Here is a 71,433-nt window from a genome sequence, read left to right on the forward strand (position 1 = left end):
GTTATTGTCGTAATAATCACCGCATTCATGACTGAAATTTAACGCCATACTAACTACGGAGTTAATCGCTTTAATTGCGGGCCCAGCAGAATTTGACCACTCCCTCTGTTAATGTCTAAAAGTTCGGCGGTAGCTGAACCCTTGTTAACGCTGATCCGGTGGGCGGATCGATACTTAGTGTTCTCAGAGCCTCCGTTGTCTGTCAAGTAAAATACAAAGGGGCGTCAGAGGGAGACCGCGCTGGGCGGTCTTCAACTCTCCGATGCCTAAGTTAGTCAATGTATTTATGTTGACAGAGTAACAGTAGGTAAAGTATTGAATGCGTAATTAATGAGGAGAGAGGAGAGGACCTTTTATAGGTGAGGAAGAGGTTGATCTTCTCTTTGTTTTCGATGTGGGACTGATATGCTTCAGTTCCCAGTTTCAGAAGCTTCTGATGCCATCTTGGCGCGGCGCGTGGCGGCGCGTCGTCGCCGATCTGGAGGTGGTCCGACGTTGGGGCTGTAGCCCGCCTGGCGGTGTGTCTGCATGTCATTCCTTTGGTTGGAATTAGTGCCTTTGGCGGTACAATGAGCGTAGCCCATTAGAGCTAATTATGCTTGCAAATGTACATGTATGTACAAGTCCCCCAAGTCCCCAGTCAAGGAGGGCAATCTTGGTTGGGGAGTTGTTCGGCGGTTTGAAGCGTTTTCTTCCGCTAGACTTGCAAGAGCATAATTAGCGTCAGTGCGTTGTCAACCGTTGGTTTTATCGAGCAAACGCTTTATACCCTTTCGGGTGGGCCCCTGCTAGGCCCTCCAGGGAGTCCCCCACTCCCCGGCTAAGATAGACCTTCGGATGGTCGGAAAATTGTTTGTTGAGGGGGAGCTGCACGGAGCAGAGGGTGTTGGGTAGCGAGCCCAAGCTTTAGGACCCAAATGACGGGGGTCAACGTGCCTGATCAGGGCCGTCGTAGACTGTTGACCAGTCCCCGTGTCCGGTAGGGACGGTCTGACGGTAACGCCGCGTGGCGGTCGTTGTCAGAGTGAGGCGTGGCCTCGGGATTCGCCGTTTGGCGGATATCCCCCCGCTAAATGCAGTAAGAAGCGGTGTCCGGTAGGCGTGCCTAGCGGTATTTTGTAGAGTGATTGCTGAACATACGCGGCTAGCAAGCTGAAAAGGAGGTTCCGCTAGATGTTCATAGCGGAAGATGCCCAGCTTGCAGGATGGTAAGGGAGAAGTTCCGCTGGCGGGGTTTCGCTCAGCGGAGACTTCGTCATTTGGCCGATGACAAGTGAGAAATTCCGCTGGCGGGGTTTCGCTCAGCGGAGACTGTCACTTGGCAGTTGACAAGTGGGAAGTTCCGCTGGCGGGGGCGTGCTCAGCGGAGACTTCGGCACTTGGCCGATGACAAGTGAGAAGTTCCGCTGGCGGGGTTTCGCTCAGCGGAGACTTCGTCACTTGGCCGATGACAAGTGAGGAGTTTCGCTGGCGGGGGCTTGCTCAGCGGAGACTTCGGCACTTGGCCGATGACAAGTGAGAAGCTCCGCTGGCGGGGTTCCGCTGAGCGGAGACTTCGTCACTTGGCCGTTGACAAGTGGGGAGTTCCGCTGGCGGGGGCTTGCTCAGCGGAGACTTCGGTACTTGGCTGATGACAAGTGAGAAGCTCCGCTGGCGGGGTTCCGCTGAGCGGAGACTTCGTCACTTGGCCGTTGACAAGTGGGGAGTTCCGCTGGCGGGGGCTTGCTCAGCGGAGACTTCGGCACTTGGCCGATGACAAGTGAGAAGCTCCGCTGGCGGGGTTCTGCTGAGCGGAGACTTCGTCACTTGGCCGTTGACAAGTGGGGAGTTCCGCTGGCGTGGTCTCGCTCAGCGGAGCCATCGGACGATTGGGGAATTCTGCCCAAACGGTTGTTCCCACCGGACGCTTCGTCTGGTGGTAGTTGACACGTGTTGAACCCGTAGAGGGTTAGCGTGCGCAGGCCTGTCCCCTAAGCGTAGCCGTCTCCTCGCCATTAATGATAGTAATGATGGATTTCGTAACCGAGGCGACGCCTCGGTTAATCCGGAGAGTAAGTGAAAAGTGATGACACGTGTACGGCTGGTGTGTGATGTCGTATTTCAGCGGACGGCTTAGAACGCGTTGATGTTGACATAAAAGGGGGGGAACCTTAGCGAGATTTGACACTTTGTGAAAACTTCAAACTCGAGTCGTCGTCTTCAAGCTCCCTGCGATTTGCGAATAGAGTTCCTCAGGGCGAAAACTGTGGAGTTACCGGGTCTTGGGAACGAAGTTTCTGTTGGTGAGGACAAGCGCTTGCAATCACAACAAGGGTTTCATCAGTAAGGTTGGTTCTCTGACTCTTATCCCTGTTCCATTGAATTTCTGTTTATATGTTGTTGTCAGTGTTCTGGGTTTTGTGAAGTGGGTTTTTCTGGGGGATGGGTTTTGGTGGTTTTTGTTTTTGTTTGACAGTCGGGGTTTCTGGGTTTGCTAGATGGTCGAATCTGGGTTCAGTGTTGGTTATTTGTTCTTGTTTTTGTGATTTCTGGGTAAACTGACGCATGTTCTTGTCGATACTGATGTACGAATAGGCTAGATCTGTTTGTGCTAACTGGTGTGGGTTTTAGGGTTTGGGATGGCTAACGTCATAGAGATATCGAGCAGTGAGGATTCCGGGTCTGACGTGTCGTTCAGCGCGGCGGATAGGGTATCTATTGACTCGTTGCGTCCGTCTGCCCATGCAGGAACCTCACTGCCGGAACCGTTAGAGGTTGAGCCGCTACAGACCATACCTTGGGAAATAGCTATGGGTCGTACGTCACGTCCGGAGAGCTCTAAGGCGGGTGAGGTGGCGGCGGCCAAAGGTAGGCGCGACGAGCGCCTGGCGAGCAACAGTGCCGCCAGCGGATCCGCCGGGGATGAGGAGACAGCGGGGGAAGACGCTGAGTCCGCGTGGTTCTTCCGGGATGGCACTCCCGTCGACGAGGCGGGAGGGCGGATGACTCTCGCCGCCGTTGGCAAGATGAAGCGGACGTTCCGGCTGCCGGGCTCCGTGAAGCTACGCCAGCCGACTGCGGATGAGAGAGCGTCAATTCTCCCGGCGGGATTTGCGGCCGTTCATGAAGCGATACTCCGCCAAGGGGTGACATTACCGCTGGTGCCAAATCTGCAAATCCTGGTGTGCGAGTTCGGCCTTGCGTTCGGTCAGGTTTGTCCCAACATGTGGCGCCTGCTGCTGGCGATGAACTCCTTGTGGCGGTTGTCAGGATGCGAGGGGCCTACCGTGGCGGAAGTGCTTCATTTCTACGAACTGGTGTACGTGAAGCGCCAGGGTTGCAGAGGGCAAGTGAACCTGAGCCGCCGGCAGGGAGCGCCAAAGTTGATAGAAAACCTAAGGGATTCAATGTCCTATTGGCGGGGGACCTTCTGTGTCGCCATGGAGGGATGGGAGTACCAGGCTGGAGCGAACGAAGAAGGGCCGACGTTCAGGATTAAGTCGGAATTCCAACCTATCCGAGGTTGGTGACCAATTTCCGCTGGCGGTAGCCGGCGGGGTTTGTATGTTGAAGGCTTTGTATTCTTACTAATCTAATTGTGTTTGTGCAGCGGGACTGCGGTACAACCTAACGCGGGAGGAGGAGTGTCGCATTGCTCGTATCAGAGGCTGTTGGCGGAACCGTAACCTGCTAGACTTCAGACTGCTGACTGGTTGGGATTTGCTGGTGGACCAGAAACTTACTCGCTCCATTGGTAAGAAATTTCCGTCAGATCGATGTTTCGTTTGTAACTAGTCGAGACTGACTGGCTTGTGTATTTTCCCAGAAACTCCGCCAGGAAATAAGTCGAGCCGCGACGCTTTCGAAAAAGCAATGGACCGCGCCGAGGTGGACAACTATCTGGAGACCATGTATGCCGAAGGGCTGGCAGCCCAACAGACGCTGGTGAACCCCGAGACACTGGCGCTGAGCCAGTCAGAAGTTCCGGTAGTGCTGCCAATGCCACATCACTCCCATCTTGGTGAGGATGGCCTGCCGGTAGTGCAGGCGGGAGTTTCAATGTGTGGCGGGAAGAAGGGAGGCGCTGCGGCTGGGCAGCAGAAGGATCGGATGCCCGCCAATAGGCGTGGTCCTCAAAAGGAAAAGGCGGTGCCGCCGGCGGATGCTGTCATTGCAGCAAGGGAGGAACCGCCGGTGAGGGTGACAAAGACTGCCGCCGGGAACCAGAGGGCGCCGGAGAGAAAGCGTCGGCAGGCCGACTCCCCTGACGAGGAAGAGGGGGAGGACGTGGAGGTGATCGGCTCGCGCCAACAGAAGAAGGCCCGAGGAGTTCCGTCGAACACTGCTGTGGTGGAGGGAGAAGAACCCGCCGCCAACGAGCTAGACTCGTTTGCCGAGTACGCACCGTTCATGACAGGCGGGGAGCGGGAGTTTCTCTTCCACCTATGCGAACGGCTAGGGTTCGGCGGCCTAGCGGGTATCTCACGCCCGACAGCAATTGACCAATCGCCCTTCAACTTGGCGTTTGGGCAAATATCGGCGGGACTGTACGACATGTTTGCGGCGGCGTCGAAGCAGCCCATGGTCGAGGGGGAGCTGCGGGAGGAAATTCAAAGTCTCCAGAGGGAGTTGGCGGAGGCTAAGGAGAAGCTGGCGGAAGCAGAGCGGCGCCTGACTAAGGCAGAGAGTGACCTTGCCGATGCCCGCGGTAAGCTCCGCGTGGCCATCGAGCGCGACCTGGAGAGAAATGACAGCGTCGCCAAGTTGGAGCGGGACATTGCGTTGCTGGAGGAGCGGATTGCCGCCAAGGATAAAAAACTTATTATCGTCCAGCGGGAGTCTGCCGCCCGGGTGACGGAGTTGAAGCTGTTAGAAGGTGAGGTTGCTCGTCTGAGAGCTGAAGGGAATACCGCTGCGGCAGCCGCTGTCGAGGCATTCAAGCAGTCTGCCGAGTTTAAGAAGGCGATGACTGAGTCGGCGAAGGCCGGGGCCCTGGCAAACATAGATATGCTGAAGCGGAAGGGTGCCATCGACTTTGCCAAAGCGTCGCAGCCTGATGTGCCGGCAACCAGGAGTACGCCGCCGGTGAAAACTGTCGCGACAGCCCCAGTGGGAGGTGCTCGGTCAGGGAGCGGGGAAAGTGGTGCCCATCCGGCGGAAGACTCCCAGCAGACTCCCAACCCCACCCCGTCAGAGGTATCGCGCGCTGGTTTCTTGGCGGCACACACCCGTGCAGACGGTACCATAGAGACCCCGAGCCCGACAGCGCGAGGGTCCGATCAGACTAGTCGAGCGGTCCTGCCGCCGCCCGCCGGAGCAGAAGATGCCGAAGAGCACCCCTGAGGCCAGTTGGACCGCTCTAGATTTTGCAACTTCCGTATTTCCGTTGTAGCCGTCGAGGCATATCATTTTGTAATGTTTTTTGCTGAATAGTATGAAATTCTGAGTTTGTTTGCCCCATGCGTTTGTGCCGTTGGTATTCTGAATTACATTTTGCTTTTGTCAATCAATGACACATTAAAGGAATTAAAATTGGTCCAAGTGCACTTCGTAGCGGACGATATCCGCTGACGATTGCTGGCGTTGCCAGTTGCCCTCAGTGCTAGACTTGGCTACAATGGTCTGAATAATTCCTCGTTTCATTGATAGCTGATGGATCAGCGTACAAAAGTGGGGTAGTACCCGTCGGGTAGCTTCCCTTAGCTAAATATTAAACAAAAATTTAGCTAAGTCAAGATGCTCCTGGGTAGCGGTCTGACTATTTGTAATAATACCGAAGGTGCTCGGTATTCCAAGGGTGGGCCGATTTGACGCCATCCTTGTCCATTAAGTAGAAGGTGCCTGGGCTCACGACTTCCACAATGTTGTATGGGCCCTCCCAAGTTGGGCGGAGCTTGGTCGGAGGTGGAATGACTTCCTTCATTACCCAGTCCCCCAGTTGGAGGTTCCGGGCCTTGACTCTGGCGTTATAGAAACGCGATACGAGCCTTTTGTTTTGCAAGTTGCGCAAATGGGCCTTGAGTCTTTTCTCTTCTAGGAGGTCCCTGTCCAGATTGATGCCGTCGCCGTTGGTGTCTGGGCAGTAGCCCTCGACCCTAGCGGTAGGCTGAGTTACTTCAATAGGTAGGACTGCCTCTGCGCCGAACATCATGCAGAAAGGAGTTTCGCCGGTGGCGGTAGTTGGAGTTGTCCGGATGGCCCACAGGACTTCTGGAAGCTTCTCCGCCCATAAACCCTTGGCGCTGTCGAGCTTCTTTTTTAGCAGCTTCTTGATTATCTTGTTTGCTGCTTCGACCTGGCCGTTGGTTTGGGGGTGGGCGACAGATGCAAAACTTAGCTTGGTGCCCAAGTTGGCGGTGAACGATATGAGTTCCTTGTTATTGAACTGTGTACCGTTGTCTGTAATGATTGTGTGCGGGACACCATAGCGGCAGTAGATGTTCTTCCAGAGGAAGCGAATGACCTTGGCGGTTTGGAATTTTCCCATCAAATCAAGGCCCCACGTGGAGTGAACCCAAGGGCCGATGATTACTGACAGAGGTTCCGCCGGCGCGTGTGGGAGATCTGCGAACTGTTGGCATTTGTGGCAAGACCTCGAAATCCTCCGGGCGTCATCACCCAGTGTGGGCCAGAAGTAGCCCTGTCGCAATGTGCGGTTGGCTAATGATCTAGCGCCTGAGTGGTTTCCACATTCTCCGCCGTGGATTTCCACCAGGACGATCTTTCCCTCCTCTGGGGTTAGACAGCGGAGGTTGGGGTGGGTGAACCCCTGGCGGTACAGCTTGCCATTCTGAATGTTGTAGCGGGTTGCTCGCCGCTTGAGCTGTCTTGCCTGGATCTTGTCCTCTGGCAATGTGCCGTTGCGCTTATATGCAATGATCTCGTCCATCCAGCTGGAGTTGACGTCAATGTTGAAGATCTCCGCCAGGGTCCTTGTGATGCTTGGCTTGTCAAGGTATTCTACCCTTGTGTCAGCTGGACTCTGATGTGGCTGGGCGGTTGCCAGTCTCGCCAGTGAATCAGCCTTGGCGTTCTTTTCCCTGGGGATTTGTGTGATGTTGTGGAATTTGAACTTTTTTAGCAACGTTTTGACGTACCCCAAATATGCCGCTAACTGCTGGTCCTTGGCCTGGAAGCTGTCGTTGACCTGGTTAACAACTAGCTGGGAGTCGCTGAATATGTTGACGCTGTCAGCCCCTGAGTCAATGGCGAGGAGTAGACCGGCGATGAGGGCCTCGTACTCCGCCATGTTGTTTGAAGCTTTGAAGTTGAATTTCAACGCGTATTCCGCGTTCAGTCCCCCGGGTCCTGTTAGGATGACTCCGGCGCCGCTGGCCTTGGTGCTGGCGGATCCGTCCACATGTAGGTTCCAATCTGACTGTGGGGGAGCTGACTCCTCAACGGTTACTATATCTGTTCCGGGACTTGTCTCAACACCGGGCTCCGGCCGTCGCTCGGTTAACTCGGCGATGAAGTCCGCCACTGCCTGGCCTTTCATGGCGGTTCTTGGTTTGTATTCTATGTCGAACTCGCTGAGCTCGATGGCCCACTTGCTGAGGCGCCCCGAGTGTTCAGGGTTCTGCATTACCTGTCTCAGCGGTTGATTTGTTAACACATGGATTGTGTGGGCCTGGAAGTACTGGCGGAGGCGCCTGGCGGCAACGATAAGTGCAAGGGCCAGTTGCTCCAAGGGGGGATACCTTGTTTCTGCTCCGTTCATGCCTCTGCCGGCGTAGAACACCGGGAGTTCATCCTGGCCTTCCCTTCTAACAATTGCGCAACTTACCGCTGATGCAGATACCGCTAGGTATATGAATAGGGTTTCTCCTTGGACAGGGACGGAGAGGAGAGGGACTGCCGCCAGGTATTCCTTCAGGCCCTGGAACGCCGCCTGACATTCCGGATTCCAGTCGATGACCTTCTTGTGCGTTGTTTTGAGGAGTTTGAAGAATGGGGCGCACTTATCAGTGAGTCGAGAGATGAACCGGGAAAGGGCGGTTAACTTGCCCTGGAGGCACTGGACGTGCTTCTTATACTCCGGGTCCGCCAGGTCAAGGATGGCCTGGACCTTGTCTGGGTTAGCCTCGATACCTCGCTCGCTGACGATGTATCCCAAGAATTTGCTAGCGGTGACCGCAAAGAAACACTTCTCTGGGTTGAGGCGCATGCCGTAGGCCAAGAGAATGGTTACTATGACCTTGAGGTTTGCCACATGTCCGCTGGCCTTTACGCTTTTGACTAACATGTCGTCCACGTAGACCTCGATGATTTTTCCCAGATGCTCAGCGAACATGGCATTCATCAACCGCTGGTAAGTTGCACCGGCGTTCTTCAGACCGAAAGGCATGACATTGTAGCAGTAGAGGCCTTTGTCGGTGGTGAAGGTGGTGCATTCCTGGTCGCTGGGGTGCATCTTGATCTGATTGTATCCGGAGAAAGCGTCCATCATGCTGAGGAGCTCATGTCCGGCCGTTGCATCGACTAATTGATCGATACGAGGTAGCGGGAAGCTATCCTTTGGGCATGCCTTGTTGAGATTTTTGAAGTCGACGCACATCCGCCACTTGCCGCTGGCCTTCTTGACCATTACCAGGTTTGAGATCCACTGGGGATAGATAACTTGGCGGATGAACCCAATGTCCTGGAGTTTCGCCACCTCCTCTCTGATTGCCCGGTATTTTTCCTCATCAAAGGCCCTTCGCTTCTGCTTGATGGGATAAAAGGAGGGTTTGATGGTCAGTTTATGAGTGATAATGTCAGGAGAGATACCTGGCATGTCCGCGTATGACCATGCAAAGACGGCGGCGTTATCACGTAAGAACTGAGTGAGCTCTGCCTCCACCTCTGGGTTTAGATGGGCGCCTATGCGGACTGTCCGCTCAGGGTGTTCATCCGAGAGGCAGACAACCTTTAGTGACGTGTCAGGGTCGACCGGCTCCTTCCTTACATACTTCTCCTCTTCATCCCTAGGATCCTCAAAGATATTTGGTGGCGGTGCCTCATTGCCCACTGTCAGAATTTCATGGCGGCGCGTCGACCGCGCTAAAGTTGTCGAGTAACACTCTCGCGCCAGCTGTTGACTTCCCCTGACACAGCCCGTGCCGTTGGGCGTGGGGAACTTCATAAGGAGCATGTACCCGGCAATGATGCACTTGAGCTTGTTAAGTGCAGGTCGACCGATGATGGCGTTGTACGAACTGAAACAGTCGACAATAATGAATTCTGTATGTACCTCCGCCATACAAGGGCTAGTACCAATAACCAGCCGCATGTAATCTGACCCCAGCGGCTGTGTGACGTCACCGGAGAAGCTGAGCAGTGGCTCGTGATCCTGGAGCAGTTTTTTATTCCGCTTGAGATGGTCGTAGCAACCATTGAAGATGACGTTGACGGCGGATCCGCTATCCACCAAAATTCTCCCCACCGAGAATTTGCCCAGAATGGCATCGACCAAGAATGGGTCGTCATGAGGTAAATGCACTCCGCGCTCTTCCTCCTCTGAAAAGGTAATAGGTTCCCAACCTGATTTCGGGAGTTTGGCGGATCTTTCGTAGCGGATATTGCAGACTTCTTTTGGGTGATTAGCGCGTGCATAGCGCTTCCTTGCCCTGTGAGACATGCTGGTGATTGGGGCGCCGCCATCGATGGTATTGATGCGGCCCAAGGTCTCAACGTTGGCAATTACTGGTGGTGGCTGACGCACCTTGAACTGGTCCATCTTGCCGTCACGGTACAGGGTCTCAATGGCCGTTTTGAGAGCATTGCAACTGTTGGTATTGTGGCCGCTGTCTTCGTGGTATTTGCACCACTTGCCGGTGTTCCTGGGCTTGCCTGTTTTTGGGTACTTTGGAGGGGGTGGCGGTGGGATCTGATCCTTGCACTGATTGTAGATGTCTTCATATGAGGCAGTCAGGACGGTGAAAACTGCATACCGCTGCGAGGACTCCGCCTGCTTGTTGCGGTTATCCCCATGTGTTGGGCGGTTTCCCTTATGGTATTGCTGGTCCTTCTGCCGCTTGCTCTGGTGGTGGCCCTGTGGCCACTCCCTTTTCTTGTCAGTTGATGGTGCTGAGGGGGTCTTGCTAGCGGTTTCCTTATGACTGGAAGATGGCTGTGCTGATTTTGGTGTTGGTGGTGGTGGGATTTCTCCGTATGTGATGAATTCCGCCTGGGCGTGAATGACCGCCTCACTCATGACGTGGTCATACGTCGCATTGGGATGATTGTAGTTGAGGTGATAGAGGAACGGTCCCTTGAGCAGTCCCTTCCTGAAGGCCGCCGACGCCATCGTTTTGTCTAGGTCACGGCACTGAGATGCTGCCGCCCGCCACCTTGTGACGAAGGCCTTCAGTGACTCGTCCTCCCCCTGCTTGACGCTGAACAGCTGACTTGTGTTGTGATGACCAGCGGATAATAGGATGAACCGGGAGAGGAAAGCATGGGATAGTGCAGTGAATGAACTGACAGAGCCCGGCGGACACTCAAAGAACCAGTTCATTGCCTCGCCATCCAACGTTTCGCTAAACAAGTGGCACAAAGTGGCGTCGTCGAATCCCTTGTTGTTGGTGACCTTCTTGAAGGTGTCCATGTGGACGAAGGGATCGGACATTCCACCGTAATGCGCCATCTTTGGGGTTTTTGCATATGCCGGTCTGACAGCCTGCAGAATGGCAGCGGTGAAGGGTCCGGGTCTGGAAGCGAAAAGCGGATTCTGAGTTGGCGCCGGGACACCTGACTCCGCCCGGATCAACCTCTGCTCCAACTGGTGCATCCTTTCCAATATCTGGGCGGTTGCATCGTTGGTGGAATCAGCCTGAACAACCCGCTGGGACAGCCCGCGCCTTGGCACAGGCGGGACATTCGCGGTCCTCGTCTCCGAGCGGTTGGTGTGCGGGAGTGATTCCGCCTCTTGCTCCAACATGGGTTGGGGTATGGGCGGTGGTCCCATTCCTACTAACTCGGGCGGGTTTAGCGGCACTTGCATCTGTATGACCGACCCCGGCCCCAACGACCCGGTGCCGGGTCGGCTGTGCCTGGTGCTATGTGATTGCTCGCCCTGTGCTGGGTGGGCGGTGGCCTCCAATGTCTTCTTTAATTCCTCGAAACGTGTCATGAGCGTAGCCACCTGCCGCTGGGCCTCAGCCTTTTCCTTGTGTTCCGCCTCACGCTCCTTGTTTGCCTTGTGAAGATCCGCCAGTGCCAGCTCGTACATAGTGACGAGATCTTGGACCGGCGGACGGCTGCTGCTCGGATTTGCCTCACCGCCGGGGTTGGCCGGGGTTGTGAATAGTGCGCGGTTAACGCCTACTGCTGGGTCGGGAAGTTGGGGGACGGCGGGATGGTCTGCCTGCTCTTCAGCGTTTCCCCCGCTACCGTTAGTCATGGTGATTGTGGTGGGATGGCCTTTTGTTCAAGGGTTCCCACAGACGGCGCCAATGTTAATGTCTAAAAGTTCGGCGGTAGCTGAACCCTTGTTAACGCTGATCCGGTGGGCGGATCGATACTTAGTGTTCTCAGAGCCTCCGTTGTCTGTCAAGTAAAATACAAAGGGGCGTCAGAGGGAGACCGCGCTGGGCGGTCTTCAACTCTCCGATGCCTAAGTTAGTCAATGTATTTATGTTGACAGAGTAACAGTAGGTAAAGTATTGAATGCGTAATTAATGAGGAGAGAGGAGAGGACCTTTTATAGGTGAGGAAGAGGTTGATCTTCTCTTTGTTTTCGATGTGGGACTGATATGCTTCAGTTCCCAGTTTCAGAAGCTTCTGATGCCATCTTGGCGCGGCGCGTGGCGGCGCGTCGTCGCCGATCTGGAGGTGGTCCGACGTTGGGGCTGTAGCCCGCCTGGCGGTGTGTCTGCATGTCATTCCTTTGGTTGGAATTAGTGCCTTTGGCGGTACAATGAGCGTAGCCCATTAGAGCTAATTATGCTTGCAAATGTACATGTATGTACAATACTCTTCTTCTCACAAAGATCAACTGTGAAACTCCCTTCAAGTATTGTGATTAATTAGACCAACAGAAGACGGAGTTTATTCAACTAGCTTGGTCGGTCACACCAGCAGATCTCAACGTACTCGTGACATATAATCGTCACGTATATTACGAAAACAGTCATGTACATGATAGTTTGAATTCCAGATTGATCCACTCCTAAAGTATTAATAAATTATATCAATTTTGAATCATGGCAATTCACTCGAAATTTAATATACTCATATTAGTGAAGAAGCCCCTCAGTGATCAATGATCGTATGATCTATACAGCTCCCTTAAACATTATGGTTATAGCTACCACTAAGCATGAACATCTTTTCACCAAAAATGTGATAAACATACTGTAGACACCAAAAATTTAATGAAAATAAAATTCATTAAATAATTCGGTCAACACTTGAAATTATGACCGAACGAACACAGTTGGCATGTGGGTCCTACAAAATGTGCACGTGGCTTGTGAGTAAGCAAAATCACGCAGACTCAGAGAACGACAATTGGCGACACATGAAAGGCCCGACAGCAATAAATGAATTTGTTCCGGCTAAATCAATTGATATTAAGGCAGATCAATCAAATTAAATCAATTGATTCCGAGTCAAATCAAGTATTAAATTTCGTCTGCTGATTAGATGTCAATTTATTTAAATTGATAATCAAGATGAAAATCAGCCATCAAATTAATTGGCTAAATTTCTTAATAGTCGTGATTAAATCAATTAATTAAAGCTGATTGATTTGATTATGCTATTAATGAAATACAATTAAAATTAGCCATCAAATTAATTGGCTAATTCCTTAATGGTCGTGATTAAATCAGTTAATTAAGGCTGGTTGATTTGATTATATTATTAATGAAAAAATAATTAAAATCAACCATCAAATTGATTGGCTAATTCCTTAATGATCGTGATTAAATCAGTTAATTAAAGCTGATTGATTTGATTATGTTATTAAGAAAAATGCAATTAATTGTGTGTCATCAAGGCATTCCAAATTGAGAGAGACGCCGACACTATAAATACCCCCTCTCAAATCAAGAGAATGACTTCAGCCACAAAAAGAGAAGAAAACACTCTCAAAATTTCTGAAGCCTCCCAAGCTCGTGAAGAACCATCAAGCTGTCAAATAGCCAGTTCCTCGCCAACTTCAAGCAAAAGCGTTCGTCACGTGTCAACTCTCGTGATCATTGTACCACTCAAGATCAAGCGTCAAGCCCTTGAGTGAAATTCATCATCGGAGATAGAATAAGAGGATTACCAAAGATTGTAACCCGCACTTAAGTTAATAAAATTATTATTTTTGTACACGTGTCTGCATTATATTTGTTTTCAGATTTCCGTGTTTACAAATTGGCACGCCCAGTGGGACCTCTTTGCCTCTCATCTCCTTCTTCGTAAGACGATTCCAAACAAATCCGTTCGAGCAATGGCTTCCAAGAACATTCAAGTCATCCCGAAGAACAAGTCCAAGACAACGACCTCGAAATCGAGCAGCAGCTCATCTGGTCACGTCACTCAAAGCATGGCAAAGGTTCAACCAACAACATTTGTGGTTTTGCCTTCTAAGCCTCGCCAACCAATCATCACCCTGGAAAGTTTAGGGGCAGGGAAGCATGTCCCTCGAAGTGAAGAGAGACAAGCTCCAACTACAAAATCAAGGGAGCGATCGTTCTCACCTGCCTCTGATGACAATTCAAGCACCGGATCATACCATGGAAGTCCTGATCCTAAAGAAAATAACACTTATGGGATGCAGTCAGACAGTGCGTCTCACCTCTCAGCAATGCAAGTCATGATGACTGGGGCAGCCATGCTCGAGGAGCAGGTAGCTAATCTGATGGAGGCGGTTCAAAAGCTCACTAATACCGTCGGAAAAAAAGATATGCAGATTGCTCAAATTTGGAGCAGGCTCAAGAAACAAAACGATGAGGATTCTGCTAGGATTCCATACAAGAATGACAAAGGCAAACAAGAAGAAACTTCAAAGACAAATGACAAAGACAGTGAAAGTCTACTTGGTTCTTTGTCCGTCCAGCAGCTGCAAGACATGATCAATAACTCCATCAGAGCTCAATATGGAGGCCCCTCTCGTGATTCTCTCACATATTCCAAGCCATACACAAAAATAGTGGATAGCCTGAGGATGCCATATGGGTACCAGCCACCCAAGTTTCAGCAATTCGAGGGGAAGGGCAATCCAAAACAACATATTGCTCATTTTGTTGAGACTTGCAACAATGCTGGAACGGAGGGAGATCATCTTGTTAAGCAGTTTGTGCGTTCATTAAAAGGCAACGCCTTCGAATGGTACACTGATCTGGAACCTGAGTCAATCGACAGTTGGGATCAGATGGAGCGTGAGTTCCTGAATCGTTTCTATAGCACGAGACGCACAGTGAGCATGATGGAACTTACTAGCGCCAAGCAATGGAAGGACGAACACGCAGTTGATTACATCAATAGGTGGCGCTCGTTGAGTCTCGATTGCAAAGATCGACTGTCAGAAATATCTACAGTGGAAATGTGCATCCAAGGTATGCACTTTGATTTGCTATACATTTTACAGGGAATCAAGCCCCGTACGTTTGAAGAGCTGGCTACGCGAGCACACGACATGGAGTTGAGTATAGCTAGCCACAAAGGGAAGAAGGAGTTAATTTTTGACCAAAGAAAAGACAAGGTCTTCGGAAGCAAGATTGACAAGGCACCGAAGAAATCTGCAAAAGAATCGATGGCCGTCAACATTGCCCCAGTCAAAATCTCTACACGAGATAAGGAGGTTAAGAAAGTAGAGCCAATTCGCACCTATGACAAGACAAAGCGTTCGTTGAAGGAATGGCAACAAAAGACGTATCCCTTCCCAGATTCTGACGTGGAAGGCATCAGGGCCGGCCCTGAGGGCTGCTGCCTGAGGCAGCCGCCTCAGGCCACCACTCTCCGACGGACCTCCGCAAAGTTTTTTTTTTTTTTTTTTAATTTTACATATATTTTTTTTTGATTATATAATTTGTTTTTGCATCCCTATTACAATGCGGCCATGCTAGCGCAGTGGTAACATAGATGTGCTGTTGTTTGCAGCATCAAGGTTCGAAACACAGTGGCCTATTTTTTGTCTTTTTTTTTCTTTTTCTTAATTAGTTTAATTGCACTTTTTGGTCTTTTTTTTTTTTGGTCTTAGTTTCTTTGCAATTAAACTTTTTTGTTCCTTCTTTTTCCAGCTTCTATGGAAAGAATATTTTGAAATTGAATATTAATTTACTTGCCCTTTTTTCATTGGTTTCTTTTGTAGTTAAATATATTATGTTTTTTTTTATTTTTTCAATTTCTAAGTGAAAAATTATTTTGGAATTGAACACTTTTTTTTTTCCTTGCATTACCATTAATGTAGGGGTTTAATTTATATATATAAAAAAATTTGTTCGATTATATGATTTTTTTATGTGAGGCCACATTTAAATTATTTGCCTCAGGCCATCAAAATGTCAGGACCGGCCCTGGAAGGCATGTTGGAAGATTTACTTGAGAAGAAGGTGATAGAACTCCCAGAATGCAAGCGGCCCGAGGAAATGCATCATGTCAAGGACCCGAAATACTGCAAGTACCACCGGATCGTCAATCACCCAGTGGAGAAATGCTTCGTCCTGAAAGATTTAATAATGAATCTTGCCAAGTAAGGAAGGATTGAGCTGGATGTCGACGATGTTGCTGAGGTAAACTGCACTACTGTTGTGTTTGGGTCATTCGAGCCAACCCCCTTGCCTTCTCTTCCAATGAAAGCACCATATCAGCTTTCGAGAAAGCCATGCATAAAGTCAAAGTTAGAGAAAGTCAAACCAATCCAGCAAGTAAGCCTCACACCTGTTGCAACTCCTGAAGTTGACTCAGTTGTCGATGACGAAGGATGGATACTTGTCACTCGAAGGAAGGCACGCAAGAGCCCATCGCCAAGTTTACCTATAGCTCCAGCAAAATGCAAGCAATCACAAGAAAGTCGTCAGTGTCTCGAGAAAGGTGGGACAAGATTTGTCAAAGAGAGGGGCAATCATTTCTTTCGAAGACCCCATAGCGTGGTTTCATCAACAAAAGTCTTTCCCAAGAGAGGCAACAAACAAGAAAAGGTGAGAGCTGCCCACATGACAACAAGCTACGAAATTGGTTCGAAGGATCCTGCCAAGGCTGAATCAAGCACGGTCAACACGAACCAAACGTCAGAGGAGAATGAGGTGTTGAAGCAGCTAGAAGACCTACCATTGCACTTCAGCATTTCTGATCTGCTACAATTGCAAAAATTGGCAGGATGTGCTTTAGTACAGGTGCTGATCGACATAGGCAAGTACTCTATAGAGATTAACAAGGTGAGACCGATGGAATGTTTCACGTGTGTTGCGGATTGCGACGCCATTCACCACGGATGAAGACCTTCAGTTAGGCTCTAAACCGCATAATAGACCTCTCTTCGTGACAGGGTATATGTGAGATCAAAAGCTAAACCGCATGCTTGTAGACGGAGGGTTCGCTGTAAACATTATGCCTAGGTCGACTATGAAGCAGCTTAGCATCAATGTGGAAGAGTTGTCCCGAAGCCGTCTCATGATTCAAGGCTTCAACCAGGGGGGCCGAGGGGGGGGGGGGGGGGGGGGGGAGGGGGGAGATGATCAGAGTAGATATGACAATTGGAGAAATGAAGTCGAACACTTTGTTCCACGTGATCGATGCGAAGACCTCCTACAATTTGTTGTTGGGACGACCGTGGGTTCACGAAAATGGTGTCGTCCCCTCCACTCTTCATCAATGCTTCAAGTTCTATGATGGCGGAGTAAAAACGGTAGCAGGTGATACTAAACCATTCACTGAAGCTGAATCTTACTTTGCGGATTCCAAGTTCTACGTGGATGATGAAACAGTAAAGGAAGTTCTCCCAGTTGGAGTACCATTTACAGGGAAAACTGCAGAAGTGCATAATAAGGAGGTGGAATCCAGCATGGCAAGAAGTCGCAATGAGGAACCACATAAAGTTTCGTTGGAAACGAATGTGGCAGCTTCAAAGAACAAAGTCAACTCCTCTGCTCCAGTCCTTCGTTATGTGCCAAAGTCTAGGCGAAAAGAAGGGGAATCTCCTTTTGAAGAGGCAAATGAGCAAGAACGTCCGCGAAAGCTAGATGAGAAGGACGTAGAATTGCTAAAAGAAACATCAACCATACCGTTGATGAAGTTGAGCAATGCAACTCCTACCAAGTAGTCGCTAAAGGGGTTTGTCAAACAGATTCAAGGCAAGACAGAGCACGGGACACTTCCTGACAAAAGGACAAAGGAAGGATTCGACCCTAACGCTTATAAGCTGCTAGTAAAGGCTGGATATGACTTCGGTTCGTCGAGCAAGGAAGGTGACCAAGTCATCCCTGGTAAAAAGGTGCATGAGCTTAATGAATCTCAAAGGAGGTTGAGAGAGAAAGGGTGCACATTTGACCCAGCTAAAGCAAGTCTTGGTTTTGTGCCAGGCAGTCCCTCGAAAGTCGGCACTTGAGAGGATACAAGCACCCAAAGAGCAACAAAAGCAAAAGAGAAAGAGGATCGACGACCAAAGAAACGACAAAGAGATCTGAAGTCTCATCCCGTCATGCATGAAGCGACGCCCTGTGTTAGAGGTGAGCTCAAGTGAACAACTCAAAGTGAAGGAGCACACCATCGTACTCACTGGCCAAGTTGGAATGAGTAATGTTGATGGCAATGGCGAAGATGAGATTGTTCAGTCTGCCTATCATATCACGGTAGCAGAAGCAGAGGCTTTTGAAGAAGATGACCATGATCATTCTGAGGATGAGGTAGATGAAGCTCCTCCAGAACTTGAAGACTGGGGGCAAGTGATTACACGTATTTTTTATACGTGTAATTATATCTAAAATACTAGAATTAAGTTAATCCTTAAGTCAATTAATATGTAATTAATATATTTTTATTTATTTTGTAGGAAATAAGCGGAATTACGAAAATCGAGAGAAAATGACCTCAAAATGGAGCAATTCGGAATTTCTGACAAAAAGACGAAATTATTGATTTCTTAATTAATCAATTAAGCGTTGGTTAATTAACCAGCTTAATTGATTATGCAATGCACGTTTGGTATACTTAATTGGTTTGACCAATTATGAGGTGACATGTGGCATTGATTTGTTTGTTTTGATCCAAATTATGCTGCAGCCATTACATGTCTCCTTACCTAAATAACCAAAACGCACCGCATCACATGAATGGGTCCAAACCCTTGTCTTTTCTCCTTCACACGAATTGGCAGCCACCCATATATATATTCTCCTCTCTCTCGACAGAGAAGAACCCCAAAAACAGCCGCAACACCAAAACAGAGGCAGCCCTTTGGGCTGCTCTCTTCTCCTCCTTCCTCCTCCATTTTCCCTCTTTTCTTTATAATTTCTTTTGAGATTTAAAGAACTACTCACACAAAACTTCAATGATCTATCAAGGAGCTCAATCTCTACAAGATTCAAGATTTGGGCATTTTGTGGGGTTGTAATTCAAGGCTAGTCATGCTAGCTTCCTAGCTATTTGTGACTATCCTTGTTTTCTCCTACACTTCTCTACTCTTTGCTATTTGAATTTTGTAATTTTGATGTTCATGAATATGGGTTGTGAGTAGTTACTTTTGGGAGCTAGGGTTTCTAACTCTAGCTCAATTTTGATGTAATAAACATATTTTTTAAGTGATAAATAATGTATTTTCATATGGGTGCACTCTAATTACTATGTTAATTGATTCTTGATGCATGAATTTAGGGAATTGACCACTCTCTTTGTTATGTGTTGAGATTTGTGATGTGTGATACAATTGGTGGTTCTTTTGTTCACTAGCTTCATGTAATTAGTGTGGTGTGTCAAGTAGTTGCTTAATCGAGAATGAATGATTGCCTAAGTTTCTATTTTCTTGTGCCCTTCGCCTTTAATCCTAGACGTTGTGGCCCCAACAAGGCATAATGATTAGGGTTAGAGAGTTCATTCTTGCCTTAACCGGAAGAATGGATACCAAATAAAAGAAATTGACTTAGTGGCCTTAACCGGCATTAGGTAGAGAACTAAGCAATCGTTAAATTTTAGGTTGTAACTATTGCATGCTTAAATCCCTAATTTCTAGAGCTCTAGGCCTTTAGTTCATGTTTTGGTAGCCCTACTACGGTACTAACTCATGAATTAGAGAGTTCATATTTGTCCTAACCGAAAATGTGAATACCCTTAAGGAAATTCGGCTTAGTGGCCTTGACCGGCATTAAGTACGGGATTTGGTTCTCATGAAAATATGTTTGTTTGCTTGAAATGTGTTCGTTGCATTGAAATTGCTAGAGAGTGATCCTTAGTACCCAAACCTATCTCTCTTTTATTTTTATTTTCTTTGTTTTTAATTGTTGTTGTTAATTTAGTTTTTGACTTAGTCTTTTTAGAAAATTAAATCACAATGTTTAATGACAATTTCTACCTCATTGTAAATAGTCATCACTAGGCTTTTAGTTTTGATTAGGCTTTGGTGAAAATGGTGCCTTAGATTAGCCTTTTTATTCACTTTACTTTTATTTTGTTTGCTTAGTGACTTTAGTTCCGACCACCCAAGGATTGTGGGTTAGACACTAATCCCCGTGGTACGATAAACTTTGGGCTCAATACTTCCCTATCTTGACAACGATACGTACGCTTGCGTAAATGTGTATCAAGTCAGCAAGCTACTGTCGACGAGCTTAAAGAGCTCAATTTGGGAACTGAGGAAGAACCAAGACCTGTCTTCGTGAGCGCTTCGCTGAGTCTCGAAGAAGAAAAGGAATACTATGATCTGCTGCTTGAATATAAAGACGTCTTTGCATGGACGTACAAATAAATGCCTGGCCTTGACCCAAAGGTAGCGGTTCATCGTCTCGCAGTTAAACCTGAGGCTCGACCGATCAAGCAAACACAACGACGCTTTCGGACAGAACTCCTTCCTCAAATTGAAGCTGAAGTTGATAAGTTGATTGCTGCAGGTTTCATCAGAGAGGTTCAATATCCTAAGTGGATTGCAAACATTGTTCCTGTCAAGAAGAAGAACGGACAACTCCGTGTATATGTGGACTTCCGCGATTTAAATGACGTGTGTCCGAAAGATGACTTCCCTTTGCCCATCATTGAACTCATGGTGGATGCAACAATAGGGCATGAAACTTTATCCTTCATGGATGGGACATCCGGATACAATCAAATAAGAATGACCTTAGAAGATGAAGAGTTTACTGCATTCCACACTCCCAAAGGCATTTATTGATACAAAGTCATGCCATTCGGGTTAAAAAATGCTGGTGCAACATATCAACGTGCTATGCAGAAAATCTTCGGAGTCATGCTTCACAAGTACGTGGAATGTTATGTCGACGATTTAGTGGTGAAGTCAAAAAAGAGGACGGATCACTTGCAAGATCTAAGAAGGGTGTTTGATAGACTACGCAAGTACCAGCTCAAGATGAACCCTCTCAAATGTGCTTTTGGCGTCAGTTCAGGCAAGTTTCTTGGATTCATTGTGAAACATCGTGGCATTGAAGTAGACCATTCAAAGATTAAGGCCATTCAAGACATGCCTGAGCCAAGAAATCTACGCGAGTTAAAAAGTCTCCAAGGACGACTTGCCTTTATTAGACGGTTCATATCGAACCTCGCAGGCCGTTGTCAGCCTTTTAATCGACTTCTGAAGAAGGATTTGCCTTTCGTATGGGATGAAGCTTGCCATAACGCATTCGAAAGCATAAAGAAGTACTTGGCAAACCCTCCAGTGTTAGGTGCACCCATCCCTGGGAAGCCGCTTATCCTCTACATCACTGCTCAAGAGCGATCACTCGGAGCACTCCTACCCCAAGAAAATGAAGAAAAGAAGGAGAAGGCGTTGTATTACTTGAGTCGAACTCTCACAGGACCGGAATTGAACTATCCACCGATAGAGAAAATATGTCTCGCACTCGTCTTCGCCATCCAAAAGTTAAGATGCAAGCTTACACAATGCATCTAGTGGCACGAGCTGACCCAGTCAAGTTTGTTATGTCGCAACCAGTCTTAACAGGGAGAATGGCAAAATGGGCACTACTCCTCAATCAGTATGAAATCATCTACATACCGGCCAAAGCGGTTAAAGGACAAGTATTGACTGATTTCCTAGCGGATCATCCTATCCCTGTGGATTGGGAGATTTCAGATGACTTGCCAGATCAAGAAGTCTTTAATACAGAGGTCCTCCCTGCTCGGAAAATGTTCTTCGATGGGTCTTCACTGGTAGATGGGGCAGGAGCTGGTGTGGTCTTCATTTCTCCGGAAAGACAGATATTGCCTTATGCCTTTACTCTTGGTGAACTATGTTCCAATAATGTTGCTAAGTACCAAGCACTAATTATGGGACTACAAACCGCAGCTGAAATGAAAATCTCAAATCTAGAGGTGTATGGAGACTCGAAGTTAGTAGTTGATCAATTACTAACTATCTATGAAGTGAAGAAAGAGGATTTAGTTCCTTATTTTCAGCTCGCCACACAACTCTTAAAGGGTTTTGATGCTGTCACACTAACGCATGTGCCAAGAAAAGAAAATCAAACGGCAGATGCTTTGGCCAACTTAGCAGCAGCTTTGGCATTATCAGATGATGAAATCATACACCTTCCAATCTACCAACGGTGGGTCATACCGACAATCTCTGAGCTTTGGCATGAAGACTCCAATGTTGTCTCTGTTTACGTGATTGATGTTGATGACTGGAGGTACCCGTTGATTGATAGCCTCGAGAGAAATAAGCTTTCCGATAACCCAAAGCAACGCTTGGACATAAGACGAAGAGTACCACGCTTCTTCTACTACAAGGAGACTCTTTATCGACGATCATTCGATGGATTGCTCCTTAGATGTCTAGGGAAAAAGGAAGCTGCTAAGGCTATGGAGGAACCTCATTCAGGAGTATGCGGAGCTCACCATTCAGGTCCTAAGCTCCATTTCAAGTGAAGATGATGGGTTACTATTGGCCCACCATGGTTAAAGATTGCATGGAGTATGCACAAAGGTGTCAAGCTTGTCAGTTTCATGCAAACTTCATCCATCAACCACCAGAGCCATTGCATCCAACGATTGCTTCCTACCCCTTCGATGTGTGGGGACTTGATGCTGTAGGGCCCATAACTCCAAAATCCTCCGCCGGTCACTCATACATTCTAGCGGTTACGGATTCCTTTTCAAAGTGGGCAGAGGCGATGCCGCTTAAGGAAATAAAGAAAGAAAATGTTGTAGACTTCATCAAAGGGAATATCATTCAACGATATTGTGTTCCGCGCTGCATCATCACAGACAACGCCAAGTACTTTTCCAATAGTGCCATGGAGAAACTCTGTGAGAAATATCACTTCAAGCTACACTTTTCTTCTATGTACAATGCCCCCGCTAACAGATTGGCTGAGGCATTCAACAAGACATTGTGTAATATTTTGAAGAAGGTTGTCAGCAAAACAAAAAGGGATTGGCATGAAAGAATGGGCGAGTTGCTCTAGGCCTATAGAATGACATATAGAACTCCCACAAAAGCTACACCTTACTCCCTTGTATATGGTGTTGAAGCTGTCTTACCCTTGGAGAAGCAAATTTCATCTCTGAGGATTGCTTTACAAGAAGGACTAACTGATGAAGAGAATGTTGAGTTACGTCTTCAGGAGTTGGAAGCCTTAGATGAAAAGAGACTTGACGCGCAACAGCACTTGGAATGCTATCAAGCTCGAATGTCACAAGCTTTCAACAAAGGGGTTCGGCCCCAATCCTTTCAAGTTGGTGACCTAGTGCTTGCCGTGCGCAGACCTATCATCATGACACACAAGACTGGTCCTAAGTTCAAGTCAAAGTGGGATGGACCTTATGTCGTCAGCGAAGTCTACACCAATGGAGCCTACAAAATTGTGGCTGAAGATGGCCTGAGAATTGGCCCCATAAATGGAAAGTTCCTGAAGAGGTACTATGCTTGAAGAAAGTAAGAAGACGCTCCTAGCCAGCACATGGCACAAAAAAGGGGTTCGACCCCGATCCTTTCAAGTTGGTGACCTAGTGCTTGTCGTGCGCAGACCTATCATCATGACACACAAGACTAGTCCTAAGTTCAAGTCAAAGTGGGATGGACCTTATGTCGTCAGCGAAGTCTACACCAATGGAGCCTACAAAATTGTGGCTGAAGATGGCCTGAGAATTGGCCCCATAAATGGAAAGTTTATGAAGAGGTACTATGCTTGAAGAAAGTAAGAAGACGCTCCTAGCCAGCACGAGCCTAAACTGCACATGGCACAAAAAAAAAAAAAAAAAAAAAGAGTGTTGAGTTGAAAACCAGAAAGGGATGCTCAAGCAAAAAAAAGGACCAAAAAAAAAATATATTACTTCATCCATAAACCTTTGAACTACGTGATGACTTGATTCCTTCATTAGAAGGATACGTAGGCAGCTTGGGAATAACAATCTCAAGTTCAGTCAAATCAAATAAAAATAAAAGGTTTGTTTACCATTCATAAAGTAATAAATAGAAAAATACTTTATTTTCATAATAAGTTATGACTGTCAAAGTTTGACTTATTACAAGTAATAAAGGAGAATGAAAACAAATCATCATAAACTACGAATGGAGAACAACTCTTCACACCCAAGTCAAACCCTTAAAGCTATTGCGGTGGCTCTCAAAAATGTCTCGCAATGATTTTGTGGTCTCAAGCTCTGCAGTGGTCACCTCAGGGGTCTCTTTGATTTGAGTCTTCTCTTTTTCTAAGTCAGCAAGCTTCTTCTCCTGTAGTAGAAGTCTCTCGTCTAGTAAAGTCACTGTTTGCTCCAATCTTCGCTGCTCCTCCTTTAATTTCTCCAAAGACTTGAGTGCAGATTGGCGATGATCAGAGTCAGCTTGACGAATTGAAGTGACCTTTGCAATTTCTGACTCTGTGTCAGCCAGACGTTGATTACGTGTGCCTGGAGTAGCCTTGCGTGAGCAAGCAAGCTGTGCCAGGTTGTATTGGTCAGCACTCGTCAACAATCCCTCAACATTGCCCTTTACGGATGAAGGATCAATCCCATAATGGTTAAGCTCAGCTATCAGCTTGTCAAGTTCCCCCTTGCTGGAAAGAATGGTCTTTGAGGAGTGCTTCATTATCATATCCTCAATTTGTTCACAAACTGTGGTAGCAGCTTGTTGACGAATATCAAGAAGTCTTTGACTAGCATTTATAATAGCAGCTCCACCAAGAGAGGCCTCAGAAAAGGCTATGGTGTTCAGAGGCTTGGGAGGATGCACCTTGGTAAGTAGACCCTACCACACACAAAGTGGAGGAATCCAAGCGCTTAGGATGTTCGCGTTCTTCTCTTCGCGAGTGCCTGACGATGTACACAAAGCCTAACCGCTTTCAGTGGACCCTATCACGCGCAAAAGTGGAGGAATCCAAGCGCTTAGGACGTTCGCGTTCTTCTCCTTGTGAACCATCAAATACGTAAAGCCTAACCGCTTGTAGCGGACCCTACCACGAGCTAAGGTAGAGGAATCCAAGCGCTTAGGACGTTCACGTTCTTCTCCTTGATGTCGACAGACACGCAAAGCCTAACTGCTTTGAGTAAATTTTCCCACGATCAAAAAGTGGAAAAATCCAAGCACTTAGGTCGTCTGCTTTCTTCAATTGTCGCCAAAACCTTGAATATATATATATATATATATATATATATATATATATATATATTGAAGTACATGCGGAACTGTGCGACATTAAAAAAAAGGTGACATCATGAAAAAGGGGAGAGAAAAAATATATATAATTTCAGAATCGTGCAATATAAAAAAGAAAAAAAAGCATTAATGTCATGGCATGTGAAAGAAAGATGATTAGAAGGAAAGGATAAATCATGGAATTATGCTTTCATTAAATCAAGGCAGGTTATGACAATAATAAAAAAAACAGAAAGTCATACCTCACCTTGATGATTTGCGGAGCCCAAGGCAAGAAATTAGCAGCAACAACCAGGAAATAAAGAAAGCATAACTAGGATTCTTCAATTATCACCACAATTCTGAACAAAGAAAAAAAAAAAAATATATATATATATATATATATATATGTTAAGCAATTGTCAGCGTACACATATACGGTGCGATATCAAAAAAAAAAAAAACAGAGAGGCGATGACGTTAGCAAGACAAAGAGGATGTGGGGCATGTGAACCTGAATGATAATTAATCATACCTTTTTGCATGTACGATGTGGAAAAAAAAACTGCACTGCACGTGCATATGTCTATATATATATCTATACTATTATTAAGAGAAGAGGTTTTGTTAGCCAAAACTGAAAATTTTGACAGGTTTAACCCTAAAAAATTAAAAAACTTTGACAATAAATTAAATCATAAGGGTAAATAGGACAATTATAAAATAGATTTTATTAAGAAAATTGAAAAAAATTATCCCACAACCTCCACTTTTCTCTCTCACTATTTTCTCTCTGCAATAACAGATCTATTTCCTTTTGTAGATAACTTTTTTTTTTTTTTTTACAATTAAAATTTTTCTGCATGTGATTGCAGACTAGTATATATAAAAAGGATGAATCATGAAATTATGTCAGAGTTTGGAACGGATAGCACATGCAATCTATCAAGGCACATGCATATATATGAATATGTTCGTATTGTCAGGGCATGGTGCATATATGTCCCTATCATATCAGAGGGTGGAACATGGATGATTGGATGATTGAATAAACATATAAAAGAAATAATAGTAAAATAAAGGCTACACGGGAATCTGTAAACATGGATGATCGGACAATAAATCAATGGGTATCACAAACCTATTTTGCCGCTACCACCAGATCGCTTGCTCGCGTCGTCTCAAGGTTCCAGAAGAAGAAGCAAAACTGTAGCAGCAGGTCCCTGTCAGAGAATAGAGAAAGAAAAAAAAGTAAGCACTAAGCACAGGCTGTATCGATTATTTCTGAAATGAATGAATGAAGACATATCACCTTAATTGCAAGATATTATTCTGCATTTCTGCAACACAAGGTCAAAAGTCAACGAAGCAGGGAAATTGGGAGCCACCAGCCGAGTTGAAGAAGACAGGTTGGAAAAGCAAGTGTGAGGAGGTCTTTATTTATAGGGGCCGTGACCATTTACTCAATTTTAGCTTAAAAATTGTTCACTTTCTCCACTGAGAGATTTTTAACCTCACTTACCAAATCTAACATCTTTTGACAAATTTTTTTTTTTTGGTGTAAATGGGGTACAAAGCCCAAAGAAAACAAAACATAACTAGTTAGCCAAAGCTGTTACAATACTCCTAGGTCTGGCAACACCAGCTATGTCATCTAAGACAGCTTGAATAATGGAGTCTGGAGGTGTATAGAAAAAGCAAATTCCCAAGTCTTGATTGGTGCTTGTCTTGGCAAGAATGTCAGCCACCTTGTTCTTTTCTCTATGTATGTGATTAATCGTATAATGGTCAAAAGATTGCAGCAAAATTTTGCAGTTGGATATGATTGTTCCCAAAGGGTGAAGGTCTGCTTTAGTACTATGCAAGAGATTAATAAGCACAGCAGAGTCAGATTCTACCATTATTTTCTTGATTTGACAAGCAATAGCCATCTGCAGACCAGAAAAAAGGCCCCATGCCTCAGCTTGGAGAACCTCCCCTTTCCCAATATTTCTCTTGAAGCCAGCAATCCAAGATCCAGAATCATCTCTAATAACTCCACTTGCACCAATCAGACCCCCATTTGTTCTAGATCCATCAACATTGAGTTTAAAGTAGACAGGTGGAGGATTTTGCCAACCAATTAACTCAGTTCTCACATTAGGATGCACCTCACTCCTGTTTCTGGTGGCTTTCTCCGGGTACCTCACACAGAATGCTATACCGTCTGGGGTACCGATGCACCTCCTAAATCCTGTGCCAAGAACACACGCTTAGAGGGATAAACCGTACCGGACGGTTTACACCTCTCCGATGCCTGAGTGAGAAGCTAATATAGATGTATAGTAAGTAAATAGTGGACAAAGGAGTTATTACCCGTAAAAGGTGGTTGTGCTAATGCCTTTATACTCGAGCATGTGAAGGAAGTCTCCCCCATCTTCGATGTGGGACACTAGTTGTTCTTCTGATGCCATATCAGTCCTCCTGTTATGTGGATAGTTGGGCTGTGCTGGCCTTGCCCAGGGCCCTGGGTGCCCGGGGTGGCATCCCAAATGAGCCCCGCCATGGTGGGTCGTGAACCCGGCCCATGGCATAGTACATGGGAGTACCGATGGGGCCCAGCCGATAGTGTCAAACTTAGTTGAGACTTCCCTAGTATGTACAAGTCCCCCAAGTTCCCGTTCAAGATGTTTCTTGGGTGGGGACTTATTATTGTCTCGGAAGTTTGGCACTAGTGTGCCTATAGGGAGTCCCCCAAGTTCCCGTTCAAGGGATATCTTGAGCGGGTTACGCTGTAGGTAGCTAATCTACACGCTGCGATAGGGTGAGGGTTGAGCCTCCGGTACCCCATGGGGTAGAGAGGACTTGGTACCCGATGGGGTAGAGGATGTGAGCCTCCGGTACCCAATGGGGTAGAGAGGACTTGGCTCTGATACCCGATGGGGTAGAGGATGTGAGCCTCCGGTACCCAATGGGGTAGAGAGGACTTGGTTCTGATACCCGATGGGGTAGAGGATGTGAGCCTCCGGTACCCAATGGGGTAGAGAGGACTTGGTACCCGATGGGGTAGAGGATGTGAGCCTCCGGTACCCAATGGGGTAGAGAGGACTTGGCTCTGATACCCGATGGGGTAGAGGATGTGAGCCTCCGGTACCCAATGGGGTAGAGAGGACTTGGTTCTGATACCCGATGGGGTAGAGGATGTGAGCCTCCGGTACCCAATGGGGTAGAGAGGACTTGGTACCCGATGGGGTAGAGGATGTGAGCCTCCGGTACCCAATGGGGTAGAGAGGACTTGGCTCTGATACCCGATGGGGTAGAGGATGTGAGCCTCCGGTACCCAATGGGGTAGAGAGGACTTGGCTCTGATACCCGATGGGGTAGAGGATGTGAGCCTCCGGTACCCAATGGGGTAGAGAGGACTTGGCTCTGATACCCGATGGGGTAGAGGATGTGAGCCTCCGGTACCCAATGGGGTAGAGAGGACTTGGTTCTGATACCCGATCGGGTAGAGGATGTGAGCCTCGTGGTATTCAGTGGGGTAGGCGGTGCATGTCAGCCACGTGGGGCAGACAGTGCAATAAATGCCCGTCCCCTCAACTGACGGTTTTCGAGACGTGGGACACGTGTAGTGATCTTGCGGTTGAGGTCTTTTCGTCTTCAACGGCCCTGATGCTTTGGAGATTGAATTTAAGAGGGAAACAGACTGTTCCCTTCTCACTTTTTCCAAAATTCTGAGAATTTGCGAGTTTGCTTTTTTTACCTTCTCTCTGTGTGCCTCTGTTGCTGTGGGGAGTGAAGACGAAAGCCTTGAGGTGCGATCACAGAGAAGGCCTTGGCCGGATTAGCGACTGCAGGAAAAGAGGTAAGAGAATGTGGTTTGGTTTTTGGTTTTTCTTGTGTGTTTCCGTTTGGCATGTTTTTTTCTGTTTTTCTTGGGTTTTTTGTGTTGCGTTTCTGGGTTTTTCCTGGGTTTTTTCTGGGTTTTTTGTTTGTTTGCGTTTCTGGGTTTCTCAGAATAAGCAATATGTGAAAGTGGGTAGGGATTGCTACGGCCGATTGAGTGTTTATGGACTTTGCTTGAATTTCTGGGTTTTTTCTGGGTTTTTTTCTGGGTTTTTTGTTTGAAGTGGGGAGTGATCCGCGCTTCACCATGGTCTTAGATCTGGCTAGGCTAACCCTTATGCTTCTGATTCCAGATACATCGAGTTTTGAAGTCCCCGGTATCGTAGTTAGGATGGAATCAGAAACCAAGGGTGGGGATGCGGGATCGTCGTACCAGTCCTCTGCCAGGCAAGCTGAAGTGGACATCGATCGGTACTTAGCGCGAGTAAGTCAATTAGCAGAGAATACCGGATCCTCGACTGGGGTGTTCTCGGAGAGCAGTGAGGAGTCCGACGAGGGTGAGAGCGAGGGAGGGTCGGCGGAGGCCCCGGTAGTCACAGTGGCAATTCCCGAGGGCATACCGAAACCTAGGTATACACTTGCGGACGGGACCGTATGCGACGAACCCCGGAGAAGTATGACGATGAAGGAGATCATCGCCATGCGACTGAAGTGGGGAATACCGGATACAGTGGAGCTTAGGCCTCTCAAGGATGGAGAGATGGCCGCAAATCCTGCCCCGGGGTGGGTGGCGCTGCACGAGAACCAGTTCCACCAAGGATTATCGCTACCTCTGCCCCCGTGCCTACAGTATCTGCTGCGGATGCTGAACCTGTCACCGGGGCAGTTGACCCCGAATGCTATTCGTCAAATATACAGTATGTTGGCCATGTGGGACTTGTGCCAACAAGGGTGGCCTTCCGTAAATGAATTCCGCGCGGTGCACAGGGTCCTGTACTCGAGGAAGCTGTCCTGTGCGGGTACGGTGACATTTTCTGCTAGGGACTACGAACCACTAGTTACCGATATGCCTTCCTCGATGAGCAAAAGGTGGAGGAACAAAGTATTTCTAGCCGGGGGCCGGTGGCAAATCAAAAATAAGAAGTGGCAGCTGACCGGTACCTTCCAAGCCATCGGGGACCAGGCCTACAGTTTGTCCGAGGTAGAAAGGAAGAGGATAGCCCGGGTATATGCCGTTTGGAATGAGAAGGAGAGGAGCTCTTATAGATTCATCCGGCACTCTATACTCTATAGGCTAGGACTAGGATGGCTTCCCGGTGAGGCTGAAAGGCTTTTTTTTTTTTTTGCATGTCACCCTGTCCTTTTTCCTTGACTAACTTCGAACTGATTGCAGTGAAAGCACCGAAGAGGAAACCCCGGAAAGGAAAAGAGGAGGACAAAATGGATGATAATCAGCTGATGGATATGCTGATGGGGCAGGGAGAAGACGCCCTTCATATTGAAGTCGACCTAGGGTCGAAAACTACGGGTCGGTCCGTTGAAGAGACCCTACTGGAGCTTACAGATGCGGGGTATGGGGAACCTGATCCTGAAGCTCCCGCGACCCAAGTCGTGCAGCCGTCGGTTGCTGACGTCATTACCATCGCTGATACCGGGAAGGAAAAAGCACCGGCCTCCGTATCTATTTCCTCCCGCTCCACTGGGAGTGATGAGGCCTTGCTTCCAGGTGAGAAGAAGAGATCTCACAAGCATCGGCACCGAAGCGAGAAGCATGAGGTGACGTACACCGGCTGGGACGTTAAGGGTTCCGGTGCTAAGAGACAGAAGAAGGATCACCCGGTACCTGAGTCGTCGCCTTCGCTTGCCCTGTTCTCTCCTGCCCTTCCGGTAATCCCCAAAAAGCCCATCAAGCAGCTGCTGAGTGAGTACGGGGTTGCTGATGAGAAGTTCGTGCGGGCCATGCTTAGTGACCTGAAGGACATTGATCTCGACCGGGTGCGGGCCAAAGACAATACTCCCAAAGAGAATCGCTGTATTGCCCGGGAATCCATGATGTGGGTACGAGTTTGCTTTACCCTTGTAGCCTTTTATTACTATATATACATTTTAATCGGTGCGCTTGCAGGCACTCTTCAATGTGTACGCGGTGGATGCCAGCGAGGAAGATACTCAACTGAAGGAGGAGGTTAGCAATCTCTCCGGGCAGGTGAAGTATCTTCATGGCGAGAAGGCCAGGCTGGAGAAGGAGCGGGACTCCTTGAAGAAGAAGATTGAGTCTTTGACTCCCCTGGTTGCGGAGATGGACGCGGCTAAGCAGCGGATCGCGGAGCTTGAATCTGAAATCTCTGAGGCCCGGGAAGAGGTGAAAAGTGCCCGGGACTCCGAAAAAGAGGCTGCGGAGTCTGCCACATCCTGGAAGGAGAAAGCAGACTACCTGGAGGAGCGTCTTCCCGCGGAGAAGCATGAGGCTGTAGAGGAGTACAAGGCCTCCGAAGAGCTCATTGCCATGCTGGCTGCTGCCCAAGACAAAGCTGTTATCATGAAGTTTAAGGAATGGGTGGCGGCCGGGTACTTGGACGAGGCCAAATTCAGGCGGGGCCTTCTTGAGAAGAAGAAGAAAGACAAGGATGCTGCGGCCAGGTCTGGTGCCGGTGGATCCCAGAGTACCGGTGGGGAGCAGTAATACTTGGATTCCTTTTTTTTTTTTTTTTTTTTTTTTTTAGAAGTTATCCTTGCCTTGAACAATGGCGTAATTCCTGTGCTTGGTAGTCCAGGCTTTTGTGGATTAAAATTTTTTGAATTTGAATGGGAATTGGAAAGGAATTAAAATTTCTAGGATTTTGTACCTTAAGCACTTACTTGCATCACTTATTACCGGAATAGAGTAACTGACAATAGCTATGTCCCGGCATGTCCGGGGTAGGTAAAAAAATGCTAGAAATGGTCTGAATAATTCATTTTTCCATTCAAATACCACATGGTGGTTAAATACAAAATGAGTACCCGATGGGTAGCTTGCCATAGCTGTATGGTCGAAAAGCAAAAGCTAGGACAAGATGCTCCCGGAGCTACTTGTAATAGTACCGCAGGCGCTGGGTATTCCATGGATGACGGGATACGACTCCGTCCATGTCCCGGATGAAAAAGGTTGCGGGGCCTACCTCTTCAATGATCTCGTAAGGGCCTGTCCAGGATGGATCCAGTCCCCGGGGCTCTGGGTAGACCTGCTTCATGACCCAGTCCCCCAACTTCAGTGTGCGGGATTGTACCTTGGCATCGTAGTAGCGAGCTATCCTCCTCTTGTTAGCCAAGTTATGCATGTGTGCCACATCCCTTCGTTCCTCTAGTAAATCGGCATCGAGTTGTAGGCCTTCCGAGTTGGTACCCGCATCGAAGTATTCGATCCGGGGACTCTGGACCTGTGTTTCAATAGGGAGTACCGCTTCTGTCCCGAAAGCCATGCAGAATGGGGTCTCTCCGGTGGCCTCTGTTGCCGTGGTCCTGATAGCCCACAACACCTCCGGGAGTTTAGCAGCCCAAAGGCCCTTGGCATCGTCGAGCTTCTTTTTCAGTATCCTCTTGATGATCTTGTTGACAGCCTCGACCTGACCGTTGGTCTGGGGGTGGGCCGGGGATGCATATAGAATCCTGGTGCCCAGGTTCTCTGTGTAAGCCCTCAACTCATCATTGTCAAACTGGGTACCATTGTCCGTGATTATGGTGTCCGGGACTCCAAACCTGCAGTAGATGTTCTTCCACAGGAAATTTTTTACCTTTTCCGTGGTGATGGCGACAAGAGGTTCTGCTTCAACCCACTTTGTTTGATAGTCCACAGCGACGATGGCGTATTTGAATTGTCCCACTGCTGTGGGAAGTTTACCAATCAAGTCCAAACCCCACTGACAGAACGGCCACGGTGCAAGGAGGATGGAGAGGGCAATGGGCGGTGCCCTTGGGATATTTGCATACATTTGGCACTTGTGGCAAGAACTGGATATTGTTTGGGCTAGGGCCGACATGGTTGGCCAGAAATATCCTGCCCTTAGGGTCTTGTGTGCGAGAGACCGGGCTCCGGTATGGTTACCGCATACGCCAGCATGTATGTCCTTCATTATTTTGTGACCCTCCTCCGGCGTTACACACCTCAGACTGGGGAAGCAGTGACCTCTCCGGTATAACTTGCCATTCATGATCGTGTATCGAGCTGACCTTAACTGCAGTCTTCTGGCCTCGACCTTATCATCCGGTACCAGGCCGTCGACCATGTATTTCAAAATTGGGTCCATCCACGAAGCTGTGTGATCCACAGCGAATATTTCTGACACAGTTTTAGACGTGCTAGGTCTCTCGAGTATTTCGACTTTAGTGGCTCCATAGGTAGGACTTGGGGAAGCTGATGCAAGTTTAGCAAGGGCGTCTGCCTTGTCGTTTTCTGCCCTCGGTATTTGGGTAAAAACGTAGGAGGTAAATCTCTGCACTAATGCTCGAGCCAGAGCCTGGTAAGAGGACATGTGGGGCTCCTTTGCCTCGAAGTTACCGCTGACCTGGTTCACGACTAACTGGGAATCACTGAAAATACTAAGGTGCTGCACCCCTAGTTCCCGGGCGATCTGCAGACCTGCTATGAGTGCCTCGTACTCTGCGGTGTTGTTGGATGCCTTGAAGGCAAATTTGAGGGCGTACTCGTAGACTTGATCGTCCGGGCTAATTAGCAGGATACCGGCTCCGCTTGTCCTTTTGTTGGATGCGCCATCCACATATAATCGCCAAGTGCTTGGTGGAGGTGGATCCGGGGCTTGTGGTTCAGGTGATTCCCGAGAAGGGTTATGGGAGGGAATCGCCTCAGAAATAAAATCTGCCGCTGCCTGGCCCTTAATAGCTGTCCGGGGTTGGTACTTGATATTGAACTCTCCCAGCTCGATGGCCCATTTAATTAACCTGCCAGATGTCTCCGGTTTCTGCAAAACCTGCCTCAGCGGGTGATTAGTGAAAACGGTGATTGAATGTGCTTGGAAGTAATGCCTAAGCTTCCGGGCCGATACCAGGAGGGCCAGTGCTATTTTTTCAATGTCCGGGTACCTGGATTCTGCACCAGTGTACCCCTTTCCAGCATAGTACACCGGGTACTCGCAATCGGAGTCCTTCCTAATCAGAGCTGAGCTTACAGCCGTTGAAGATGCCGCCAGATATATGTAGAGCATTTCTCCTGGAACAGGTTTGTAAAGTAGAGGTACCGCTGATAAGTACGCCTTCAAGCCAATAAAAGCAGTCTCGTGCTCAGCTGTCCAGGCTATTACCTCGACGTGCTGGGTTTTTAGTAGTTTGAAGAAAGGAGTACACTTGTCCGTCAGCCTGGAGATGAACCTTGACAGGGCGGCCACCTTGCCTGTAAGAGATTGGACCTCGTTCCGGTAGGTTGGGGATACCATGTCTAATATAGCCTGCACCTTCTCCGGGTTGGCCTCGATCCCCCTGTGGCTAATGATGTACCCGAGAAACTTTCCTACCTCGACCCCGAAGATGCACTTCTGCGGGTTAAGCCGCATACCATTGCGTAATATGATGGTGAAGACGATTGACAAGTTGGTTACGTGGTCCTCCGGAGTTAAACTTTTTACCAGCATATCGTCCACGTAAACTTCCATGATGGTACCGATAACCTCCTCAAACATAGAGTTGACGAGTCGCTGATAAGTGGCACCTGCGTTCTTTAATCCGAAAGGCATGACCTGGTAACAATAGAGACCCTTGTCCGTGGTGAAGGCAGTGTGCTCCTCGTCTGCCGGGTTCATTCGAATTTGGTTGTACCCACTGAACGCATCCATGAAACTGAGTAACCGGTACCCAGCAGTGGAGTCGATTAGTTGGTCAATTCGCGGGAGCGGGAAGCTATCCTTGGGGCATGCCCGGTTGAGGTTTGTGTAGTCCACACACATGCGCCATGATCCCTGAGATTTCTTTGGCACCATGACCACGTTGGCTAACCACCAGGGATACGTGACTTCCCTGACAAAGTTGATGGCCATCAACTTCTTTACTTCAGCCTGGATAGCCCGGTACTTATCGTGTGTGAAGGCCCTCCTCTTTTGTCTTACCGGTGCTGAATAAGGGACAATACTAAGATTGTGCGCGGCTATCTCCATTGGTATACCGGGCATGTCCTCATATGACCAGGCGAATGCAGATGAGTTTGAGCGGAGGAACGAGATCAACCTTTCCCTGATAACCGGAGACAGCTTAGTACCTATCTTAACAGTCCTGTCCGGGAACTGCTCTGATAGCACCACCTCCTCAATGTCCTCTACGGCACCGGGCCGTTCTTCGTCTGAATCGGTATCATCCCTGGGATCCTCGTACCTGTCCTTCAGAGGGTTAGTAGCCACGGGCAACATCTCAGACTTTCCCCTACCGCGAGATACGGTCAATGAATAGCATTTCCTCGCTGCGGCCTGGTCACCCCGGATCGTAGCAATGCCGACCGGGGTTGGCACTTTCATCATCAGCATGTGACCTGCAATGAAGGTTTTCAGACGCCAAAGTGCCGGTCGGCCTAGGATAGCATTATAGGATGAGATGCAGTCCACCACGATGAACTCTGTTTTGATGGTTGAACAATTTGGGCTTTCGCCTACCGTGATCGATAAGTAATCCGATCCGAGTGGTTGGACGATATCCCCTGAAAAGCTAATGAGGGGCTCATTATCCTACGACAGCTTGGCTCTGCCTCTGTTCAAAGCTTTGTACGCATCGCGAAATAATACGCTAACTGAGGCCCCGGTGTCCACGAGCACCCGAGACATTATATAATGGTCCATTTGGAGCGTGATTAAGAAGGGATCATCATGGGGCATTTTCAGATCGGCTTCCTCCTCCTGCAGGAATGTCACCGATGTCCATCCGGTACCACCGTCTTGCCGCGGGGCCTTGTGGAAGTTGAAAACTTCCGGATGACCGAAACTAGAATTTCGCCTCTTCCTCTGGGGATGTAATTCCTTCGGGCCCCCACCGTGGATCGTGAAGATTTGGCCGTACACGTCCACCGCTCCTATCTCCTTAGCAGGCAGGTACCGTTGAAGCTTGCCCCTCTGGATAAGGGACTCGATAGTATTTTTTAAAGCAACACAGAGATTGGTATTGTGTCCGGCATCCTCATGATAAGTGCAGAATTTTCCGGTATCTTGCTGGGTAAGTTTACTCTTCGGGAACTTCCTTGGGGGTGGGCCCGGTATCTCATCCTTACTTTCGTTCCAAATAGTCTCGTATGAAGCGTTAAGGATTGTGAACACCTCATACCGGGGGGGTGGTGGTGTTCGCGGGACCTGTTGTACCCCTGGCTCCCGCTGATGGTGAGTGGTCCCATAACTGTTAGTCCTGGATGAGGACTCTTTGCTTCTTTTGCTCGAGGTATGGGGTGACCTGTCATGACTATGGGCCCACTCCCTCTTTCGTGGCTCATCCTTGACAGTTGAAGCCGGGGTTGGCACCCTTAGCTCTGGTCTGGGGGTATCCCCGTAGGTTTCGAATTCGGCCTGGGCGTGTCTGATGGCAGTGGCCATCAGCTCGTCGTAGTTGGCTGGAGGGTTATGGTTAATTCCATAGAGAAATTCTCCGCGCCTTAAGCCTCTCCTGAAAGCCAGCTCGGCCAGTTCCTTATTAAGGTCCCGGCACTTGGCGGTAGCCGCCTGCCACCGATTTACAAAAGACTTCAAAGTTTCATTCTCTCCCTGCTGGACCTTTAACAGGCCCTTTGGTGTGTGTATCCCATCGGTGCGTAAGATGAATCGAGCTACAAACTTGTCAGCTAATTCCTTGAAGTTCCCTACAGAACCGACCGGTAGTTCGTAGAACCAACTCAAAGCTTCCCCTGACAAGGTTTCCTGGAACATATTACAACACACCTCATCCGTATATCCCTTGGCGCTTGTTTGCGAGCGGAAGGCCTGTAGATGCTGGTAGGGGTCTCCAACCCCCGTGTAGTCAATCTTCAGTGGCTTCGACATATCCGCTCGAATGGCTCCTCTAACCTGTTGGGTGAAAGGACCCGGGCGGTCCTCGTAGGTGGCCAGGGCCCTCCAGGTGTCCCTGTTTTCTGTGGCCTGCACCCTTGCCTGCAGAGCATGCAAAGAGTTGCTCATTTGCACAAGTAATGCCGTGTTTGCGTCGGTTACCGGGGGGATATTCGGTACTGGCTGTGGTAATGGTGGTGGTGGTAGATGCCTCAAGCTTTCCGGGAATAATTCTACCGGTACTTGGATTACCCGCTGGGCAGCGCTCACGCCTGTTGCTGGTTGGGATGCCCTAGCCAGGGCCTGGGTGAGCGCCTCGTTGTGCTGGTGCCTCCGGTCCAGTGCTCGGGCCAGCGCTGCGTTTTCATCTTCCAGATCCTGCATCTTCTGTTGCGTAAGGCGGTTTGTTTCCCTATCGGTACTCTGTTGTTCCCGATCGATCCTGGATTGTTCCCTGAAGGCTGCTATCTCCGCCCGCATGGATTCCAATTCCGATACCGGAGACACTTGGTCCGGGACATGCGGTTCCAAGGATCCGAGGCCATGAATTTCTTCAACACCTGGCGCTTCTGCTGATGAAGTACCCGGAGAGAATATCAGTGCCCGGGCGACACTTCTACCCTCTCCTGCCGTTCCTTCCGGCTCAGTCATGATAGGACCCCTATCTGGCGCGCCAATGTTTCTGGTGGCTTTCTCCGGGTACCTCACACAGAATGCTATACCGTCTGGGGTATCGATGCACCTCCTAAATCCTGTGCCAAGAACACACGCTTAGAGGGATAAACCGTACCGGACGGTTTACACCTCTCCGATGCCTGAGTGAGAAGCTAATATAGATGTATAGTAAGTAAATAGTGGACAAAGGAGTTATTACCCGTAAAAGGTGGTTGTGCTAATGCCTTTATACTCGAGCATGTGAAGGAAGTCTCCCCCATCTTCGATGTGGGACACTAGTTGTTCTTCTGATGCCATATCAGTCCTCCTGTTATGTGGATAGTTGGGCTGTGCTGGCCTTGCCCAGGGCCCTGGGTGCCCGGGGTGGCATCCCAAATGAGCCCCGCCATGGTGGGTCGTGAACCCGGCCCATGGCATAGTACATGGGAGTACCGATGGGGCCCAGCCGATAGTGCCAAACTTAGTTGAGACTTCCCTAGTATGTACAACTCCTTTGATTAGCATTGATCCATTCAATAACATATTCGGTAATATTAGCAGTAGGATTATAAGGAAAGCTAAAGTTTGCATCAAAAATTACCTTATTCCTCCACTTCCAAATAAACCAACAGATGAAAATGAAAAGTTGGGACCAATTGAAGCCAATGCACTTACAGTTTTTTTGAAGAATACTTGCAGATATCCAACCATCCCAATCTAACATGAAGGTTCTGGAGATAGTGGCAGGGATATCGAAACACTTCCAAATGGCCATAGCTTGGGGACAATCTCTGAAGAGGTGAAGCATGGTTTCAGGTTCACCAGGACAGCAATGACAACTAGAATCAATGGTTAGGTGTCTCCTAGCTCTGTTCACATTTGTGGGCAATCTTTTATGCACAAACAACCATGTAAAAATCTTGAGTTTTGGAGGTATGTTGAGGTGCCAGATACTCTTCCAAATACTATTGTTCCTCATAGTAGGATTGATAACTCCATAATAAGCACTCTTAACTGAGAACTTACCAGTAGAAGAGTGTGACCAGATTGGTTTATCGGGAGAGTTTGATAGGCCAATTGGGATACTTAAGATTTTCTCAGCTATTTCAGAAGGAAGACATGCAAAAAGCAGGGTGGCATCCCACTCTTTTCCAATCCAAAAATCTTGAACCATGAGGTCTTTATCAACCATTGATTGATCAATAGCATGATCACATAGAATACCAATACCAGACTAATTTTCATTCCAAAAGGAAATAGAATTCCCATTACCAATCCTCCAACTAATACCTTGCCTCATAACAGAAGTACCTGTGCAAATGCTAGACCAAGTATAGGAGCAGTTAGTAGGCTTTTTATAATTTGGATCTAGGATATTATCATGCTTCAAGTATTTACTCTGAAAAACCTGACATCATAGACCCTCATCTTGTTGAAGTATTCTCCAGCTTATCTTTGCTAGCATGGCTTTGTTCATATCACAGGTTTTTTTTATTCCCAAACCGCCATCGTTTTTATGCTTGCAAATAGAATCCCAGCACACCATATGTATTTTCCTTTTTTCCTCACAATCTCCCCAAAGAAAATTCCTATTATCTTATCCAAAGTATCACATGTAGAGGCAGGAAGCTTAGTAGTTTGCATGGCATAGATAGGAGTGGAAGTTGTAACAGCTTGAACAAGAGTCAATCTCCTAGCCATATTGAGGGCTATACTTTTCCAACCTGCAAGCTTGTTCTGGACTTTATCCACAAGTTCAGAGTAAGTATGCATATTAACTCTAGAATGAATGAGAGGCATACCTAGATATTTTCCCAAGTTAGAGGTGAGAGGAGAACCACAAACTCGACTAATAGATCTGGCTATCCTTCGCTTGATGTTTGGAGAGCAATATAATTTGGACTTCTCAAAATTTACAGATTGTCCAGAGAGGCCACAGAATATATCCATGCATTTCTTCAAAACTCTAGTTTGAGTAGTAGAAGCTTCAGCAAATAAGATTAGATCATCTGCAAAAAATAAATGAGAAACAAAAGGTCCAGACTTTGAGGATTGAATTGGCTTCCATTGACCCACCTCAACTGCCGATTGAATCAAGTGAGATAAATTTTCCATACATAGCACAAAAATGTATGGAGAAAGGGGGTCTCCCTGTCTCACCCCTCTGCCAGCACTAAGTTTGCTAGATAAGTCCCCATTCACGATAACCTGAAAGGTAGTAGAAGTTATACAATGCATAATGAGCTTTGTAAGTGAGTCAGGAATCATAAGTTCAGTAAGGACTTGGTGAATAAAGCTCCAGCGCAGCTTGTCATAGGCTTTGGAAAGATCAATCTTCCAAACCATGAAACCCTTTTTACCTTTTGTTGTTCGACACTTATGGAGTATCTCTTGAGTAATGAGGATATTGTCGGAGATGTGTCTTCCAGGAACAAAACTTACTTGGTTGGGGCTGATCCAACTAGTGAGAATAGGTCTAATCCTTGCAACAATGATTTTGGAGATGATTTTATAAAGGGTGCTGCAAAGGCTTATAGGTCTGAATAAGTGCATATGTTTAGGACTTTCAGTCTTGGGCACCAAGGTAATGAGCGTATCGTTTAAACCATCAGGAATCTGACAAGTGTAAAAAGCATTAGAAACCAGCTGAATAATTTCTTCTCCACACATATTCCAGTGCTTTTGGTAAAATAAAGCAAGGTGGGATAAGAAAAAAGCAAACGGTCCACTAACGTTAGTGTTTTTTCAAGTTTCCCCCTAACAATTTTCCCTCTTCCCTCCACTTGGACTTCCTCTTCCTCACGGCTGAAACGTTTCTCACTCTTCCTATTTACCCTTTGGTCTCAATCCAAACTTCATTCATCTTTGGGTGCTGGTGCTTTGAACTTTCATCATCAAATCCTGGAGCTTTTAAACTACCAATAGAAAAAAGGGCAGATTTAATCTCAGCAGCAGTTACAGGTGTAGCAAGGTCATCCAATCTTGAATGCTCAATAGTAGGAAAAATGGAAGGGATAAGGATTCTCAAGTCAGGACCTTCCTCATATGCAAATAGCTTTTGAAAGAACATCATTGCTGTGTTTTTCATGTTGTCCGGAGCCTCACTCCACACACCATTAGCATAAAAAAGGTCATCGATTTTATTCCTTCTTCTTCTCACCATAGTTGTGATGTGAAAATTTTTTGTGTTTCTATCACCATCCTTGATCCATTTTTCTCTAGATTTTTGTTTCCATAGCATTGCTTCATGATCCCGGATGGTTTCATACTGCTGGGTAAGACTGTGTTCTAGCTTTCTCAGAAACTGATTATCTTTAATGCATAATAGCACCTTTGAATCCCACCTATTCTTGCCAGCAATCTTCTTTTTTGTCTAAAAATATTTCCAAAGGTCTCTTTGTTCCAGGTTTGCAACTCATATGCAAGTTTATCCGTTTTAGAAATTAGATCACCCTCAGAAGAGTTCCAAACCATATCCACAAATTCTCTATAATCAGTATGTTGCATCCACATAACATGAAAACGAAAGGGAGGATTAGATCTGAAGTTACTTACATTGGAATGGAGTTTCAAGAGCAAGGGGCAATAATCAGACTTCATTTTCGCTAGGTGTGAGATTTTAGCATTAGCAAGAGTACTCTCCAATCACCATTGCAAAATCCTCTATCCAACCTTTCTTTAACTTGTCCATTAGACCAAGTAAAAGAAGCACCATTGTATCCAAGGTCCATCATGGCTTCCCTTTGTACCCATTCTTTGAGACCCTTAAATTTTCCAGCATAAGAACCACCATTTTTGTCAGAGAAGTTCACCAGCTCATTAAAATCACCCAACACAACCCAAGGCAATTGAGTAGTTGCAGAAACAGCAGTTAAATATCTCCATAACCCTTGCCTGGTAGAGTAGCATGGACTAGCATAGAGACCAGTTAGAAGCCAATCTTGTAATCCCCCACCAGAAATTTTAACAGTAATTGATTGTGAGTTAGAGTCCCAAACATCAACTTGAAATTTAGTTTTCTTCCAGAGCACCCAAACACCACCTGAGAACCCACTTGCCTCCTCAATTCTGATCGGTGAAGCCAAGCTTTAACAGATGATTTTTAGCTTTACTAAATTGAACCCGAGGTTCACATATGATAAGAAAATCAATAGTATGCATTTTTACAAGGTCCATAATATCAGACCGAAAACTACCACTCCCTGCACCTCTAGCATTCCAAAAAAGAATTGTATCTATAACGATCAATGGAAGGGGAGGGTAAGAAACCCAATTCAGGCAACAATCATATCCTCCCCATCTGGAGAGGATAGAACAGGAGCAATATTGACCTTTTTGTCATTTTCACATATGTGATTGGCATTAGTAGGAGGAATGGAGCTATCTGAAATTGACTTATCTACCTCGCAAGCAACAATTACCTCCTCAGGTGGGGAATTCCCAAATTCACCATCAATAGATTTAGAAATATGTGTATCTGTGCTTATATTCTTAAAGGCATTCAGAATAGGGAACTCAGTAATAGGACTCTTTGTAGACTCAATAGATATCATAAGTTTCCTGTTAATTGTACCTTTCGTAGCTTTAGAGGTCACACTCAAGGGTTTTGAAGTTGAAGGCAGATTAGAGACATCCTTGAGAGGTGCAGCTTTGGGATGGTTTTTAGCAGCAGCACTACCTGCAATAACAGTGGCGTTATCATTTTTACTACTGCTTACCTGGTTTTTTTGAATAGGTTTCCACGTCTTCACAACTTTTTGCTCAGTAGTCTTCTCACTGGTGGAAGAAACCTTTCTCTGATTCTCAGTGTCTTCAGTTACATTATCTTGTAAGGGAGCAAACCTCGAACCCTGATTAGCTTTCTGCTTAGTTGTAGAACTATTGTTGCTCATTGGTTTCCTATTCCTGTAATTCATTACCATCCAAGGACCCATGTCCATACTTTGAGTTGGCGAAGGACCCTGAGTCGCCTTGTTATTTGGTTTAGTTTCAGCTTTATCCTCTTCCATTGCTTTCTCATGGGTAGCAGGAGCACTCACAGGTTCCTCAATAGTGGGGTTCGAAGCAATAGGTGGTTGCACAGTATCATCCACGGTGGTGTCTTGCACAATTTCATGTTCTGTGTTATATGGCCATTGACCCTTTACATGACCATAGACACCACAGTTGAAACAGATGGTAGAAATGCCTTCATAGACTACCCCATACGCCTGAAAATCAACTTCCACAAAGGGCTTTAACGGTTCATTGGGATTCACTTCCACACAGATTCTACAGAACTTTCCTCTTGCCTGGGCAAGTGTAACTTTGTCAATTTTCAAAACAGGTCCAATCAGGTTACCAATCTTCCTCATGGTGAAATCTTTGAAATACTTCAAGGGTAGACCCAAAATTCGAACCCATATTGCCATCCTATTAATTTTCTCAACCATGGGGTTGAAATCTGGTCTCCACTTTTGGACAACAAGAGTTTGCCCGGAAATAATCCAAGGACCACCACATAAAACATAATCCAGATCTTCAAACAGTTGAAATTTCACAACAAAAAACCCATTTGGAATATCAATCAATTGCCATGGCCCCTTTAATTTCCATTTTCGAGTTAAACCACGATGCATAAATTCAAAGGCATTATCAGATTTGGGGTTGCCCATCAACTTGACAATAGCTGCACAATTCCAATCTAGATTGAGCTTCTCCTCAACTTTTTGAGAAAAACTGATGTTTGGACCACGCTTACCTTCAGAAATTTCATAGTCATCATCTTCAAGAGTGAAATCACCGAGCATAGCCTTACTGCTTAAAACCCTAGACCCCAAAGGTTGGAGTAGAGTACTAGCGTAGCTCAACGGAGCAGCGGCTTGGGGAACTGATTCAGTAGGGGTTGATTCCATCGAATCCAAGCAGATGTTTTGAAAGGCCGGTGAAACATCGTCATCGTAGTGTAGACGTTTACGCGGAGCTGACGAAGCAGGCTCTCCTCCGCCACACCCCTTGGGGGTGGAGGAGAAGACAAAGGTGGGTGTCGTCGTTGCCACAGGGAGGCCGACGGGAACAAAATCGGGTTGAGATGATCTGGGATTAGCTCCAATTGGGGGGAAGAGAGACCGTTGGAGCAGAGAAAAATCGCGCGCGTGGGGCGCGTTCAATAGCAGTGCGCGTTTAAGATGTTTTTTTTTTTTTTGGTGTAAAGGGGGTACAAAGCCCAAAGAAAACAAAACAGAACTAACAATTTTGCCCCTATTATTAAATTGAAATTGATCAATCTCTCTTTCTCCCCCCTCCCCTCCCCTCTTCGATCTATTTTTTCTCTCCTCCCATCCCAACGTGGCCCGCTCTCTCACCAAGCTCAACCTCCTGACGGCGTCGTTTACCGAGGGTTTCAAAACCAACGAGATCCGATACATCACCGAGGCCTGCCCCAAGCTTCAGCAGCTCTTTGCTGCTTGTATGTTCTATCCTAGATACATAGGGTTCGTCAGGGAGGAGACTCTCTTGGCCATATCGAGCAATTGCCCGGAGCTCAGAGTCGTCCATCTCATTGATACGTCGTCGTTGGCCAAAGCGCGTGGGGATCCAAACGACGACGGTTTCACATCGGAGGACGCTCAGATTGGGCGGGCGGCTTTGATCGACTTCTTCTCCAGGCTTCCTTTGCTGGAAGAGCTGGTACTAGATGTGTGTAAGAATGTGAGGGACAGTGGACTGGCCTTGGAGGTTCTTGCTTCCAAGTGTCCCAGACTGAGAGCTCTCAAGCTTGGCCAGTTCCATGGGCTGTGCTCGGCGGTTGGGTCCCAGCTCGACGGCATTGCTCTGTGTCAGGGGCTGGAGTCACTGTCGATTAAGAACTCTGCGGATTTGACAAATATGGGATTGATCGAACTCTGCACTACCTCTCTCCTCTTCGATCTATTTTCAGTCCAAGCGGGCCACGTTGGTGAAAGTTTTATTGAGTAGTTATACATGTCTATTGCGAGGCAATAATATGATTATTAGGAGGCAATAATATGAGTATTGAGGGCAATAATATGCATATAAATTGATCAATTGTGCCTGTAGTGTATTCATTTTGGTTTTGGGAGTTTATGCAATTCACTGGAGGGCAATAATATGATTATTGGAGGCAATAATATGAGTATTGGGGGGCAATAATATGAGTATTGAGGGGCAATAATATGATTACTGGGGGGCAATAATATGGTTACTGGGTATTATTAGGGGGCAATAAATTCAGACGCCGGATTCCGGTCATCGGTCGCTTGAGTCCGGTCACCGGTCGCCGGAGTCCGCCACCGGAGTCAAACAAGGTCTCCAATGACTTATTTCTCAAAGTGACAAAGAAGGAGAGGGCAAAATTGTCCCAAAAATGAATTAAAAAAATACTTAATTGGGTATTAGGGAAATAATCTCTTAGAGTGTTTGGGTAAGTGGGCAATTTTTAAGCTAAAATTGGGTAAATGATCATTTCCCCTTATTTATATTGAAAGGTCAATGGATCATTTCCTAGTTGAGACTAGGAAAATATCGCCGGAATCCAATATTTTCTGCTATATATGGCACCAATTTATGTGATGCTTATATTGATTGCTGAAATTTTGCGAATAAATATCCCATTCGGAAAGAAATCAATGATCCATTCCATAAATATTAAACAAAAATACTCTTATATTATGGGTTTTGTCACTTGCCCATTTGGAGTCCTTACCAAATTTACAAAATTAAATCCTGATTGCAAGAGAATCTCTACAAAATTAAATCAAGATTTCGGGAGAATCTCTACAAAATTAAATCAAGATTCTAAGGGAATCTCTACAACTTTGGAGTTCTACAAGCTAGCTCCGTTAAAGCAAAGCATTGCGACAAGCTAAAATGGAAAAGCCGTCAAAGTCAAGGCGACCAAAAAAAAAAAAAGAGTCAAATTCAAAACTTCAAGTCACACCTCCAACACGTGACAACATGTTTACGGCGCACCTGGAAGTGGGGGCATTTGTAGACACCAAAAATTTAATGAAAATAAAATTCATTAAATAATTCGGTCAACACTTGAAATTATGACCGAACGAACACAGTCGGCATGTGGGTCCTACAAAATGTGCACGTGGCTTGTGAGTAAGCAAAATCACGCACACTCAGAGAACGACACTTGGCGACACATGAAAGGCCCGACGGCAATAAATGAATTTATTCCGGCTAAATCAATTGATATTAAGGCAGATCAATCAAATTAAATCAATTGATTCCGAGTCAAATCAAGTATTAAATTTCGTCTGCTGATTAGATGTCAATTTATTTAAATTGATAATCAAGATGAAAATCAGCCATCAAATTAATTGGCTAAATTTCTTAATAGTCGTGATTAAATCAATTAATTAAAGCTGATTGATTTGATTATGCTATTAATGAAATACAATTAAAATTAGCCATCAAATTGATTGGCTAATTTCTTAATGGTCATGATTAAATCAGTTAATTAAGGCTGATTGATTTGATTATATTATTAAGGAAAAAACAATTAAAATCAGCCATCAAATTGATTGGCTACTTCCTTAATGATCGTGATTAAATCAGTTAATTAAGGCTGATTGATTTGATTATGTTATTAAGAAAAATGCAATTAATTGCGTGTCATCAAGGCATTTCAAATTGAGAGAGACGCCGACACTATAAATACCCCCTCTCAAATCAAGAGAAGGACTTCAGCCAAAAAAAAGAGAAGAGAACACTCTCAAAATTTCTGAAGCCTCCCAAGTTCGTGAAGAACCATCAAGCTGTCAAATAACCAGTTCCTCGCCAACTTCAAGCCAAAGCTATCGTCACGTGTCAACTCTCGTGATCATTGTACCACTCAAGATCAAGCGTCAAGCCCTTGAGTGAAATTCATCGTCGGAGATAGAATCAGAGGATTACCAAATATTGTAACTCGCACTTAAATTAATAAAATTATTATTTTTGTACACGTGTCTGCATTCTATTTGTTTTCAGATTCCCCTGTTTACACATACGTCTTTGTAAGATGGTTTTCTACTACATATACAAATTGGTAAGCAGCAGCTTATCCATTTCGGACGCGGTTGAGAGCATCTTTATCAGACTCTCTATTGTGGCTCCTTAGCTATTTTGGAGAGCATGTTTAGTTTTTTATCTATTTTAGCAGCTGCACCAGACTCCTAAGTGACTCTCTATTATAACTTTTAGCTATCTCGCTCCTAAATATAGAGAGCGGGATGAGGCTCTCTATAATTTAAAACATTCATTTTAAGTTATTTTATGTAATTTATAAATACATTTAAACTATTTAATATTCATTTAAAAAATAATATAAATTCAAAACTAGCTGAAATAGAGAGCATTGATGCAGACGTAATTCTAAAGTGGCTAGCTAAAATGACTTTTTAGCTACTTTAGCTAAAATTTGACTCAAAAATGGCTAGCATTGCTAAAGATGCTCTAATGCTATATATCTAACTGCCGATAATATATTTTAGAAATTTGTAGCTTAATTTGTGATTAATTTTTGTAGCTTCAATTTAAAAAAGGCTAAACCTAAAAGGATAATACTTGGCTGACCACATATGGTCAGCCACTCCTAACCAACCACAACGTGTTTCTTTCACAGATTGACACGTGTCATTTCCCTAAAAAAAAAAAACATTTGAGTTCTTCCTCCGCCATTAGATGATCCAGATCTATTCTTCCTCTCTCCCTCATCAAATCCCAAATCCAAAACCAATGGTACTAATCATAATAATGGTGATGATCGATCATTATCACAAGAATTTTGATATGACCAATGGGAAGAAGACTACATCTACTTCTAGTTCAGTTCGAAATCACACGCATCAAGCTTCTTAGGCCAACTGATACTCTTGTTCTTAGCCAAGTACTCATTAGTCATCACAACTCAAGGTTTGTTCTTTTCTAGCTAGTAGTCCTTTTCTTAATTACTGTTTTCTATTTTTGGTTTTTGGGTTGTGGGTTTCAGTGGATCATGAAGGGTCTGTGGGCAAAGAAACAAGCAAAAGGGAAGAGATCAAACCAGTTTGAGCCACTAACAGCAGCAGAGAGGTTGCAGAGAGAGACAGCAGCAACAATTAGCAGAAGATCTGAGGCTGCTTCTTCCTCCACCACAATCACTCTACCATCACTCTATGTGGTATGGAGATTGGAGAAACTCATAACCATGTGGGGACGAAGAGTTCTTAGAAGGAGAAAACAGAAGAAGAGGAGAAGGACTTTGAATTAAAAAATAAAAAAAACATAGGTGTTGAGATTTTAGGAGATACACGTAGGTATAGTTAGGAATGGCTGAATATATGTATGGTTAGGAATGTGGTCAGCCAAGTATTGTCCAAACTAAAAATGAAACTTTCTTTAGCGATATTTTGTTTAAAAAAAAACATGTCTTATCTATAAACCGACTGTTAATTGTTTGAGGGTCTCATTAGCTCTCGTGTCCTTTTTTCTTATCTTTTTTCTTTTCTCTTAAATTGTTGAGGTTTGTATTTTGTCTATTTTGAATTTTATCATCAAATCAATGAAGGCGACCCTTTTAGGCTAAGGCGACAAACAACGCATTTAAGCGAATGGAGCCGTGAACACCCTTTTCCAACTTGGATAGTGAATAGGGGTGTAAATCAGCCGAGCCGGAGCGAATACCAAGGTGATCATGTTCGGCTCATTTGTTTTTTATCGAGTTCGAGCCGGGCTAAAGCTTGAATTTTTTTTTCATGCTCAAGCTCGGCTCGGCTTGAATATTTTTCTTAAGCTCGAGCTAGGCTTGGCTCGGCTCAATTTATTGGACGAGCTCGAGCTTGAATAGGCTCGGCTGGGTTCATTTGACTTTAAATTTAAAAAATAAAAAAAGAAGAAAGAAAATTTAAAATAATTAATCCAATGTCTAACCATCACACAAATCCCTTTTGACTTTATTGTAATTTATTTTACTTAAATTCTCAGATTCTCTTCCAATTGAAAATTAAGGTAATAAAAAGAATTAATGATTTGAGACTAGAAAAATTATATTTTTATTTATATTATAAATTTTCATGAGTCGAGTTTTAACAAACGTCGAGCTACTCATGAGCTGGACGAGCCGAATACATCATTATTCAAGCTCGGCTCGTTTTTTTGTCGAACCTAATATTGAGCTCAAACTCGGCTCATTTATCTTACGAACACGAGCCGAACGAGCTAAAATCGAGCCGAATACGAGTCGAACACGAGCTGTATCGAGCCTATTTTTAGCCCTAATAGTGAAAGGCACAACATCCAAGGACTTTTTAGCTTGATTTGAAACAGCAAAAATGTAACGTCATTCATTGCTCCATACTATATAGTTCCCCAGCGGCTGCAGATCATACTATTTAGGGTACTATATGGCATTATTGAACTTATCTTGACAGCCTTACCAATTTGATAATTTTTTTTTTTTTTTTGGCAATGACAATTTGATGATAAACGAAGGACACTTCTGAAAGCTTTAAATCGTAGTTGGGGTGAGTAGTAGCGTTGTGCATTAATAACACACTGCAACTCTTACCCTTCACCTAAGAAACTGCAAAGAGAGCCATTTCCATGGAGTCTTCTTCCTCTCCAGCCAACTTTCCAAGATGGGCACCAAGTCCAAGCCCCTCAAGATTATTACTATCACCAGTGGAAGACACCAAGATCAAGAGTAGTGCTGCTCATGATTTTGCAGAAGATGGCATATCCTTATCATGTTCTAGCATGGAAAGGATTTTCCCATTTAGCATTGGATTCAAAGGCACTACTACTAGTACTGCTTATGCTTCTGCGGTTGAAAAGTCACTAGAAGCTGAAAATGCTTATGTCCGAAGGAGTGGTGCTACTCATGTTGAACTTGGGTCAAGAGAGAATGGTATTTCTTTGACATGGGAGGACTTGTGGGTCGGAGTAGGTTATAGGAAAAGTGGGCAGAAGATGATTTTGCAGGGGCTTACTGGGTTTGCTCAACCTGGTGAGGTTTTGGCTATAATGGGTCCTTCTGGCTGTGGCAAATCGACCCTTTTGGATGCTTTGGCAGGTATATACTCGAATATAAATTATTTCTTTGTTTTCTTGGTGAATACCATGTTCTACGGCTCGAATCTGTAGTCAATCCTATTTCCGATAGGAATAATTGAAAAAAGTCTGGAATCTTGGATTACTAATTGGTTGAATATTAGCAATCAGTACTCCAGAGAAACAAATCTGGATCTCTATATTTGCTCATAGACAAACTTATTGGGCTAATATATTGATAAAACTTGTTCACATTGTTTCCTTGCAATGAGTACAGACCTAAGGAAGTGCTTTCCAAGGAAGCAGCAAATATGTGCTACTTCAGAAATTAAGCACCGTAAAACGCTTTTAGCGTTTCTAGAACAATATCACACAAACTCCAACCATGGGTGATTAGGAATTTAGGAGACCTGAGCAAGTAATTAATTAATGGTTTTGTGTTGAAATAATATGGTTCAGTAAAAGGTGAGATCGATTAGGGTTGAGGTACTTTAAATATGCAAGTCTTCTCCATATATATATATTTTTTTTTTTCTCTTTTTTTATTAAGAGGATCAAAGGGTTTCACTCATGCCTCCATGGTGACTTGAACCCATGACTTCATACATAGGTAGTAGGTGCTCTAACCACTGAGCTAACTAATTAGACATGTACAAGTCTTCTCCATATAATAATTTGTTCTCTTAAAATACAGACTTTAAATTTTTCAGGAAGGCTAAGTTCAAGCGCACAGCAGAGAGGAAAGATCTTAATCAATGGCCGGAAAGAAAATCTTGCCTACGGAACCTCGGTAAGAAAATTGAATAAAACATGGGATTGGCGCTCTGAAATTCTCACTGATCAATACATTGTCATGTGAATTGTTGACGGGGGTTAATGTAAGTTAAGTGATCATGTTGAAACTATTGTTATAAAAATCGCACGGCGGTAGGCAGGCGATGGAGAATGGCCTAGTGCCTAGGTGTTTAGACAAGGCTTAGACGAATATTTACTTTATTTTTATTTTATTTTATTTTATTATGCAACATATAAATGAGTGTAATTAAAACAAAAAACTATACTTGGCAAAGTTAAGCATATAATTTAAAAGTGTCATATTTGACCTAAAAAAATATTTTAAATATTTTTTTTGAATCCGGCTAGGACGCTGTGCAGAGAGATTTTCATAACACTGGTTTAGAATTATTCGAAATTAATAGGCTTAAATATTTATTAATTTCTCATTTTTTTTGGAAATAAGAATTCAGATCCTAAACTTATGTCTATATCGTCATTGGTATAGGCATATGTGACACAAGATGACACGCTAATGACAACATTAACAGTAAGGGAAGTTGTGAATTACTCGGCACAACTACAACTCCCTAACTCCATGTCGAAAACAGAAAAGAAGGAAAGAGCAGAGACGACGATAAGGGAGATGGGTTTGCAAGACTCCATGGACACAAGAATTGGAGGTTGGAGGAGAAAAGGCCTCAGTGGTGGACAAAAAAGAAGAGTTAGCATCTGCATTGAAATCTTAACTCGTCCGAAGCTTCTATTCCTCGATGAGCCTACTAGTGGACTAGACAGTGCAGCATCTTACCATGTCATGAACCGCATTATTAAACTGGCTCACCGTGATGGAAGGACAGTCATTTCATCAATTCATCAACCTAGCAGTGAAGTGTTTGAGCTTTTCCAAAATCTTTGTCTTCTCTCCTCTGGTAGAACAGTCTATTTTGGCCCTGCTTCAGCGGCAGAACAGGTATTGCTTCCTTTGGAGAATGAATGTGAATTCACGTATTATTCTGACTTTCATGGGAACAAAGTTGAGTTTTTATAAACACTTAAACAATAGTACCTGTCATGGTGCAGTTTTTTGCTTTAAATGGCTTCCCATGCCCAGCTCTGAGAAACCCATCAGATCACTGCCTGAGAACTATAAACAAGGATTTTGATAGTGTAAGTCTTCTTATAACAATTATTATCCCTGTAGAATTTTTTTTGCAGGAAAATAATTTCTATCCTTGTAGCATGAATTTATGGAAACTGTAGCAAAAAGTTTACTTCAGTATTGAATTTTAGGACATTGAACAAGGGCTTGATGGAAAAACAAGCACCGAGGAAGCAATTGAGATTCTCATAAATTCATACAAGTCTTCAGGAACTTTCAAGCAACTTGAGCACCGAGTAACTGAAATTTGCCAACAGGTCAGTTACTAGTCTTATGGTTTGGAATGATCCATCTCCAATTCCAGTATTATCAAGGAATGTAGGTATAAAGCAAAAGGTTTAATGATTACCTTACTCTTTTTACTGTCTGGTAGAAAGGTGGAGCTCTAATGAAAGGAAGCCAAGCCAACTTTATAACTCAATGCCTGGTTTTGACAAGGAGATCATTCGTGAATATGTACCGAGATCTAGGCTACTACTGGCTTCGTCTTGCAATTTACATTGCCATGTGCTTATGTGTAGGGACTATTTATCATGAAATTGACTCCACTTTTGACTCAATACAGGTAATTTAATTAGTGAAGATATGAGTGAGATGTTTGTGTCCTAATGTTCTACCATTTTAGCTGTTCTAGTACATTAGCCAATGATTTAATACCTTCAAAATGAATGTACTTTTTTCAGGATAGAGCATCAATGCTCATGTTTGTTGCAGCATTCTTAACTTTCATGGCAATAGGTGGATTTCCTTCTTTTGTAGAAGACATGAAGGTGAGTAAGCATAGTCATGCACTACACATATATTCATTATTCTTTATTGATAATCTGACCCCTTTTCTCTGTCACCAACCAGATTTTCGAGCGTGAAAGATTAAACGGGCACTATGGTGCTGCTGCATTTGTTGTTGGAAACTCATTTTCTTCCATTCCATACTTACTGATGATCTCTTTAATTCCTGGAGCAATAACCTATTTCCTTGTTGGCCTTCAGAAGAGCTTTGACCACTTCACCTATTTTGCATTGGTTCTGTTTGTGTGTCTGATGTTGGTTGAGAGCCTGATGATGATTGTAGCAAGCATTGTGCCAGATTTCCTCATGGGTGTTATCACAGGTTCTGGAATTCTAGGAGTGATGTTGTTGAATGGAGGTTTCTTCCGAAAACCTCACGATCTTCCAAACCCCTTCTGGAGATACCCAATGTACTATATTGGATTCCACAAGTATGTAAATCAAGGATTCTACAAGAATGAGTTTGAAGGACTAACATTTCCCAGTAATCAAGCAGGAGGGCCACCCATCATTACTGGTGAAGAAATATTGAAGAGTATTTGGCAAATGGAGATGGGCTACTCTAAGTGGGTTGATCTTGCCATTTTGTTTGGAATGGTAATTGTTTACAGGCTCATGTTCTTTGGAATCATCAAGACAAGTGAAAAGGTCGCACCAATCATCAAAGCTCTTCTTAACAGTTCTTAAAAGTTAATAGGTAACTCATCTTCCTAGCCTACAGTGTAAGCAAGACTATTGTTTGTATATGCTACAATAGTATGTAGAATACATTGACATGTCTATTCAAGTATTCAACCATGCTTCAAGTTGTTAGAACCAATGTTTTAAAACGCTGAGGCGCAATCCGAGGCGTTTTCGGGAGAGCCTTGTGAAGGCGTAAGCCTTGCATATAATAAAGAAAAAATATATATAACTATACTAGAACATCAATATTATAGATTGTTTTTCAGTATCTGGGCAGTCATCCTAAAACAAAATCCTTGCAACTTAGCTTAAGCATTAGGTGATCTTTGAATGATTCAATATCTTCAATCACAATGGTTAAATGATTTTTCACCTGCAACCAACTTGAATAATTCTGTTTTAGAACAAAGTATTTGATTGTAACAAGGATTGGTGATATATTAAAATATGTCATTTGTTAGGATATGATAGAGTCCTATTCAACTAATAACACTAGCTAGCTATATATTAAGACCTTTCCTTTCCAATTCTCTAAACCTCACGAGTCTGATCAACACGCACAATGGAATTCTGAATATATATGGTGCCAGAAAGAAGAAGCATGTAAGTCATGGCCTTCTTTTTTTTTTTTCTTTTTTTTCCTCTCTCTCTCTCTCTCCTTCTCTAAGGCGTAGGCCTTTGCCTTGCCTTTCACGCCTTCTGTGCCTTCAGCGCCTTGGGCGTACGCTTTTTAAGCCTTTGAGCCTTGCGATCAAAACAGACGCAGTAGAATTGGAAAATTGTGCCTTTCAGGCCTTAAGGCGCGCATAAGGCGCTCTTTTTAATACAGAGGTTAGAACCAATCAGTATATGCATGTACAAACAGTATATAATACGAATATAAACAATTATATAACAATAAATAAACTAAATTGAAATCAACTAGTTTCGAATAAAAATTTAATTTACTAACTTGATCAGATAGAGGCCTGCAATACAGTGACCTAAGACAGAAATTCGCCCCCACTTGTGCTGTAGTTTTCGGACGTCTATCTAGAGGATATATATAATTATCTGGTCAAGTTCTTGCACAAAAACTTGACCCTGACGAATTTTACTTTATGCTTCTCTCAGAAACGATTTAGGAGGAAGAAGAAGAAGAGGAGTTTTTGATGATTTCCAAGATACGACTGCACCTCCAAGATACTTCATTGGATTTCTGTACAGATTTATGAGAATGACCTACATATTTTGATTCAATACAGATTTCACACTTAGTCATGTTGTTCATTGAACACTTTGGCAGCATGCCTAAATTTACCATTCTTTGTAAAGAACGAAAATTAACATGGCCTAATCTAGAATGCCATAAGGAAGAGGACTCAATCATGTACATAGAAGCAGTGCTAGTGCCTGCATTATTATTATTAATAATAGCATCCATAGTAGGTACAACATTTAGTTTAAAGAGCCCTTCACTAAGGTAACCCTTTCCTACATACACCCCACCTTTGAAGTGAGTACAAATTTGTCAGATTCGAACACTAGTTTGAATCCCTTGTTGCTTAGAATAGGACCAGACACTAGGTTCTTACAGATTTCAGGCACATGAAGTACATTAGTGAGTACAAGATCTTTTCCCGAAGTGAATTTCAGAATCACCTTCCCTTTTCCTTCAACTTTGGTAGTTGTGGCATTCCCCATGAACAGAGGTTCTCCTTCCTTGATTGGCTGGTAGGAAGTAAACATCTCCCTTGCAGAGCATACGTGCCTTGTAGAACTGGTATCGATCCACCAATCAGTTGAATTAGTCACCAGATTTGCCTCAGAAACCAGAGCAATGAATTGATCTTCAACAAGGTTTGCTTGGTTGTTGGAATTTCCAGAACCTCCACCTCCTTGATCTTTCTTGAAGCGACACTCTTTTGCTCTATGCCTTGGTTTGCCGCACACCCAACAACCTCCAGTTTGTGGCTTTTTGAAGGCCTTGTTCTTTTGTGGGGCGAGTGGCTTCTTTGCAGCAACAACAATAGTTGGTTTGGCAGCAGCATTCTTGCCCTTGTTTTTCTGAAACTTGGCCTTTGATGGACTCCCTCCAACCATGTTAGCAGTTGGCTCCATAGAAGTAGCATCAGCCCTTTCATTTTTGCGGTGGTCCTCTTCAACACGAAGTTTCAGTACCAATTGCTCAAAATTCATGTCCTCAGTTAGATGTTTCAGATAAACTCTGAAATCTTTCCATGAAGGAGGTAACTTTTCAATAACAGAACCAACAAGAAAATTCGAGTTCAGTCCCATACCTTCTTCATCTAACTCATGAACAATGACTTGGAGTTCCTCCACTTGCTTGACAACAGACTTGGCATCGACCATCTTGTAATTCAGAAACTTGCCAATGACAAACTTCTTTGAACAAGCAACTTCAGTCTTGTACTTGTTGTCCAACGACTCCCACAATTCCCTTGCTGTTTTGAATGATGAGTAAATGTCATACAGGAAATCGTCTTAGGCATTGAGAATGTAATTCCTGAACAGAAACTCATTGCTTGCCCAGGCAACAATGGCTCTCTGACTTTCGGCCTTTTGAGCATCAGTTGGAACATTCTCTCCATCTCCTTCGGGAAGAGCCTTTGGAGCCTCGGTTGTGAGAACATCTGCCACATGAAGAGTTGTCAAATAGAACAGTATCTTCTGTTGCCAACGTTTGAAATTCGAACCCTTGAATTTCTCACGTTTCTCCACATGATTTTTCACAGCAGATCTTGATTGATCCTTCTTAAAATTTCTGTCTTAGATTGTTAGAACCAATCAGTATATGCATGTACAAACAGTATATAATACGAATATAAAAAATTATATAACAATAAATAAACTAAATTGAAATCAACTAGTTTCGAATAAAAATTAAATTTACTAACTTGATCAGGTAGAGGCCTGCAATGCAATGACCTAAGACAGAAATTCGCCCCCACTTGTGCTGTAGTTTTCGGACGTCTATCTAGAGGATACAACTATCTGGTCAAGTTCTTGCACAAGAACTTGACCCTGGCGAATTTTACTTTATGCTTCTCTCATAAACGATTTAGGAGGAAGAAGAAGAAGAGGAGTTTTGATGATGAATGACGACCTTGGGTCGTCCATATATAGAAGCCAAAGCGAACAGTTGCGTCGGCAGTTTCATTGTTGTTTGATTTCATCTGATTGCAACTGTTTGATTTTATCTGAATAATGAATAAAATTCAAAAAATAAAAACAGATTTAGTCAAGAGAGCCCAAGGCCCATCTTTGACTTTTATATATATGTTATTCCTATGGGAAACCCAATAGGAAAAGCCCACCAAAGCCACCAAAGCCCATATCAAGACTTGACATCCATTTAATTAATTGTAAGGATATGGCCATATTAAGGCTATCACCGTTAAACCTTTCTTCCATGTGGGACTAAAGTCCCACAAGTGACTTGGAGAGCCAAAAGGAAATAAAAGGTTGTTGTGAAAAGTTTCAGTTACATCAATTTGGATGCAGATGTACTTAGGCACTACATGCTGGTACATTATTTTCTCATAGCAGTAGACATCACTACATCAGAGCCTAGCCATTTATGAATATAAATCTTGGTTTAAGGTGTTGCACAGCAAGCATGTTTTCGTGCGTTTATCTCCTTTTCAACTTCTTCTTTGCCTAGCCAGACAGGATCAATTTTAATTCTCTAATGCGATAGCATTTTTTTACCAAGTTCATTACAATTTACAAGTTGATCATCACTTATAATACTCTAGCTACTATCTCTACTACCTTGAGGTAATGATGGGGCAATTTGGCAGTGGTTCCTCTTCCATCGTATTCTCCTGGCATCATAAACAGCATCTCCAACTGCAACACAGAAACAATTTAGTGTATCAGAAATGTTGGACGATACTCCGTTCTGCGTTTGGACTTTGGACACACCTGTCTAAATAATTCTTTTCCAAATGTAGTTTAGCAACTTGATTGGAACCATTTATCGATACCTATTGATGGAGAACAAGTCCTAAAACATAGCTTTAGAAGTAATAGCACACGTTACCAGAAATAAGAACACAACTCATTATAGGCAGCTGAAAAGCGGCTATATTTTCATTATAATGTCAAAAAAGCTCGTTATAAAGATGACAAACTCTTGCTTAAATAAGAGTTGAATCAAAATAAGGAAAAGTAATAAATGAAAAATTACAAAATGAATATCAAATCTATCCAATAAATAATAAAATGCCTCTAAATCTATGCAATTACAAATAAATATATGAGAAAGAAATCAACACTAATTTGCTATCATGTTTATTGTTGCCTTGATTTTGGCTGGTATTAGAGTCACTTAATTAACCCATTTATGCTCCTGCATCAGACTCCCTTGGTTGGAAAGAATTCGTCCTCGAATTCAAGCCATGGGTTAGAGAGAATCCAAACAAAATTTTCCATTGCAACCAAATCATGGTCGATCCTTTAGCTTGCAATTGAAATCGTCCATTCCAAATAAATAAATATTTGGCATACCTTCCTAATCTTGACCTGAGAGATTTCGTTTTTGCCAACCCAAAACTTTTACCACAATTCTTCTTCTGACTGACAATATCAACTAATATCTTGAGAATTTGAAAATTGAAAACATTAAACCCAACAAAATCAACAGATTTGTGAACTTTTATTTTGTAGGTAATTCCTCCAAAAGCCAAACTTGTATTACTCTCATCCAAGATTGAACCTTGCTCATGCCTAGTTCTTGGAAGTCCAAAATTGAAATCCACGTTGGCATCACCAATATGACCATGGTTTGAGTTCATATCATCAATCCTCTCACCCATATCAAGTTTGTCAATACTCATACACGAATAAATGTCTTCCACTTCAATTGTTGGTACAGTAGTTTCAATGACTTGGATATTTGGATCAATTTCTTGCATGTGCATAGTAATTTTTCCTCCTACTAGCTCAAACTCTTTATCAATAATATTGCTACCATGTTCATCAATATTACTTTCAACCTCCAAACAATTCCCATCACAAATTTGATCATCACAATTATCACCACAAGCCTAAAAAAAACAATCATAGATTGGTGGCAAACTAAAATCCACAAAACCATCTCTTTTTTTTTTTCAAAAATTTTATTAATTGAAAAATTAAAGATAGTGTTTGAACCTTCATAGTCAAAACTAACCGGCTCTACCCTTTCGTCTGACTCACACAATGGAGCACAGTGATGAAAAGGGTCAACGTCTCCCTCCCCGTTGGAACGGTTACTGTCTTGGCAAAAGGTTTCGATGCAAGTGACAAGCTGATAAACGTCTCTCTCCCGGCCCCGTTGCAACTCTTACCTCCTTGGCGTCCAATTTCGATGCGATTAATATGTTCTGCAAGTTGTTGAATCATCATCTTGATTTCCTCCATGTCCTCGATCAGGCCTACTTCACGCCATGGAATCCACCACGCTCTCACCAGAGCTCTGATACCAAATTGATGGGGGACGGGTCCTAAAACATAGGCCTAGAAGTAATAGCACACGTCACCAGAAATAAGAAGAACACAACTCATTATAGGCAGCTAGAAAGAGGCTATATTTTCATTATAATGTCAAAAAAGCTCGTTACAAAGATGACAAACTCTTTAACTAGCATAAGAGTCAAATCAAAATAAGCAAAAGTAAAAATGGAAAATTACAAAATGAATATCAAATCTATCCAATTAATAATAAAATACTGCTAAATCTATGCAATTACAAATAAATATATGAGAAAGAAATCAACACTAATTTGCTGCCGTATTTATTGTTGCCTTAATTTTGGCTGATATTGAAGTCACTTAATTGACCTCTATATGCTCCTGCATCACCTATCATCTTTACAATAAACTAAAGTGGAGATCATTTATTCGTCCTTAACTTTTTAACAAACAAATGGACGATAGTAAGTTTCATTTTATTTTTGAGACCTTTTAGATCCTGAATCACTTGGCCCTCTACTCTTAATATCCTTAGAGGTTCCATGTACTCATTAATTTTAACCAATGTCATCTAGCCCTTAACTTTTTGGTCAAATATTTTGCAAATTTTTTGAATTACTAGTCACTTAAGATATGATTTTACATGCCCACGTAAAGTGCATATCATCATGAAAAGGGGCTGTAGCGCCACCATAGCAAATAATTAATAGAAAAACTAATGACCAGACAAGATTGATTAATATTATTGAGCACATTTAATGAAATTCGGTGAAGTTTTTGGCGGGAGATCATCGAAATGTTTCATTCACTCTGTGAATTTGTGAAGGAACTCACTCAAGGTACTTGACTGATGCTCTCTCTCTCTCTCTCTCTCTCTCTCTCTCTCTCTCTCTGTATAATTAGGTCATTAAGGCCAAATTAAACCATATTCTCTTTGCGATAATCAAGAAACTAGATTATCCTTTTGGTTTACTTTTTATAAATTATGAGAACAATACGGTTATTCCGTTGTTTGATTATGAGAAATGGGGGCTTCCATGTTTGAATTCAAAACGATAAGGATCTTCATGAAATTTGTTGTTAATGCATATTTCTTCTTGTTTGGATAATGCAAATATCATTTTCGTTTTTGTTTCGTTGATTGTGATCGCTTATTATCTTCACTCGCTTGATTTTGTAATTTTTGTTTACTGGTGGTTTAGTTTTAGGAATGACAGAACATAGTACAAAGAAATAACAAAAAGAAAACATGTGTGATGCCTTATACGCAGTAGTTTTGCTACTTACATTGATATTTTTTTTATTATTATTATGATATTGTAGATGTACCGAACAACACAATTCTTCGATCAACCTTTAGCGGCGTATCTGCTCCAAATGGCTGAACTTGCATAACTTTTTTCCAAGAATTGAGAGGTAAAATAAGACAAGTGGTTGGCCATTCCCAGGCGTAAAGCTCATCGAAGGAGATTTTCTACATATTTCATAGACGAGGAAAAACGCTAGTGTTGGGAGATGAGTGCATCAATTAGCCTCATCTACAAAATATACACAAAATGTTTTTTGGAGAACCTTACGCACTCAGCATGGCCGACTATCTCTCCTCGTTTTACCTCTCAATTCATGGAAAAGAGTCATGCAATGATTGCGTAGAAGGCATAAGAAAATATTATTTTTTTTCCGTTCTTTCTTTCTAATATGTTCCTTCACCACTAAAACTATCCTACCTATAAACCAAAATTACAAAATCAAGTGAGCAAAGGTAATAACCAATCACAATCAACGGGAGGGTTAATTGCTGTATTTAGTTCCCTCTCCAATCATACATTCTATTAATTATTTTTGAGAACTCAATTTCTCGTGATTTTTACTTTCACAATCACCAGGAGTTTGGAAGGTGATTACTTCAAGTGCAACCTAATGGAGAATAATGAATACAATTTCTTTTGCCAATTTCAACCAACTTGTTGGATTCCAGCCGAAGGCCACACTACCTTTACTACCCAATGCTTTCACGAAAGCATGATAACAACAATAAGCAAGTATATTTACGAGTGTATTGCCAGAGCAAAGTAGTGTTGGTGACAAAATGTACTGATGGGAAAAGAACCAAACAACAGACATTCGCCATAGTTTCAAAGAGCTTCAACCACACATTTGGCAACCACTTTAAGCAAAATGAAAGATCAACGCAACTCACAACACCAACAAACAATAGAACAATGGATGACGTGGGTGAAGTCGTCAAGGATATCATCACTGATTCCCACGACTTATTCTGAAAATGTGAAAAGAGTCACAACATAAACTCGGATCACATATATGTGATCGGAAATGAAGTCAAATTTTCCGGATTTGATAAGTTCCAAAAAGATCAACATTCATTCCAACATATTGTTTTTACTGGTATCCGAATGTTGTTGCCACCTAACATAACCGAAGAACTCGATCATTTTTTGAAATTATGCACATCTTATTGTAGTGAACAATTTTTGTTTCATTGAGAGCATCCAAACATTTTAAATGCAAGACGGTGTTATGCTTTAGTAACAATTTCATATGACCTAGCACGAATCAATGGACTTAACCAGGAGTGGAAATACAACGTTTATTCGGTGAAGCTATATATACATTGTTTTTTGACCGAGCAAAACTAGAAGTTGAATATTTCTTTACAAATATTGTAGCAATTGAATAGTTATATCAATGCCTCCAATGTAACAGAGAGTAGATATGCAGTTGCAGATTGTTTTCATACACGTTGCTTGTTATCATCTAAATGAGGATCAACATTTACATGGCCAGAGAATATCTAGTGAAACAGTGGATTACCAACTAAACAACGTGTGGGAGGGTTTCATGATTCTTTGATTTGACTTCTATTGAAGTACTGGAACTTGCTTGGTTTGCTATAGGTGTTAACATATGGCGAAGCATCCGATCAAACATTAAGGGGCATTTAAGCATCCGGAATTCTAATTGGATTTGGCAAGTAGAAACACGATACAATATGAAGAATGAGGCAAAAATGACATCTTAGGATGATTTATTTTTTCTCTGTTCCCAGTTCAACAAGGAAACATATTTGTAAACAAATTAGAAACCTATTGTCTTTATAAGCTAGTTGACTATAGCTGGTGTGTTTCTATGAGTATTGACTCTACTTGACATAATAATTCAATATTTTTCCTTTCAAAAAAATAATACAATATGTTTTTTCATTCATATCCAAAAAAAAAAACAATGGCAATGAGAGAAAAACGAAAGCAATTATTTGCATTATCCAAACAAGAAAAAATATGTATTAACAACAAATTCCATGAAGATCCTTATCGTTTTGAATCAAACATGGAAGCCCTCATTTCTCATAATCAAAAAATGAAATAACCAAATTGCTCTCATAATTTATAGAAAGTAAATAAAAAGGATAACCTAATTTTTTGATTATCGCAGTAAGAATATGGTTTAATTTGGCTTTAACAATCAAAACTCATAAAGATTTACACATAGAGAGCACAAACCATGTACTTTGAGTGAGTTCCTTAACAAATTCACAGAGGGAATGAAATTCCATAGAGAAGTGGTGATTCAAGTGCAAATGAACTTCAGACTGAAAATGAAGCTCTCATTTTACTTTTTTACCCCAAATGCCACTAACTGAAAGTGTGTTGGGTGCCTAAGCTTGTTTTCACCTCTCTTTTTAGTTTAAATTATCGTTCTACCATTTTTACATGTCAATGTAATCACTACACTTAGTAATAACCACACTCCTCATGCTTTCCTCGTGTCCCCCCAAAGATTTCATTATTGTTCTATCCCTCTAATTTCATTTTCATTGTATTAAATCTTTGAACATTAATTTAAATTTTAAAGATTCTACGAACTAGATGAGATATCCCTAAAAAAAAAAAAAATAAAGACTAGATGAGCTTATATAATTTATGTGTATCACTTAGCCTTTAATCCCTTAAAATGTAGGCCCTAGAAGACTCAATAACTACTACATTAACATTTCATAGCCACAAATTACATAACCTAAGAATGTGATTGACAAAAGTCATACATTATTTAGAACTATTCTTATGCCTATGCAATGTACAACTTGTTATAAAAAAAAATGAAGAATGTGGAAGTTTCATTTGAAGCAATCGAGCATCAATGTCGTTCATCTCAAATGTCCAAGAATCGTTTGTACGTGGAAGATTAGAACACCAAGATTTCAAGAGTGGATTGAAGTTGCTAGAGGCGCTTGTATAAAGGAATACAAGCTTGAGGACATTGAAAAGTTCGATTTGGAGGTCAAGGAATCTATTGAACTCAATGAAAATTCAAATGTGAAGGTATGTCATTTGTTTCCTTTTGAGTTAGAAATTGAGCATGAAAGTTGGAATTGATTCATTGATTGGACTTCATCAACCATCTATGATGAATATCTTGATGTTGAAGGTTTTGACCCAGCAATTTGGATTGTTCATATGTCAAAATGGAGATAGTGAGTTTGATTTTTTGAACAAAGTTCTTGCATGCCTGGAGAATTTATTTACACCTAGCGGTTCGGATGAGAAACTTTTATCCAATAAACAAGGTAGGAATCATGCATGATGCATTCTTGGTTTGTGAGGATGGTGGTGTAGATTTAGAAACTAAAGTTGGGTTTTCACATGCATCACAATGCTCCATTATCTTTGAATTTCAATATCATGATCCTTTTTGGGGTGATTTTATACAAGCTTCCATCAACAACAATTTAAATGCAAAGGAGTTATTGAGAGTATTGAAGCTTAATACATTCTCCAATAATATTTATGCATCACAAGAGTTTCTTGAAATGATTGAATTATGTGGCCATTATGCCGAGATGTTACTTGTCAACTTGACGAAGGAAAACAAGGATAAGCAAAAAGATATGATGGAGACATTATAAGCTCTTGGATGAATTTGATCTCAACCATACGAACTAGTGGACAAGTTCTTTCTCACCCAGGGAGTATGATGTAGTGCATAGGTGGTTAACTCCATCAAATCATTTGACATTTCAAGGGTTTATGTTTCAAATTAGTTGATTAGTTTATGTTTCAAATTATGCATATTTATTAGAGTTGTTGAATGTGTTGGAGGATTAAACATGTTGTAATGTTGGGTTGGAAAGTGGTGTTCTTCAATGTATTAGGAGACCAACTAGCTCTTTAAATAGGAACATCCATGCAAGAAGAAATTAGACTATGTTTATGTGAGTTTCTATTATGAAAATATAGAGATTTGCTCCAGAGCCAGTCCTGAGATTTCTAAGGCTCGCGGTGATCTTTTTTGTGTGTGCCCATGGATAGACATACATATACCCAATTTTTGTTGTAGTGTTCTTTGTATTTTTTTTCCCTTCTTTTTTTTTAAAAAAGAAATGCTATTATGTTCTTAAAGACAAAACAAAACCCATATAAAAATTTATTCATAACAATCTGACCTAGAGCTCTCTAGCCTAGAGTTTCCTTTCTAGGGTTCTTAGTTGGAACTGCAGAGGAATCTACAACGACACTACTACGAGGGCTTTGAAGGATCTTATCACCCAAAACAGGCCCCAAATCGTGTTTCTTTGTGAGACAAAAATCTCTAGATCCGATGACTTTCAAAAACTGCATCGTGCTATAGGGTTTCAGCAGTATAAGGAAGTGTTGAGTAATGGTCAATCTGGAGGGCTCGCTATGTTCTAGAATGATGATATCAGGGTGACGGTGAGGACGGTTTCGAATCATCATATAGATTTGCAGATTGGAGGTGATCCGGGTGAACCCTTTTGGAGACTCACAGGGTTTTACAGATATACATGCACAGCTGAGAGAGATCGGTCCTGGCAGCTCATTCGGGATTTGAGCGATCTTGATTCTCTTCCGTGGTTGGTGATTGGAGATTTTAACGAAATCTTGAACAGCAATGAAAAGATAGATGGACCGGTTCGATCTGAGAGACAGATGAGGGGTTTTCGTGAAGCCCTAGGGTATGGTGATTTGTTGGATCTTGGCTTTTTGGGTTCTAGAACAACCTGGTGGAACTCTTATACACAGCTGCAACTTGATAGGGCGGTTTGCACTCCTTCCTGGTGCGACCTGTTTGGACATTCAAGACTTCGACATTTGGCTCCGTCGGACTCAGACCATATTTCGATATTGTTACAGCCTAGTACGATTCCATTAGCAGCCAGACCCCATCATCACCGGTTTAAATTCGAAGCTTACTGGCTTCAACATGAAGAATGTGACGGGGTGGAGTACTGATGTCACCGGCACGCCTATGTACTGTGTGACCAAGAAGATTGCATATACTCGTTTGAAACTGGACAAATGGTAGAGACAAGCATCCTGAGGACGATAACAACAAATGTTGGGGGTGTGTGCTAGGTTGGAAGAATTGCTGGATGTGGCCATTACCGAAGAAGTGCAAGCTGAGAAGAAGCGTTTAATGGAACGGTTACAAAGTTTGCTATCCCAGGAGGAGCTTTTCTGGAAGCAACGCTCTAGAATTACTTGGTTGTAGGAGGGGGATAGAAACACTAGTTTCTTCCACATAAAGGCATCAAATAGGAGGAGGAAGAACACTCTACATGGTTTGTACGATAATATAGGGGTCTGGTGTGATGATGAATCTGGGATGGAAAGAGTGGTGTCGTCCTACTTCTCTAGGATATTTACGGCCTCTGAGCCGAACTATGAAGCGATGGAAATCACTTTGAATGCTATTCAGCCTTTGGTGACTCAAAGCATGAATGCCATTTTGTGCGCACAGTATACTCAGGATGAGGTTAAAATTGCATTGTTTCAAATGTATCCTACCAAGGCTCCTGGACCGGAATGGATGCCTCCAATTTTTTTCCAACACTACTGGGATACGGTCGGGTCTGATATCACAGCAGCAGTTCACAGTTTCTTGCATTCTGGTCAGTTGCTGCGTCAAATTAATTTTACACACATATGTCTTATTCCTAAGGTGGATAATCCGGAACATATGTCGGATTTGAGACTTATATATTGCTCTCTGTAATGTCATTTACAAGATTTGCTCCAAAGTCATAGCTATCAGGTTAAAGTTGGTGTTGCCGGACTTGATCTCACCATTCCAGAGCGCTTTTGTTCCAGGGCGGTTGATGACAGATAATATCCTTGTGGCTAATGAGATTGCACATTTTGTGCATAATAAATGAGATGGTAATGAGGGGTGTATGGCATTGAAACTTGATCTCAACAAAGCCTATGACTGGATGGAATGGTTTTTTCTTCGTATGGTGATGGGCCGATTAGGTTTTGCCCAGGATTGGATTGAGATGGTGATGCAGTGTGTAACTTCTGTCAGGTATTCGTTTTTGATTAAGGGTAAGCCAAAAGGGTTGGTTATCCCGAGCCGGGGGTTGAGACAAGGGGACCCTTTGTCACCCTATTTATTTCTGATTGGAATGGAGGGCTTTTCGGCTTTATTACAATAGAAGCAGGAGATGGGGCTCTTGCCTGGGATTGAGGTATGTTCAGAGGTTCCTGCTATGAATCACCTGTTATTCGCATATGATAGTATGATATATGCATAGGCTTCCTTGGAGGCGTGCTATGAGTTACAGGAGGTAATTGAGACGTATGGTCGAGCCTCTGGACAGCTGGTTAATTTTGATAAAAGTTCGGTGGTTTTTAGTAAGAATGTACCGAGTGTAATGCAGGGAGAGATATCGAGTTTGTTGGGGGTGGAGATAGTTGACTCTCATGAAAGATATCTTGGCCTTCCAAAGTATGTGGGGAGGAAGAAGACTGCTACGTTCCAATACATTAAGGAGAATTTGGCTAAAAAAATTTCTCATTGGCAGGGTAAATTTCTTAGTGGAGCCATGAAGGATATTCTGATTAGGGTGGTTGCTCAAGCTCTACCCACTTATGCAATGAGTGTTTTTCAGTTAACAAATGGCTTCTATGAAGATCTGGAGCAAATGTGAGCAAAGTTTTGGTGGGGAAGTACAACTGATAAAAGGAAAATTCATTAGAAGACTTGGAATGCTTTATGTAATCCTAAGAACGAAGGAGGGTTAGGGTTTCGTAGCCTATCCACCATTAACTCAGCCATGCTAGCTAAACAAGCTTGGCGGGTTTTCTCTAATCCATCTTCTCTTGTGGCAAGGATTTATAAAGCGAAATATTATCCGGACGATACATTTTGGTCAGCACCAGCACATGCTTCACCATCGTATTCATGGCGAAGTATAGTCTCGACTAGAGAAATCTTGAAGGCTAACTCTTACTGGCAAATTGGAGATGGTTCCAATGTGCGAGTATTTTCAGACTGTTGGGTGCCGGAGTTACCATCTGGAAGGCCTAATGTAAGTTCTAGCTCAGTGGAAACGGTACATATGGTTAGTGAGCTAATCATGGATATAGGATATTGGAACATTCCTTTACTACAGGACTTATTTTCTCCGGAGGAAGTGGAAGTTATTTCAAGGATCCCCTTAAGTCAACGGGTAGTTGAGGACAGATTGGTATGGAGGTTGGCTAAGGATGGGCGGTTTTAAGTCAAAACTACATATAGCAGCTCGGTGCAAGCGTCCTCGAGAATTGCCTCGTTTGACCTTCTAGTGAATGATAGGTTTTGGCTAAAACTTTGGAAGGTGAACATCCAGAACTCAGCTAATTACATATGTGGAAGGTATGTCATGATATTCTTCCTTCCATGGAAAGGCTAGATTCAAGGAAAGTTCAATTGGAATCGCAGACTTGTGTGTTGTGTGAAAGTAGTCGTGAAACAACCCTACACCTTTGCAAGGAATGTCCTTATTGTAAACTGGTTTTACAATTGAATGGGGTTCTAGGACAGGTTTGCTATAGTCCTCAAGTCGAGGGTCTTGACCTTATTAGATGGATGCAGTTCTGTGTCCAATCTCTGTCGATGCAAAACTTGGGAATGTTTATTTGCTTGATGTGGGAGATTTGGAAGGAAAGGAATTGTCGTGTTTGGGAACAAAAGAGGAGTGCTGCTTGTGATGTTGTGTTGAAGGCCATGACTAGATTTCACGAGTTCAGCTTCCACAATTCAAAAGTGGTTAGCTTGAGTTCTCGAGGCTCTCGAAGGGTGTAGTGGTCTGCTCCACCTATAGGGATCCTCAAGGTGAATGTGGATGGAGCATTCCATCATACTACTCGGAAGGGTGGGGTCAGATTTGTAGTCTGAAACTTGGATGGGAATATGGTTGCAGGTGGGGGTCGTCCATTAGCTGGCCTGGTAGCTGCAGAACACGCCGAGCTGTTGGCATGTAAGATGGCAGTGGAATTTTTACTCCAACAAGAACTTCGTCCGGCGGTGTTGGAAACTGATGCTTTGGTAGTGTAACGCCAGCTCACTTCTCATGATGGGCATAATACATCGTCTCTGAGTCGATTGTATGAAGATTTGGCAGCGATTTTGGCTGCAAATCCAGATATTTCTGTCACCTACAAGGGTAGGAATGCCAATATGGCAGCTCATCTCCTTGCTGCGCATGCATGCAGCGAACCGCAAGACTTTTTCTTTTTTTCCACACCTTTTTTTTCTTCAAGTTGCTATTGCAGCTGATGCTAGTTTGATGTAAGTTTCTTTTGTTATTAATAAAGGGCTGACCTCCATTCATTAAAAAAAAAAAAAAGACAAAACAAAACCCTCTTTGAATAGAATTACATAAACCCTCTTTGAATCTTTCAAAACTTTAAATAAATAAATAAATTCTGAACCATGTAGCCTAACCATATGAATAAACCTGCATAAACCATCAATGAAGCTTTATTACTTTCTGCTTAAAAAAAGAAAAGGAAATGATGGAAAATGTCACATTAGAGTGTGAAATGATAAAAAGGTCACCTAGTTTCCCACTTGATAAAATGATCCATCATGAATTGTCAGTAATATTAATTTAGTCCTTATTAATAATGAGGTGATGTTAAAAAAAGTCAGTTTTTAATTTTTTTTGATTCCGCTTCTGCCCTTATACACGTTTGGAGAAACTTTGTGAGAGAATCTTCATATCTAATTCCTCCTGATCTTTCCTCTCTGTTAATCTCATTGCATTATCTTCTTCACTTTCCTCAAGTTGAACCAGATGTTGGAGATAAAATTCCTCATAGAAAAAAATTCACAGTCTTTTTCACTCTCACTCTCTCAAGATCTCAAACAATTTTGATCGGTTTCTTCCGCCATGATCCTCTGAAACACGTCGCTGTTGGCGAGAATGGAAGGACTCTAACGTCTCCGGCGACGATGCCTTCGCCGCAATCTGCAACAAGTACGACCGATACGGCATCGACAAGTAAAAGGACTCTAATGTCTCCGGCGACGATACCTTCGCTCGCCTCTACTCTGCCGTCGAGTTCGACATTGAAGCTGCTCTTCAGGTTCAGTCTCTTTCTCAGAGATTGGCTGTAAAGAAGGTTGGCCTCCACTGTTTGAATCAATTCTATTATCGTGCTTCTTAGTAATTGTGCATTTTCATAAAACTGTTTGAGAAATTGATGTTTAGTGTGCTACATTCTAAAACTGAAAATTGAAAGATGATTGCACTCGGATACGGTGTTTTAGTACTCGATAGTAAATTGAAGTGGAAGAACATGTGTAGTTGAGTTGTCAATTTTTCCTGTTTAGTATAGAATTCCTGATTGCTTAGGGTTTGTGCAGTGAGGTTTATAAATGCTACTATTTGCTCACAGGTTAAAGGGCTTTCATCTGAAGAGTTTGCTACTCGTAATGAGTTGGTTGTAAGGCTTGTTTACAGAAAAAGACAAAACTGGAAGAAACCACAGTTTTGCTTGGGAAAAAAAAAAACCTATGTAGAATTGGATCGATTGACAACAGGTCAATCAGTTTCCCCTCTTAAAAATGATGCCTCTTGGAAACAATCTTGTAAATTGAAATGTAAAGGCCGTCTTCAATGGATTTTTGTGTCATTCTTTACTTCCCATTCAGTTTTGAGCATTTCTATGTGCTGAGATTAAGGTTGGTGTAGTTTAGTTGGAATGAAGTTGGAAGCAAGCAGATTATTGAGCTTGTGTGTTTGGTCTCTAAGGTTTTTGTCTTGTTGGGTTTTGCGGTTGTTCTTGAATTTTGTGCTGGTGAAGTTGTGTGTGTTTTTTTGTTGCTGCTTTTGGTTGCTGAGAAAATGTGGGAGAGTGGGAAATGGTTTTGGGGTTTGGATTTGTTTGAGAATTAATTAGGTGGGTTTGAATGAGCTTATCAGCTTGTTCTAGATAGCTGGGTGGAATTCAAATTCAAGTAGTTGGCTCTGCTACTGGTCTTGATGGTGTTAGAAACTAAAGTAGTTTGACTTATATGAATATGAATGTCTACTATAGAACTATTATATGGGATGTCATATATGTTATATGAGAGAGGCAATGGTTAAGTGGAGGAATTTTGTGGTTGTTCTTTAATAAACACATAATGAAGGTATGAAGATGCTAGGACGGTGAATGTTTGTTCCTGAATTTGAATTGATTAAGTTCAATACTTTAAAATGCGCCTGCAAGATTTCATCTTTAGCTCCAGTAGTGAAATCAGTTCAACAAGCTTTCAAGGTGGCAAGATTTATTTATTTTTTTTTTTTTGAGTTTCCAACACCTGTGTGTGTGCCTTAGCACTTCGTAATTGTGGGTTTGTTGCTGATATAGTGCATTGAAAGTGGATGAACTAAAGACCTTTTTTTTTTAACTCTTTTTTTTTTCATGTTAATTAGCACCAATAAGAGTTTTCATATTTTGGAGTGGGAAATAGTGCTAGGGCATCCAAGTTGAATGATGTCGTTGAAATATGTGGGACTTAAGTCCCATGTACTGTGAAAAAGCTACAGTTGGAAAATGCACTCTGCTTGTTTGTGCAACTCTGAAGCACATGCATGTAATAAAAGATAATAATTAAAAAATTTGGAGTGTAATCACACTTCATTATCCCAATTTCTTGGCTCATTTGGTTGTTTCTATACTTCCTAAGTTTAGCTCATGAGTATTGACCATTGAAAAATCGTCTTCACTATTCATTGAATACTTCGGAGTTGCGTTCTTATTTTCCTGTTTGTTTCTCTTTTTTGTGGACTACATCAAATGAATTGAAACTACAAGCTTAATTGAGTTTATTTATGTTTTTCAGAGTCCCGGAGGTGACATCCACTTCTGTTTTTCAGATCAGAGCATCATCTTTGGAAGTGACATCCACTTCTGTTGACACTGGTGAACTGATATCAGAAGTTGAAAGTAAGCAATAAACTTACTACTTCATAGCAAGCAGTTTGTTTCCCTTTGCTGAATGCATGATATGGTAACTTTGCTGAATGCATGTTAGTAACTTGGCTGAATGCATGTTAGTAACTTGGCTGAATGCATGATATGGTGTGACTTCTGAGTTCTGATTGGTTTTACTTGCTAAATGATTACTATGGTATGGATCATTTAAATTTTTGGTTTTTGTCAATTATTGTACTTCAGCTGTAAGTTGTTTAAGCATCTCTATTTTTGTATTTGTCCTAATGGAAATATGGGTTTACAGGCCGAGAGAACACAGAAACAAGGAGGAATGGTGATGTGCGCTACAGTACTCGTTATCATGTGCGCTTTCATGTTGGTTCTCCTAGTCCTCAAGGAGACACTTTTTTGATCTAAGAGGACAGTTGGTTCCAAATTTTGGCTCCATTCTAATTGTCATAACCCTTCCTTGAGAGGCTTCAACACGAGAAGATATACTCTCCTTAGCAGAAGACAAGAGGGAGTTTTGGCGTGCCTAGGTAGATATACTACATAAAAGTGATTATTCTATTGTATCCTCTATATTTCTGGGTATTATTGAATAGTGGGTGGGGGGAGGGTAGTGATCAGTTAGGGAATGAATGCCCTGGAAATTGTATAGAGCACATATTGACATATTGTATGTTGTTACTTGAGGAAGAGTGTTTGTCAATCGATCTATGTTGATTCTTTTGATTTCATTTGTTCGGGATTTTGGTGCTTGCATTCCCCTGCACCATATGAGTAAGATAAGGGACTTTTATTCTTTTCATATTTAATTTACTGATTCAAATAAAATTTCAATACTTCAATTCTTGGCCCCCAACTTCCTCCTTAACATTATGTGATGTGGCTCATCTTTGTCGGTGATTTGATCTTAACTGTGACTTTACCAAGGATTGACAGCGACACGGTCAGTGACTTTGCTGGTGACTTGAGATTAACAATAACTTGGCCAGTTACATAGTCTATGACATGGCCAGTAACTTGGTCATGGATTTACAGTGACGTATATAACAATGACATGGTCAGTGACATGCAACTTGACTAGTGACTTTGTCAGTAACTTGACCAATGACATAGCCATTGACATGACTAGTAACTTGA

General features: G+C 43.5%; 4 protein-coding genes and 1 long non-coding RNA gene across 5 annotated transcripts; 3 read left to right on the forward strand and 2 right to left on the reverse strand.

The window, feature by feature from the left end:
* Window positions 1-22,010: 22,010 nt before the first annotated feature.
* On the forward strand, window positions 22,011-22,523 carry LOC133724588 (uncharacterized). Its single transcript, XM_062151349.1, has one exon. The coding sequence runs from the start codon at window positions 22,011-22,013 to the stop codon at window positions 22,521-22,523; it is 513 nt and encodes a 170-aa protein (XP_062007333.1).
* A 15,149-nt stretch (window positions 22,524-37,672) lies between these two features.
* LOC133724594 (uncharacterized) lies at window positions 37,673-41,393 on the reverse strand. The gene is made up of 5 exons (XM_062151358.1): window positions 41,344-41,393; window positions 40,815-41,244; window positions 40,031-40,549; window positions 38,746-39,792; window positions 37,673-38,410 (listed from the first exon to the last, which is right to left on the reverse strand). The coding sequence occupies exons 1-5, from the start codon at window positions 41,391-41,393 to the stop codon at window positions 37,673-37,675; spliced, it is 2,784 nt and encodes a 927-aa protein (XP_062007342.1).
* A 57-nt stretch (window positions 41,394-41,450) lies between these two features.
* LOC133724601 (uncharacterized) lies at window positions 41,451-43,070 on the reverse strand. The gene has a single exon (XM_062151364.1). It carries the CDS (start codon window positions 43,068-43,070, stop codon window positions 41,451-41,453), a length of 1,620 nt encoding a protein of 539 aa, XP_062007348.1.
* Window positions 43,071-48,675: 5,605 nt separating this feature from the next.
* On the forward strand, window positions 48,676-52,609 carry LOC133742119 (ABC transporter G family member 1-like). The gene is made up of 8 exons (XM_062170070.1): window positions 48,676-49,219; window positions 49,908-49,987; window positions 50,480-50,944; window positions 51,055-51,141; window positions 51,265-51,394; window positions 51,511-51,698; window positions 51,817-51,903; window positions 51,986-52,609. Exons 1-8 carry the CDS (start codon window positions 48,751-48,753, stop codon window positions 52,607-52,609), a joined length of 2,130 nt encoding a protein of 709 aa, XP_062026054.1. The 5' UTR covers window positions 48,676-48,750.
* A 17,615-nt stretch (window positions 52,610-70,224) lies between these two features.
* On the forward strand, window positions 70,225-71,003 carry LOC133737750 (uncharacterized). The gene is made up of 2 exons (XR_009859884.1): window positions 70,225-70,299; window positions 70,592-71,003. It is a non-coding gene; the product is annotated as an uncharacterized LOC133737750 (long non-coding RNA).
* Window positions 71,004-71,433: the final 430 nt, after the last annotated feature.

The sequence above is a fragment of the Rosa rugosa genome, chromosome 1 (assembly GCF_958449725.1).
Source record: "Rosa rugosa chromosome 1, drRosRugo1.1, whole genome shotgun sequence".
NCBI lineage: Eukaryota > Viridiplantae > Streptophyta > Magnoliopsida > Rosales > Rosaceae > Rosa > Rosa rugosa.

What these genes read in the sequence shown, in the direction of transcription:
- LOC133742119 (XM_062170070.1), top strand. Translation starts at nt 48,751, where the DNA reads ATGGAGTCTTCTTCCTCTCCAGCCAACTTTCCAAGATGGGCACCAAGT. An exon ending in ATCTTGCCTACGGAACCTCG is followed by an intron (nt 49,988 to 50,479) that starts GTAAGAAAATTG and finishes TCATTGGTATAG; the next exon opens with GCATATGTGACACAAGATGA. An exon ending in TGAAATTTGCCAACAGGTCA is followed by an intron (nt 51,395 to 51,510) that starts GTTACTAGTCTT and finishes TCTGGTAGAAAG; the next exon opens with GTGGAGCTCTAATGAAAGGA.
- LOC133724594 (XM_062151358.1), bottom strand. Translation starts at nt 41,393, where the DNA reads ATGCTAGAGGTGCAGGGAGTGGTAGTTTTCGGTCTGATATTATGGACC. An exon ending in AGCACCCAAAGATGAATGAA is followed by an intron (nt 39,793 to 40,030) that starts GTTTGGATTGAG and finishes TACACTTGTCAG; the next exon opens with ATTCCTGATGGTTTAAACGA. An exon ending in GAATTTTCTTTGGGGAGATT is followed by an intron (nt 38,411 to 38,745) that starts GTGAGGAAAAAA and finishes AATGAAAATTAG; the next exon opens with TCTGGTATTGGTATTCTATG.
- LOC133724601 (XM_062151364.1), bottom strand. Translation starts at nt 43,070, where the DNA reads ATGGAATCAACCCCTACTGAATCAGTTCCCCAAGCCGCTGCTCCGTTG.
- LOC133724588 (XM_062151349.1), top strand. Translation starts at nt 22,011, where the DNA reads ATGGTTAAAGATTGCATGGAGTATGCACAAAGGTGTCAAGCTTGTCAG.